The following is a 72089-nucleotide window of genomic DNA, read 5'->3' as shown; positions in this document are numbered from 1 at the left end:
AGGAAACAGCCCCCAACAGATTTGGAGAGAGCCCATCCTAGAGAAATGATAAGCCCATTGCCGCAGTCTCTGGCTGGGCACAAATCACGAGTCTCCACACCGCTTGTAGATTCAAACAGCAATTCTTTATTCCCGAACACACACCAGCCGTCTACAAACACGTTCTGGGGGAATCCACGTTCTCTTTCCAAATCCACACTCTGCCCTAATCCACTCTCTCCCAAATCCACTCCACATGGGCTTCTGTCTCCCAAAATATACTGTCTGACCCTAAGCACTCAAGAGGAACTCAGCAGCAGGATACGCCCTATTCTAAAGGAGGAACACCCTAATCTCCTATTATGCTAAACCGCCCTATTCTAAAGGGGAAACACCCTACTCTCCTATTATGCTAAACTGCCCTATTCTAAAGGGGAAACACCCTAAACACGGATCCTGCCCTGGTCCTTGAGCAAGGTCACCTTTCAGAAGTCCTTCCACTAGACAGCATGGGAGTAAGCTGGCAAGGAATTTGTCATACCTACTTGGCTGATGGCTCCCAGCATCTCCCCCCTTCTGATTAATTAAACAACAAGTAATGTGGCTTAAGGACCGTGCCTGGTAGGTTGTCCAGTTCAACATATGGCTCTTACCCGTCATCGGAAAACTGACCTTTAGGTAACTGACCTTTAGGCATCAGCCTCCTGTCTTAGGTTGATACCATTGCAACTGGATCATACCCGTCACTGACTACCGGTCCAGCATACAGCCATACTTGTGGATAGGTCTATGCACCAGTGGGGGGGTGAGGTTCTTTGCCTCACCTCTGTTGGCCCCCAAATTTGGCCTTGGTGCCAGTGGGGGAGTGAGGTTAATGTGGCTTAAGGACCGCGCCTGGTAGGTTGTCCAATTCAACATATGGTTCTTACCCGTCATCGGAAAACTGACCTTTAGGTAACTGACCTTTAGGCGTCAGCCTCCTGTCTTAGGTTGATACCATTGCAATTGGATCATACCCGTCACTGACTGCAGGTCCAGCATATAGCCATTGGCCCCCAAATTTAGACCATCACTAGCAGAAGGGAGGAGGATAGAGAAATGCCACGACACCAAGCCAATTGACAGTTCCTTTGGAAAAATTGCATCATTGGTGACACCATCAGCAAAGATCACTGGTGACACCATCAGCAAATATATGCCAGCATTACCACAATAGCTGCACTAAACGTAGTTACATAGTCCAGGCAAGTTCTGTAAGCAGTTCAAAGGGGAGGAATCTATCAATCTGTCCGTCTCTTCCCAAAGTCCATTTCCTCCCAAAGTAAGTTGACTCCTTGATTGAGCATACTTGTTGAGTTATATTCATTGGGATGAAGATAGGAATTCTGGCAATGATGCTAAAAAGACATTAACCTGAAAAGAATTATTAAATATAATGAAAAGGAAAGGTGAAAGTAAACAAACAGATCTGTTAACCTTCTTAAAAAACAATCCTTAACAGCTGTTTACCTGATTTAAATTAGTAAACAAGCAGATCTGTTTACCACCTTTAAAAACAATCCTTAACAGCTGTTTACCTAATTTAAATTAAGCCATTTAAATCACGTGAATAAAAAAAATAATAATTTGGATCCATTTTCTCATGAGCGCTCCTCATATATGAAATACGCACACACAGACATACAACACAAAACACAAATGTGCAAACAAACGTACAACACATAAGATAATAATAAAGGCCTTGTAGCTTTACCTAGGTGAAATCTCCATTGCAATGTTTAAAAACTCTATAGTCAAAAAAATAAAACTGATCAGAAAAACATTAACCTAGGTTTGTATGAGCTCAAAAAATAAAAATAGAACCTTATGATGTGGAAAAATGCAATAATAAAATAGATATTGAAAAAAGCATCCTGGTTAATCACAGTCGCAGATGTAAGAATGGCCAAGCTGGAGTTCTGGATATCAGCTGTTATGGATTTGAGTCAAATCATCTTCTTTTCGATCTGTAGAAATCGTTTTAGTTAGTCTTTCTGGAATCCAAATCGGCTGCTGTTCTCCCTGTGGAAACACTCAAACAGAGCCCCGACTCCAGACAATCACTGGATCAGGACCTTTCCATTGTCCTGTTAGAATATCTTTCCAAAGAACTTTAGGCTTATGCACATTTTTTGGATACATATGCCTTTCCGCAGCACTAAGTCCTGATGAATCCAAATTTAAAAAGTTTAGAGTAAAAAGCGTTATTTTAAGTTTATCTTTGGGGGATATATACCCCTTTCCAATTCCCTCTTTTTGCTTTAATAAGTACGTTTTAATAGTTTGATGAGCTCTTTCAACTATGCCTTGTCCCTGTGGATTGTATGGAATTCCTGTTATATGAGTAATACCAAATGATGAGCAAAATTGTTTAAAAGAGGTAGAGGTATAGCCAGGACCGTTATCAGTTTTTAACTGTTTAGGAACGCCCACAGTGGCAAAATTTTGTAAGCAATGAGCTATAACATCTTTAGTTTTTTCTCCGGCATGAAGGGAGCCCATCAAAAATCCGGAAGAAGTATCAACTGTAACATGTAAATATTTTAATTTTCCAAATTCTGGCAAGTGTGTGACGTTTATCTGCCAAATATGGTTAGGTATCAGTCCTCTAGGATTGACTCCAAGATTAACTTGTGGTAAAAAGGTCACACAATTTTGACATTGTTTTATTATATGTCTGGCTTGTTCCTTAGTTATTTTAAAACACTTTTGTAAAGTATTAGCATTAACATGGAATTTTTTATGAAAATTCGTAGCTTCTTCTAGTGTAGAGAAAATATGTATGACATGTGTAGTTTTATCTGCTAAATCATTGCCCAAACTAAGGGCTCCAGGCAATCCTGTATGTGCTCTAATATGTCCTATAAAGAATGGATCTTTTCTGTCCCAGATTAGACTTTGTATAGTGGAAAACAAAGAGAAAACAGTAGAAGAAGGGGAAATCCTACCAGCATCTTCAAGAGATACTATAGCATTAACTACATACTGACTATTAGAAAATAAATTAAATACAGAATCTTTCAACATTAAAAAGGCTTGTAATACTGCATTAAGCTCTACCTTTTGAGCTGCTTGTTTGGGTACTAAAAATGTAAAAGTTTGATCGGGGGTAACTACTGCTGCTGTACCATTATTTGACCCATCAGTGAATATATTTGGAGCATTCATGATAGGGGTTTTTCTTGTCATTTTTGGAAAAACTACAGGATGCTTAGACCAAAAAGACAACAAAGGATTAGATGGTAAGTGATTATCAAATGCAACATTAGATTTACACATGATTATTGCCCAAGTATTTAACTCATTAGCTAACTCATCAATTTGATCCATAGTGTATGGAGTAATAATTTTATTGGGAGAAATTCCAAACACTCCCTTTGCTGCTTTTATTCCTTTGAGTATTAATTGTCCTACAGCCTCAGGATACCTAGTAAGAATAGTGTTAGGAGAATAAGATAAATGTATCCACAATAATGGACCTTCTTGCCAAAATACTCCTGTAGGAATATTTTTTGTTGGTAGTACAATAAATAATAAAGGCAAACTTATATCAATTCTATCCAAATGTATATTTTCCATATATGTTTCAATAATTTTCAATGCCTTTCTTGCTTTAGGAGTTAACATGCGAGGTGAGTTTGGATCTGATGGACCTTTTAGAATATCAAATAAAGGTCCCAACTCTCCTGTTGGTATGCCTAGATAAGGCCTTATCCAATTTATGTCTCCCAATAACTTTTGAAAGTCATTAAGTGACTTGAGTTGATCTACTCGTATTTGAATTTTTGGTGGACGGACCATGGTTGAGGATAATAGAACTCCTAAATAATTAATTGGAAAATTTAATTGTACTTTATCTATTGCTATCTCTAGATTATAATTTTTTAATAAGTTTGTAAGTGTGGCATAACATTCCAGCAATATGTTTTTATCTTTATGTGCCAATAATACATCATCCATATAGTGAAATATTTGTAGTTCAGGATTTTGATTTCTAAGTGGCTGGATTGCTTTATTAACATATATTTGAAACATAGTTGGACTGTTAGCCATCCCTTGAGGGAGTACTTTCCATTCATATCTCTGATCAGGACCTTCATGATTTAATGCAGGGATAGTAAATGCAAAACGTGGACTATCCTCGGGATGAATTGGAATTGAAAAAAAACAATCTTTAATATCTATGGCTAAAACATGTCAGGTTTTTGGCAAAGCAGACAATTGAGGAATCCCTGATTGAGCAGGTCCCATAATAACCATTTCATTATTAATGGCTCTTAAATCTTGCAATAATCTCCATTTACCAGATTTCTTTTTAATGACAAAAATGGGAGTATTATGGGGAGATATGGAAGGTTGTATATGTCCTTCCGCTAATTGTTGTTTGACCAGATCATGGGCTACTTGTATCTTTTCTTTAGTCAGGGGCCACTGAGGAACCCACACTGGTCTTTCTGATTTCCAAGTAATTTTGATTGTCTCAGTGGCCCTTTCTGAAAATCCAACCCATGTCTGTCTGTTCCTTGATCTATTTGAATTGGTGCTGCTATACCTTGTCCTTGTTTTCCTAATCTTTTTTCTTTCCTAAAACCTTGTCTAGCCCTAGTAGTGGGCGCATTAGGATTGATGTTATTTGTTAACGTCAAACCTAATTGATCTAGGACATCTCGTCCCCATAAATTTATAGGAAGATGATCCAATACATATGGCTGTATAGTTCCCTCACAACCTTCAGGATCCTTCCAATCTAATATCATTGCACTTCTATGGGGATTAGTCGCCACTCCTAGGCCTCGAAGCGTTTGAGTGGCTTGTTGTAATGGCCAATGTTTTGGCCATTCCTTACTAGATATGATGCTAAGGTCTGCACCTGTGTCCAGTAGCCCATTAAAGTCGTGTCCTTGAATATTTAGTTTTAACATTGGGCGAGAATCTAAATTTAAAGACAACATAGCCCAATCTACACCTGTGGAGCCTAATCCTCTGGAACCTCTTTTTACACTATGACTAGGAAATTTATTATGTAGGCTGGGTATTATTAACAAATGTGCTATTCTATCTCCAGGTGAAATTACTGATATACCTCTTGGAGAACTAGCTATAATTTTTATTTCACCTACATAATCGGGATCAATTACCCCAGGACTTATCATAAGTCCTTTTAATGTAGATGAACTACGCCCCAATAATAAGCCTACTGTCCCTTGGGGAAGAGGTCCTTTTATTCCTGTAGGAATGATTTGAACTCCCATCTCTGGAGTTAGTACTGCTCTGGAAGAGGCGCAGATGTCCAACCCTGCGCTCCCTCGGGTTTGTCTGATGAGGGATTTAATGGACAATGTGTCCTGGGCACTACTCTGATGGTGTTGCTGGGTTCCTCCATTGCCCCGTATATTTGTGGTTGTGGGCCCCGGAGCATTGGGCCCGGCTGTCCGTTTTTTGGCAATGGAGCCTGATGCCTTTCTCCACGATATCGTGGGTAAATACCTGGTCCTTGTCCGTTTTTTGATAAGGGAGTACCCTCTATGGTAGTTTGAGAACGGCATTCATTAGCCCAATGTCTCCCTCTACGGCATCGTGGGCAAATACCCGGTATTCTATTTCTTTGATACCTAGTTTTGTTAAACCCTCCTCCTATGGGGCAACTCCTTTTAAAATGTCCTGTTTGTTCACAATCATAGCATGTTTTTGGCCTGGCATCTAAAGCCTGTTGTACTGCAGCTGCCAAGACTTGCCCTTGTTCATTAATATCTCTACATAATTTAATATATGTGTTTAAATCTTCATGTCTCCATGGTCTAATAACCTCTCTGCAGCAACGATTTGCTTGGTCATAAGCCAGTTGTTTTATCAATGGCATTGCTTGTTCCGTATCCCCAAATATTTTGGCAGCCGTTTGAATTAGCCTATCTACAAAGTCAGCGTAAGGTTCATTAGCTCTCTGTATTACCTTAGATAGCTGACCTTGTAAATCTCCATGTCCTTGTAAAGTCTTCCATGCCCTAACTACGTCTGCAGCAATTTGTGCATATATAGCAGGATCATATTCAATTTGTTGCCGCTGACCCTCATAAGGTCCTTTTCCTAGCAACATTTCTAAATTTCTTTGAGGGTAACCGGCTGCTGCATTTCTCCTAGCTGTCTCTGCACAAAATTCCTCATTGGCAACCTTCCATAACAAATATTGTCCTCCATTTAGCACAGATTTACACATGCTAGCCCAATCTGCTGGCGTCATGTCCAAGTTAGTAATGGACTCGACCATGCTCACCATGAAGGGAGCTTGGGGACCATAGGTTGTTACAGCCTCCTTTAACTGCTTCACTGTTTTAAAATCTAAAGCATGGTGAATTCGCTGCCCTCCTACCTGTTCAAGTACAGGGCATGCTAATCTTTGAGGTCCTGTCTCAGGATCCCATTTATCAACTACGGGGTTTGAGGGCCACTCAGCTGTCTCTATCGGTGGGGCTGTTGGTTGAATTAAACTCTCTTGTGATAAAACGGAGTTAGTAACAGCCTCCTGTTGTGGCCTTTTTCCTAACAACCCCTTTTCCTTTAAATTTTCTTCCTCTGTCTGACTAGCTCGAGAGACCTTCTCTTTTGCTTGATCTAAAATGTCTTTCTCCATGTTCTGAACCTCTAACAATTTACTTAACATCTTTTCAGTTTGTTTTAATCTACTATAAAGATAACACAACCCAATAAGATAACACAAAACAAAACTGAAATTGAATGAAGCAAAAACGGAATAAAAAATCGTTGTATCAATTTTCTCTTCTTCAGGGCCGACAAACTTCAAGCCTTTAGTCAACCATTTTTTCCAGTTTGCCTGAGAAATTTCTAGGGATAGGCAGCTTGAAAGAAAAACAAAATAAATCAAAAGAAGAACACATTGTTTTCTGAAATGGTCACCCATTCTCTCGCCTTCCCTCAGGGGCGAGCAATTTCACTTACCCCCCAGCTTCAGGCGTTCCGCGTACGAGCCACCAGATGCCGCAGTCTCTGGCTGGGCACAAATCACGAGTCTCCACACCGCTTGTAGATTCAAACAGCAATTCTTTATTCCCGAACTCACACCGGCCGTCTACAAACACGTTCTGGGGGAATCCACGTTCTCTTTCCAAATCCACACTCTGCCCTAATCCACTCTCTCCCAAATCCACTCCGCATGGGCTTCTGTCTCCCAAAATATACTGTCTGACCCTAAGCACTCAAGAGGAACTCAGCAGCAGGATATGCCCTATTCTAAAGGAGGAACACCCTAATCTCCTATTATGCTAAACCGCCCTATTCTAAAGGGGAAACACCCTACTCTCCCATTATGCTAAACTGCCCTATTCTAAAGGGGGAACACCCTAAACACGGATCCTGCCCCAGTCCTTGAGCAAGGTCACCTTTCAGAAGTCCTTCCACTAGACAGCATGGGAGTAAGCTGGCAAGGAATTTGTCATACCTACTTGGCTGATGGCTCCCAGCAGCCCATCCCAAAAGGTGATAATTGGGCCCACCTGTGTCCTAACCCCTTCAACCTACATTCCATCACTGGAACTATAAAAAGGGGAAAGAACAGCCCTTCCACGGATTCCCACCTCTTGGGTCCCCTTCTTCCTCCAGGAGAAGTCTTTTCTGCTGTCCTTTAATAAACTTCTAATTTCTATTCTGACCTTGCCTCGGCATGCTTCTTTGGTGTTATTCTTCAACATTGGGGAAGCAAGAACTCGTCACCGGTCAACAGCGGTATCACTAATATAGAGCTTGTTTTTTTTTTTTTTCCTTTTTTTCCTGCCCAACAATCCAACTCATATTGGAATAAAACTCTGTGAATTGTTAAAATGATGTTGCATCAAACAAATGAAAAACTATATTATGTTTGACTGTGTAACTGAAGCCAGAATTAGGCACTCAGGATAGATAGGTAAATCCAGTGAGGTCAGATCAAGAAGCTGGAGACTCCCCACTAAGGGACTGAAATGCCTAGGAGCCATTCCTCCACTCCATCTAGGTATAAACTGCCTCTGCTCCAACCTGTTGCTAAGGTAACCTGGCCCAGGAATGCCCCTCCCTCCAGGGAGCTTTAAAGTTGTCAGTTAATTTATCCTGGGCTGCTCCATCTGCCCTTTGCCCTTCCATCTGCTTCTCACCTTTTGGCCATCCCACCCAGCACCTCTTGGGTCTCCTCAGGTACACAAGAAGGAGAGAGATAGGGGGAGAGAGCAGGAGAAGAAAGGAATCCTAGGACATATAAAAAGGGCAGAACACCTTGCTTCTGGGGATACCTGGATACCAGCTATGGCCCCCTCCTCCGTCCCGGGAGAAGCCTATGTTACCCCTTTTAAAATAAACCCTGCTTTATAAGCTTGCCTCCGCGTGCTTTTCTAATGTTCAAACTTCAACATGTGGGGAAGCAGGACTCATCACTGATGACTGGTGTATCATATTTTAACGGTGAAAACAACATATAAGCAAGACAATATGTTACATAACATATTCAGCAGCATGTTCTATTCCCTCTGTAAAGTGCCTGACTGATTCCCAGAGCGTAATGAACACACATCAAATAGATTTCTTGGTAATATGCCTACATATTTCTCTTCTGACAAGCCATAGCATTTGTTTTCAAAACCCTTTATAAGAATTGTATTTATTATTCTATTTATTCTACTTGTGAAATTTAATTTTTTTACTATGCTGGCCAAAGATTATTTGTTACTTATTCACCTAAAGCAAGTGTTTAGGAAACATGAAATCAGAGCAAAGAAATAAAATCATAAAAATCTAAAAGTGTGATTTATTTGAATTATTTTGCAATTGTCTTGAAGTTTCTGCTCAACTTTAAATCAATTCTCAGTGCTGCTAAATAAATAAATTCACCAGAATTTAGGGAGTGAATTGTGGGTGAACTTAAGTAGGACCACTCTGAAGAACTCTAGTCAAGTAGTCCAATACTCAAAGTAAAAGGCTTGTACGTATATAAAAATATCAATCAGTATGTGTTAACATGTGTAGTTCAGTGTTCTGAGTTGCAGTAAAATGTTTTCATTATACAAAAGTCATCTTTTTTGATTTTCAGCTCAACCATTTTTTTAAATTAACCAACAAATTAATAACCTGACTCTGTAAGGTCAAATGAGAGGGTTTCTATTATATGTTTTCAACCACTAATATATATATATATATATATATATATATATATATATATATTGAGAAAATAAATATAAATAAAATAAAAAATATATATATAAAGAAAAGAAATATATATATATATATATATATATATATATATATATATATATATATGATGAGAAAAGGATGTAATATACAAAACCAAAGTTAAACGTGCTAAAGTGATGATGAATCCAAGAATTAGACAGTTAGTCAGTATAGATAGGTAAATCGAGTCAGGTTAGATCAAGGAGGGCCATTTTGAGTGAGTCTGTGAAGTTGGAGACTGTCCCCTGAGGGATTGAAATGTTAATTCCTTCAAAGCCCTTCCTGCTCATCAAGAACCTACCCCTGCTCCAGCCTGTTTCTAAGGTAACCAGTCCCAGGAGTTGCCCCTCCCTGCAGGGAGCTATAAAGTTGTTAATTAATGTGTCCTGGGCTGCACCATCCTGCCCTTCCCACTTCAGCCCACCAATTTCCCACCTTTATTTAGGCTGTCCCACCAAGCATTCCTGGGCCTAGTCCAGGGCCCAGTCAAGTACTCTGGAGGGAGAAAGATAAGGGGAAGAGGGCAGGACAACAAAGGAAGCCTAGGACAAGTAAAAAGTGCAGAACAACTCGCTTCTTGGGATACCAGGACACCAGCTATGGCCCCCTTCTCCCTCCAGCCTATGTTACACCTTTTAAAATAAACCCTGCTTTATATGCTTGCCTCCACATGCTTCTCTAATGTTCAAACTTCAACATGTGGGGGAGCAGGATCCACCCCCAACAACAGGCAGTATGAATGAGTATGCCGTTGATTAATTCTATCTTAAAAGTTATTTGAAGTCTTATAATTTTATGAATTGCCGCGTCATTCAAGGTGCATGTGCAGGGGCACCTCTTATTTTTCCAAGTTTTCACTCCACCCCTCTTGCCTGGTTAGCAAGAAATTGACTGTTTCCCTTTGAAGTTCTTTAATCTTGGAGTGTTTCAGAAACCCTGGGGATTTACATATTCAAAAGGGATTCAGGGTCACCTCCACACCAAAGCAGAAAGGGACTGGTTACTCTGGGCTGCTGTTCCTTCCTGTCACTAGCAGGGCTGTCCCTAAGGACCAGCAGGCAGTGCACTTGACCCACTCTCTACAGCAACATTCCCAAGTGGCGAGGTTCTTTGAAGGGTATTAACTTACTGCTTTCAGAAAAAAATGAGATTTCTTCACACAGGCACTCCTCAGATGGAAGCCCTGCCCCTCTTTAATTCCCATCCAGAGCCCTGTCCTGAACCACCAGCCCTTTCAGGAATACTGAGAATTTTTTTCTGCTGTGCAGGTGTCTCAGACCTCAAGTTACCTCCCTTTCCCCCATTCTTCAAAGGCAAATACACTTGCAACTCAAGGACTTCCTCTATGTATCTTTTACAAGTGTGTCTACCTATGACAACTTCTTCCAGTGATTTGAAGACGATTTTGAAGCCAGATTTAAAGATAGGTAGTTAGTGTAGTTAGGTAAATCAGGTCTAATATCCAGTAAGATAAAGAAAATGGAGGCCATTGTGGAGAAAAGGGTCCAGGAAGCCAGAGCAGCACTTCAGGAAATTGAAATGCTAATGTCCCCAAGGCGGGGAACCCATCTTAGGGATCTGTTAATGAAACAGCTCCCAGCAAACAGGGAGGTGCTGATCAAACCACCCCAGGCCCTTCCTGCCTAGATCACTCCTCCAGCCCACCTATCTCCCACCTTTTGGCTTTCCCACCTGCAAAGGACAGGAGGGTGGGAGAACTAAAAGAAGACCTTAGCTACAAAACAGGGAAGACCTCCACCTTCCACGGGACTCCTCCTTTTGGGTCCCCTTCTTCCTCCGGGGAGAAGTCTTTTCTAAAGCTGTCCTTTAATTAAGCCTCTCACTTTCCACTCTACCCTTGCCTCAGCGTGCTTCTCTGGTGTTATACTTCAGCCTTCGGGGAAGCAAGCAGTAACAATTTTCTCACTAGGAAAGTAGGAAAGTCAAATTATGTTTTTTGTTTGCTTAGTTTATTTTTGGTGAAAAGGATTGGACCCAGGAGCACTTTTCTGCCACTTAAATATATCCCTAGACCTTTTTATTTTTTGAGACAGGGTTTCCTGAAATTGCCTATGCCCGTGGTCTTAAACTTGTGATCCTCCTGCTGAGAAACTGATGTGACTCCATTTTTGAAAACAGCTTCTACCTCAAAGCCTGTCCAAGGAAGGGGGCATGACCCGGGTCCCTGGAAAAACCCACAGAGCACTCCTAGGCACATACCCACCCTGCTGAGTTGTTTGTCTACAAATAACAGGAGAGAGCTGCTGTGCCAGGTGTCCTTGACTCAGTCAGGCTAGGTGGGGATCCATAGCAACCCCCTATCAACCTCCAATCAGCATGAGACAGGGAAAATACCTGGGATGCCAGATGACCCCCCCAGTAGTTTATGGTGGTTGATAACATGTTGGGAAACCATGTAGTTCAGCACATACACCCCTCGTGGCCTAAACCAATCAGTTCAAAGGAATCCCCCTCTTGTACTAACCCATCACCCCTACCCAACTTGTTGCAGCCAGTGAATGTGCTAATCAATGTTTAGAGTTGTTGTTTGATTTTCCTGAGGTATGGAACAATTTGCTGTGTGATGTTTTGATGCATAGAGTATCCCCCAAAACCTATAAAATCTCACTGGACAAAGGACCGGGACGCACTGCCTGGGATCGGTGCGTCAGGAACGGTTATGAGTCCAGGCTCGAGCTTGCAATAAAGACTCTTCTAATTGCATCCTGGAAGTCTATTGGGATCCCACGAATCTGGCATTACACTGCCTCCTCTTAAATCACTGGGATTACAGGCCTGCACCACCAAACCTATCCAACTAGTCTGAAAAGTAAAACTGGCAGTATACTTCTGGCAGGATTCTTCATACATGCTGTTATCTTTTCAATAATAAACAAGCTGTAGCTTGAAAAGGAAGATGATTTGAAGTGTTCTATAAAATGTTACATTTAATGAGGATGATCTGTTTTGGGGGGTATGGGGAGGTATTGCTATGCTCGAATTCGGGATCCCCAAAAGACCACCAGAGACCAAGATCCATATAAACAGCAAAGAGGTTTTTATTGCGAGCTAGCTAGGTCCTCCGCACGCACACAGCAACTGGTGACGCTGAGAGGCCCCGAGCCCAGGGTTTGCAGCAGTTTTATACACTCTTTGGAGAAGGCAGGGACCCCCACATACATCATAGCATCTCTTAGCAAATCATCACACACAGCGGGAAAATCATAAAACAACTCTAAAACATGATTAGCACATTCACTGGCGGCAACAAAGGGGTGTTCATGCTGAACTACATGGTTTCCCAACACATTATCAACCACCATAAACTACTGGGAGAGTCATCTGGCATCCCAGGTATTTCCCTGTCTCATGCTGATTAGTGGTTGCTAGGGGGTTACTATGGGACACCTGGTGCAGCAGATCTCTCCTGTTATTTGTAGATAAACCACTCAGCAGGGTGGGAATGTGCCTAGGAGTGCTCTGTGGGTCTTTCCAAGGACAGAAGTGATGTCCCTTCCTTGGACAGGCTTTGCTCTGAGGTAGAGGCTGGTTTTTTAGTATCAAGGATTGAACCCAGGGATTGAATCTCAATATGTAATATCCAGGGGTGTTTAACCACAGAGCCACATGCCCAGCCCTATCTATCTATCTATCTATCTATCTATTTATTTATTTTTGAGGCAGCACCTGCTAAGTTGCTTAGGACCTTGCTAAGTTGGTAAGGCTGACTTTGAACTTGCCTCAGCCTCCTGAACCACTGACATTACAGGCATGTGCCACCAGACCTGGTAATCTGGTGATTATTTTAAAGGAAACATGTTATATTTGCTGTCTTCCATAAGTAACCTAAGAAATTAGCTATTACACATCTCCAGAAGGAAAGTCATAGTTTTATTTATTTATTTATTTATTTATTTATTTATTTATTTATTCATGACTTGAAGTGTATATCAGCTTTTCTTAGCAGGGAGGTTGTAAGGGTTTCAAATTTTATGTTTTTCCTGAAATCATACATTGAGATAAGTGTTAAATAACATTCTCATTAAAAATGTGGATTTGTTTTCACCAACAGTTTGAAATGTAAAATATTCTTTTGAGATTTTTTTATTATCCCCAAAGTACATTTATTTTAATTTTTTTAAATAAAAGATTCCCCTTTGTGTAGTAAAATTAGTTAATTGTTTTTTACAACTAATGAGTAAACTAAACAATGTGAATAATAATGTAAAAGCTCATACTACTGCACTTATGTCAGAATAAGATCATGGCCCTTTGAACATGAGGTTTCTTTTATTAAATAAAGAACCCCTGGCTTGTTATGTTTTGGGTAGAGACTAAATGAGCTGAGGGAAACCAACAGAGATATAATCACAAAACTGAGTGTCCAGAGAACTGTCAGTCACTAACTGAGGGAAATATAGGTGACTGGGATAGAAAATCCCAAACACACAAGGAAGTACATTATATGAGCACATGACTCGTACCTGAAAGCACATTTTCTTAGATTGTACCTCTACTCTCTTTTTTTCATTCTGCAATTGTGGTTTTAAAGGGAATTCCCCATGATCACAAGACTGGGCAAAAAAACCAAAGCTTGCTTTCCAGAGAGTTCTGCTTGATATATCAGTACCAATAAACGGACTCTGAGTGCTCAGAAAGGGGCCTGAACCACAAGAGGACAAACCTTCAAACAGAACATGTTTTTCCACCTGTTTTAAAGGAGGAACAGACAGAGGAAACAGACAGACAGAAGAAAATCCAGAAAAATTCCTCTGGCCTAGCCAAATGATCAGAAACCTGGGGGGTGGGGGAAAGGAAGCATCAGACATTGGTAGCAAGGACATTTGGAAAAGAGTTAGAAAAACGTGCAAGAACAGTCCTTGAGTATAAATTTAATTGTATCTACGTACATGTTCAGTGGGACCTCAAAGCACAAAGTGACTTTAATAATGCAGTAGTTATGGTAACATATTCTGAGGCTAATAAGGAAAAGACACAAACAGTAGGCACATAAGGTTAAGGGAATAATTCCATAAACTGGGCTCATTGGGCTGACCCCCACAGGCTTAAAATCAAAAACAAAAACAAAACAAAACAAAAACCCAGCAATTTACCTCTAGCCCAACTTGACTTAAGTCAACAGAATATGTTACATTCCCCAGCAAACAACCTGTTATCTGCAGGAAAAAATGCAGGCCTGAGCTGTTCATAAAAAGAATATGAGTTATCCTGAAGGGGGAGGAGGGTTGTGACCCTGACACAGACCAGATCCCACAACTCAGGGAGATAAAGATACCCCTTCCCACATCCATAAAATCTGTAAGAACAAGTTGCAATTATAACAGGTCAGCATTGAGAGACTGGAATTAAATTTATGATTTTGTAGTCACTAACAGCTAGCTCTACTTCTGTAACTTGCTTCTTTCCTGAGGGACTAAGTTAGTAACCTAAGGAACTTTATTTTATTTAGAGATCCTAGATCAGCTCTGCAATTTAACCCTGACCCCCCTCCTGCATCAATACCAGGAAATAAGACAGCAAACTTTGTACAAACAATTCTCAGACACACAGATGGTGTTTGTCCAAGGCAGGATGTCTCAGAAAAAAATTTGTTTAGGGCAGGATATCGAGATATCTGAAACTCCAGAACTTTCCATCCCAGGGTCTGGTGATCATTATCTAAACTAGACACCCTGCAGTTTAGCATGTATCTTCTTGAAACACCCTCATAATGCCGGCCATTCAATTTAAAGTACATCAGATCCAACCAACAACCTGTTTTGGGTCCTTTCCCACTCAGTAGAGTGCCAATCATATTATAGAGTTGTCTTATGAATTTCCCTGGTGTGTAATGATTTGCTACAAGATGCTATAATGTATGTGAAGTCTTGGCTTTCCCCAAAAAGTGTATAAAAAGTGCTGAAATCCTGGGCCCAGGGCCTCTCAGCATTCAGTGGCACCCGTTGCTGTGTGCGTGTAGGACCAAACTCAGGCTTACAATAAAGACTCCTTTGCTTTTTACATTTGGTGATGGTCTCTGGTGGTCTTTTGGGTAAGGATCCTTGAACGCATTACAAGCGTGAGCCAAAGTGACCTTAGAGGTTTCATGGCAGTGGAGACTTGAAAGTCTCATGTTACCTTGCTGTCAGTCAAAAGTCAGGAGGTGGACCTGGGCAGGATTTTCTGGGAAGTTTCCTGGGACCCCCCCCCAATAAGACTGGAGAGTGAGAAACACACTGTTCTTCTCCTCTCTGAGAAATATTCTCTCCCTTGAGAGTGTCCCTTTTTACCTTTCCCATCCCTCCTCAAAAACTCATGCCTGTTACTCTGAGCAACATATCTGAATTCTTTCGGGCTGCCTCAGCTTCATCTCAGCCCTCAGCCCTATAACAAGACTACCTACCATTCCCTCCCTATCACAGCCAACCCAGTGTATATTAAGCCGGCTGATGGACACCCTGGCCAAGTTGGCTGTGGCAGAAGCTCTCTATGTGCCTCATAAATGCCCACTAGCTTTTACCACTCACTAATAGATTCTAACTTTATCCATTAATCCTGAGTTTTTATTTGTTTTTCTCTCTTTGTCCCAGTTTTGCCATACACTTGCTGAAATGACCTACCAAGAATCCAGTGTGACGCTTTTGGTAAAAGAGAAGTATGCCTCTAGTGGAAGAAACACAGGGCCTGAAGTGTAATTTTACATGGTGGTGGGCTTTCGGAAATCCTAGGAGGTTAGAGGGATCAACTCTCAATATGTAATATCCAGGTTCAAACCATCATCTTCCCAATCTTTTCTCTCCATTTGGTCTATAGGATTTGGGGTCCAAAGTGAGAATACTTCTTCAATAATGGAATCAATGAGACCAATTGGCAACTTCAGTTTTCCCAAGCTATTGAACAAACAAGAAAACAACAGGAATATGGTATTGCTCTGGCTGACCTGCATCACTGTCTGAGGGAAACAGGAGATCAGGCATGTTATGCAGATGGGAACATGTGACCAGATGCTGGGGATCTTTTCTTCATGCCTTCTTGCACCAATATGCCTAGAAATAAAGGAAGACATTGAAAGGTTGTTTCTTCAAGAGTTCTTGGTTTCTCAAGAATGAGATTTGTAAATAAGTGCCATATAAGTTCTGAGCTAAATAAAATAAAAATCCATGACAAAAGCAAGTGAATCAATTAAACACAAATAAGCAGAAGTTATGTTGCTATTTGAACAGCAGAACTGAGGATTATATCTTCTAATGATAATTCAATTTTTTAAAATTCCTTTTCCTTGCTTCTGCATTGTCTTTATTTTGTTTAACAGTGTGATGGTTAGGCTGGGATTTTTACACCTGATCCAGTAACTTATAACGTTGAGATGATACCATGACAAAAACTAAGATGGAAGATCACCCAATGGACATAATAAATGTTTTTCTTTGACTTCATTTTACTTGAGCCAGCAGTCAATTCTCTATTCTTGTCTTGTACTAAACCTACAAGTTTCCTAGATTACTATAGCTAAGCACCCTCCTTGCTGGTCACCTTTAATAAGTCCATGGATAAGTAAGTCCTCATGGATTAGAACCTTCTAACTCCTTCTGCTAGCACTCACTGTTACAGTCATCATTTCTTTGGAATTTCGAGAACACCTAAGGCATGTGGTAGACTTTGGTCCTTTGTATTGATCATTCAGTATACAATCAAACCTCTCTTCCCAGATACGTGTGCCACTGCGAACCTTCTCATTCATGTTCCTTTAATGCTCATGGTTTATGCTTCAAGCCTCATTTCTTGGGGCAGCCTCCCTAAATATCCCATTTAGAATTGTCTCTTCCATCATCTCGACTCCCTTTTTTTTTTTTTTTTTTGGAGGAGAAGTTGAACTTTATTAAATATTAAGATGTGAAAGGTGGGAAATGAGTTTTGATTGCATACCTAAAAAAAGCCTAGTATCAGATATATATTTGTAAACATAAACTTTTAATCTCCATAATGAAAAGAAAAACAATAAAAAACAAAAGCTCAATTTTATAAAGTAAGATTTAAATGTAAACATTTCTCCAAAGAAAACAAATAGCAAATAAGCCAATGGAAATATGCACATTTTACAATTAAACTTCATGTCATTGTACAAACAGATTAACCTACATAAAATTATACAAAGTGAAATATGCTATACCAGGAGTAACAATGAAGGTTCTTATGAGTAAATAAAACAAAATGTTGATCATTTAAGTAAATAGTGTACCTAAGTATGGGGAGTGGAGAAGAGATTTTCAGAGGTAATAATAAAAATAGAAAAAGCAAGTTTTATAAATCTGTTACATATGAGAAAGACTATAGCTATTTATGATGATCTATATTCCAAGATAACAAGAGAAAAGTATTCTTAACTTGTTTACCATACAAATGAGAATATTTATGTTGAAGCACATGAAAATTACCAATTTGATTACACAATATATAAATACATTGACACTTCATCCTGTGCCTACATATCATATTTTTTGGTAAATTTTAAATAATACTTAAAATTAAAACACTCTCCAAAAATTTTCAAAATACACTATATGCATGCTTTACTAAAATGTCATTCCACTAATGAAAATTTTTAAAAATAAATATCCTGTAAGAATATTTGAGTTTATCAAAGTAAAAATGCTGAAGTCAAATAAAATAAAACAACAACAACAACAATAACACCGGCAATAAAGAAGAGTTGTGTTGCTTTTGTAGCTGAAATTTGAAGATTCAATAAGAAATGGAGATAGTTAAAATAGTAAACTTTCTCTTAAATTCATACTTACTTGTGCACAACTACAACAGAGTTTCTCAATCTAAAGATTCTTTTGAGGTGTTTCATTTCCCGCATGGAGCAATTAACTCATTCTACAAGAATCATGTATTACATACCCAACATTGTTTTTTGTGTTTTTAATTCCATAAAAATTACAAGTCCTCTTCACTAATGAAGCCTATAAAGGCTTCACCTAAACATGTTGGATAAATAAGTTGACTAAATTATAGGATGTTAAATAAATTGTAGGAATAAATTTTAAATGACAAGAATTTCCAATAGATAAGTAAGAAACTGTACTTATAAAACTTATGTTATTCTCACTTGAAACCATTTTCAAACTACTTTTTTTTATTCTTCCTATCTCCATATTCTCTCTCATCCATTCACTCCTCTCTACCTCATATAAAGTAATCATATTCTTCTCTAGTTCCTCCCCATGTTTTTAGGATTTAGCATTTACATATTAGAGAAAACATTTGGCCTTTGATTTGGGGGGTTTTGCTTTCTTCACTGAAGATGATATTCTCCAAGTCCACCCATATATCAGCAAATTTCTTGATTTCATTCTTCTTTTAAGCTAAGTAATACTCCATTGAATATATACTTCACATTTTCTTTATCGATTCATCTATTTAAAGACACCTAGGTTGGTTCCATAGTTTAGCTACAATAAATTGAGTTATATAAACATTGACATGGCTGCATCACCATAGCATGCTGATTTTACATTCTTTTGCTTTTGAAAAAAAGTGCAATGGCTGGGTGAAATGATGATTTCATTCAGAGTATTCTGAAGCATCTCCATAGTGCTATCCAAAGTTATTGGACCAATTTGCAGTTCCACCACCAATGCATGCATGTGCATTTTCCCCCACATCCTTGTCAACAGTTATGGTTGCCTGTATTCTTCATTATTGCCATTCTGAATGAAGTGAGATAAAATTTTAGGGTAGTTTTTATTTGCATTACTCTAATTGCTAAAGATGTTGAACCTTATCATTGTATTTATTTTTCTGTGAAATCAAACTAATTACTGAATACCTGTCATTAAAATCATTCTTAAATTCCCTGAACACGTCATAAAAGCAATGCATTATAAACATCAAATAAGGAATTCATATGTTCCATGATTAAATAGGAAGTAGAGACTACACAATTTTAAATCGAAAACCATGTATTTTGATGAAATTAGTTCAGTGTACCTCAAAGAGGCTTTTTAAGATATTTGAAAGAAAAGAGGTTCAGGACTAATCACACACAAACCTGGGATAAGAAGCAGGTTTATTGTAAAGAGCTACAAGTCTTCTCTGCAGAAAAAGAGAGAGAGCAGCAGTAAGGAGGGAGAGAAACCTCAACTCCCCCTTGAGTGTTACATTTTATAGGCTAGAATCATGGTCATGCAATAATGGTAGCTTTGATCTTTATTGATATAGTAAGCATCTTTGCTGATATAGTAAGCAAGTTTGTTACGTGGGGAAAAAAAGGGCAGTTTTTCTCTCTCAAGAAGAACAGGAAAACTGGCATGTCTGTTTTATCTTCTCAAGGAGAGAGCAGGGAAACCAATATGTCCCCATCTCAGGGACTGGTAAATTTTCTCCTATCTATCAATGAGAGAACAAGGAGAGACCAGCACATCTAAAGACTGGAAGATTTTATCTTTGGATACATTCTATTTCTTGGAAATAAAAACAGTATTCATGTAGTAGGGGTGTCTAAAAGAAATATGGCTGCAATTATGCTAACAATATTTGAGGTTTATGGTATAGAGGTAATTCATAAAAATAATTTTTAAATTCTCTTAGCTAAATGAGCCTCTTTTTTTCTAAAGAGAGGCATAAGCAAACACATTCATTTTCACACACAAACACACAAATACACAAATAATTAAAACTCTCATGGTATTAAGCCCTAAAATATACTATTGATTGAAAAATTTGCATATTCAAGTCAATTTCAATCAAAACCAAAGTTTCTCAGATAAAGAAGTATCAACGAAATAGCCAAAATTACAGAATAAAAATTTTATTAGTAATTGAAGATTTAAAAATCTGGCGTTAATGTTGTCTTCCTATATATTCCCTATACCCATATTCATTTGCCAGGAGATACAAAAAAGAAATAATTTAACTACAATTTAGTAAATTAATGGTCACAATGTAACTGGAAGTGTAATTACACTACTGGAAAAGATTCAGAGCAATGTCCCACTATTTACAAAATAGTATCCTTTTTTATCTGTTATCGACAAAATTTAGAAAAACTTAATTCAATACATGATAATGTTAAAATCATTGAGAAATGTTCACTGTTGTATAGTATCAACTACAGAAAAAAATAATAGCTGAATATATGACTCAGTGGCAGAGAGTTTCCCTAGCATGGAGTAGCCCTGGTTTCAATCTCCTCCACCACCACAACAAAAAGTCAGATTAAAAATTTTCTGTGGCTGGTGATGTGGCTCAAGCAGTAGCACGCTTGCCTGGCATGTGCAGGGTGCTGGATTCAATCCTCAGCACCACATAAAAATGAAAAAAAAAATGTTATGTCCCCCGAGAACTTAAAAAATATATATTAAAAAATTCTCTATCTTTAACAAAATTTTTCATTAATGATACCTATACTATTGATAATATTACCTAGAGAAAAACTACATTTTTATCTAGTTTTCAAGACTTGAGTGTATTTTTTAATTTGTTTTATAATTTGATATTTGTTACACTCAAATATCTTTTCAAGACTGAGCTATCTGCACTATTCTTATATGTATTTCCTTCACATCAATTAAAAATCTTATTAAATTTTAAGCAACCATTAAGAAGTCCCTATAAATTCAGAAATTTTCTCAGATAATTCTAATATTCAAGAAATATATGGACCATAAAGATGTAACTCTAGTTCTCATATGTGAACGTTTTTCTCAATACAACATATTTTGCTGCAATTTAAGTTATGCATGTTACAGGATTATCTACAGATAATATATGATTTAATATTGGATAGAGTATGATTTTTTAAATTTGAATAAAGTTCTGATATAGTTTTGGCAAGTATGGAGCTTCTTTTTAATTCTAAATCTTTGGAGATTTGCAAGGTATGAACTTTCATTAAAAACTTTATCACATTCTGTACATTTGTAGGGATTAAGCACTACTGTAATATCCTTGAAATTTTAAAAATGTTGGGCTTTGATTAAAAACTTTGCCATTTTTTTGTTTTGCAATTTGAATTCATCTTTCAGTATAAATTTTCTAGTGATTAATAAGGCATGATAACACAATAAGTGATTTTTACATTATTCAGAGTTGTAAAGATTCTCTCAAGTATAAATCCTCTCATGCATAATAACACTTGAATTATAATAAAAACCTTTGCCATATTCTTTACATTTGCATTACCTTTCCCATATAAGTATGACTTCCCTGGTGTTGGGTAAGGCCTTCTCTTCCAATAAAAGCTTTACCATATTCTTTACATTTTTTTTGGCTCTTTCCAGTATGGATTCCCTGGTGTCTATTAAGGTTTGATCTTACATGAAAAGCTTTGCCACATTCTTTACATTTGTATGGTTTCTCTCCAGTATGAATTCTCTGGTGTTGAGTAAGGCATGATCTTTGATTAAAAGCTTTGCCACAATCTTTACATTTGTATGGTTTCTCTGCACTATGCAATCTCTGGTGCACAATAAGGTTTTTCCTAACAGTAAAAGCTTTGCCACATTCTTTACATATGTATGGTTTCTCTCCAGTGTGAGATCTTTTGTGAACGTTAAGGCTGGACAGAACAGTAAATGCTTTGCCACATTCTTTACATTTGTATTGTTTCTCTGCAGTATGCAATCTCTGGTGCACAATAAGGCTTTGCCTAACAGTAAAAGCCTTGCCACATTCTTTACAGATGTATGGTTTCTCTCCAATGTGAGTTCTCTTGTGATCATTAAGTCTGTATGGAACAGTAAAAGCTTTGCCACATTCTTTACATTTGTATGGTTTCTCTCCCGTGTGAGATCTTTTGTGAACATTAAGGCTAGACAGAAAAGTAAATGCTTTGCCACATTCTTTACATTTGTATGGTTTCTCTCCAGTATGAATTCTCTGGTGTTGAGTAAGGCATTATCTTTGATTAAAAGCTTTGCCACAATCTTTACATTTGTATGGTTTCTCTGCACTATGCAATCTCTGGTGCACAATAAGGTTTTTCCTAACAGTAAAAGCTTTGCCACATTCTTTACATATGTATGGTTTCTCTCCAGTGTGAGATCTTTTGTGAACATTAAGGCTGGACAGAACAGTAAATGCTTTGCCACATTCTTTACATTTGTATTGTTTCTCTGCAGTATGCAATCTCTGGTGCACAATAAGGCTTTGCCTAACAGTAAAAGCCTTGCCACATTCTTTACAGATGTATGGTTTCTCTCCAGTGTGAGTTCTCTTGTGAACATTAAGTCTGTATGGAACAGTAAAAGCTTTGCCACATTCTTTACATTTGTATGGTTTCTCTCCAGTGTGAATTCTCTTGTGAATAGTAAGGCTTTTAGGAACAGTAAAAGCTTTGCCACATTCTATACATTTATATGGTTTCTCTCCAGTATGAATTCTCTGGTGTTGAGTAAAGTGTGATCTTTGATGAAAAGCTTTGCCACATTCTTTACATTTGTATGGTTTCTCTGCAGTGTGAATTCTCTCGTGTTGAATAATATGTGATCTTTGATTAAAAGCTTTGCTACATTCTTTACAGTTGTATGGTTTCTCTACAGTAAATTTTTTTTGTTGTTTAGTAATACTTGTAGTTTTAATAAAAGCTGCTTCATTATCCTTATATTTGTATTTATTTTCTTGAATATGAGAACTTGAATTAATAAATTTTGAGCATGAATTAAAAACATTCTCGCTTTTATCTTTATAAAGCTTCTTTAAATGATCACGAAGATGTTTCCTTTCCTTAATCAATTTTTGCAAAAAAATATTTTATTTTCTGCTCTCCTGAGAATTCTTGGTTTTGATGAGAAGACATACCCACAAACTCCTGGTTTCTATAGACCTCTAACATCACATCACCATATAAAGTCTACTGATCTGGGTCCAAGCATTTCCACTCCTCTTCAGAAAAATCAATGATCACATCCCTGAATGTCAATGGTTCCATTTCCTGGCTTTCAGGATTCTCAGCGTTCTCCTGTGATTTGTTTTCAGCTTCTGTGTAGCACAGAAACCTGGGCTCCTTATCCAAGATGGAAAGCCTACAAAAACATTGAAAGGATCTCGACTCCCTTTGACTTGCTCCATTTTCTTCCATAGCACGTATTCCTTTCTAATATATTAGACATCACTTATTAATTTTTTCTGTGTTATCCTGTGTAATTTTCCCCTTTCTCTGCACTATAAAACAAAGCCAGACTCCTTTTTAAATGATTATTTATAAGTGCATTCATTATATTTATGCATTATAATTGAGTTCATTTTTGCATAATCATACATGCATAAAATTTAATTTACAACATTTCAGTCCCAGAGCCCCCCCTGCCTGCCCTTTTCCTCCCTCCCTCCCTCCCTCCCTTCCTTCCTCCTCTTGTTTCCTTTCCTCTACTTTATTGGTGTTGCTTCCACCCATTTCTTTATTTTTAATTGGTACTCTATAGATACATATAAAGGTGGAATTCACAGTGGTATGTTTATACATGCACATAGTATGATTTTGTCAAGTTCATTCAGTTTTCTCTCCTTTCCTCTCCATCCTTCCCCTCAACCTCCTTATTCTACTCCCCTCTTCTATCGTTGTGATATCTGACCCCCACCTTTCCCCTTACTTTGTTCTAGTTTGCACACATGAGACAAAACACTTGACCCTTGATTTTCTGAATCTGGATTCCTTATTTTTCTTATGAGTAGGATAGCTGGGTCATATGATGGTTCCATTCCTAGTCTTCTGAGGAACCTCCATACTGATTTTTCAGGATGACTATACTAATTTGCAGTCCCACCACAATGTATGAGTATACCTCTTCCCCCAAATCCTGGAAAGGCAGGATTCTTTACTTTTGTTTATCCATGGTTCCTTTGACTGGAAAAATAACAAATATTGTGTGGGCACTAATTAAGTAGTGTTTGCTTAGATAAAGCATGGACATTGGTGGAATCATGTAAAGGAAGATGTATTTCTGTATGTTGAAGCATAGGTACACATACTTTAAAACCCAGCAATGAAATCTAAAGGAGATCTATTGTTTTTAATTTGTTCAGTATCCCTCTTTCAGAGAGAATTTTTTTTTCTGACTAACCCAACGCAGGGCAGTGAATTACAGGAACTTATCACCTTGACCACCGGTTCAGGCTTGCAACCCCAATGAAACAAATAATTTTCTCTCACCTAGGATTTAAAATTTGGAGAAGAAACAGAAAGAATTGGAAATCATCCAGTGAATTCCCCAAAGAAATAATTAACAAGATTCTATAGCTGAGATATTTTTGCAGTGGATCTGTTTCTGTTACCATCAATTCTGAAGCTGTTTTTCAAGTACAGTAGCTTTCCAGAAACCTTCCAAAAAGTATCCTAGTTTGCTTACATAAATTCAACATGTTTAGTGTCAAGGACTATAAAGAGTGTGAGGTTTTTACATTTGTTGCAAGTTGAGAAATTGTTCTGCTACCAGTTCATGCACGTTGGTAGAAGTCTCTAGAGCCAAAGTCAAAGGATGGTTTATTTCTTATAGTTAATTGCAGTATCCAGAGTGTCAAAATTTGGGTTGAGTCTCAACTCCTCAAGGGAAACATGAAAAGTTCTGAGTGACACTTGTAAATCCAGTCGTGTGTGCTCAGGAGAGGCACACAGAGAGTGAGTGGCCATGACAACCTGAAGAGTTCCCTGAATGTGAGACAGGCTTCTTCCGGATTCTCGTCTCCTGATCTCCCTTTTCTCACAACATTTTCTTTTAAACACTTATACCTGTAAATTCTTTCTCATCTTTAAAAAGATGCAAATGTCTCTGAAAACCATTTGTTAATTTTAAAATTAAAGGAGTCTTCCTCAAACACCTGGGAGCCATCCCTTTGAAATGTCACCATTGAGGAAGATAGTACTTTTATCTCTCTGCCAGGTTAGGATCCTAACTTGCAGTGAAAGGCTTGCTACCAGTTACAAAGCTGCATTCTATCATGAAGATATCAAAAAATTTTTTTTTCCTTTCTATAAAGTCATTTGGTAAAGACAAATGGCTTCACGTCTTTCAGTACTTTCCTACGGGCTTACCCTAGCCTTTAAAGACTTTTTGAGCTGTGCTTGTTGGTACATACATATGATCTCAGTGACTCAGGAGACTGAGGCAGAAGGATTTCAAGTTTAAGGCCAGCCTGGGAAACTCAGTGAGACCCTGCCTCAAAAAAGAGAATAAAAAGGTCTGAGGATGTAGCTCAGTGGTATAGCATTCCTGGGTTCAATCCCCTGTGCTGGGGGGTGGGGGGGGAGGAAGAAAGGAAGGAAGGAGAGAAGGAAGAATGAAAGGAAAGAAGAAACTTTCTAACCTTTGTTTGGATGGAATTGCCTGGTTCAGACAGTTCTGCCTTTCCTCTATTGTAATACCTTTAAATAAAGCCTCCCTTTTCTGTTTAACATTGTCTAGCACAATTTTTGCTTCCACACAGGCAGTCTTAAGAGTTAATAAGGACCATAAGCACAACTGTCTCTGTAAAGACAATTTCTCTTTTTTTCTAATCCTGATCATCATAGAAACACTAAAGAGGATATTCTGGAACAAAGGTGCCTCTTCTCCCCAGGTGAGCAGAAAAGCGAAAGACCCATGGAGAATTGTCTCCCAACAGTTTGTTCTGTACCTTGTAACCAAGGAAGCCTAACATCTTTTGTGAAAAAATATTTTTCTATTATATTATTAAAAGTAACTATTTTTTATTGCCTTTGGAGAAGCAGATTTATCTAGATAAAAAGCTCTACAAAGAGTATTTTTGATTTTGAATACAAGATGGTTCAAGGTTTTCCCTAAAACAAGTATTGTGGGAATAAATTTAAATTCAAAGTCTCTGCTTCCTACCAAGCACCAAGTGAACAAAATAATTTATATACTTGGATTATTAAGAAAACAGTCTCTCCCGTCAGACAGACAAGGTTTCTACTTTTAAAATTTTTTTCTTAATTCATTCTTTTTTAGATATACATGGCAGTGGAGTGTATTTTGACATATTATACATATGTGTAGAATAACTCCCCATTCTTGTGGTTGTACATGATGTGGAGTCATACTGGTCATATATTCATATACGAACATAGAAAACGTATGTCTCATTCATTCTACTGTCTTTCCTATTCCTGTCCTTTCTCCCTTCCCTTCATTCCCCTTTGTCTAATCCAATAAGTTTCAACCCCCAGCACCCCACCCCACCCCGCCTTATTATAGCATCTGCATATCAGAAAGAACCTCAGCCTTGAGTTTTTGAGTTTGGCTTATTTCAGTTAGCATGATAGTCTCCAGTTCCATTCATTGACCAGTGAATGTCATAATTTCATTTTTTAATGGTTCAGTTGTATTCCAATGTGTATATATCACATTTTATTTATCAATTCATCTGTTGAAGGGCACCTAGTTTGGTTCCTAGTTTGGTGCTTAGCTATTGTGAATTGAGCTGCTATAAAAATTGATGAGGCTATGTCACTATAGTATGGTGATTTTAAGTCCTTTGGTTATAAAACAAGGAGTGGGATAACTGGGTCAAATGGTGGTTCCATTGCTAATTTTCTGAAAAATCTTCATACTGTTTTTTGGAATGATTGGTCCAGCTTGCAGTCCCATCAGCAATGTATGAGTGTACCTTTTCTCCACATCCTCACCAACATTTATTGTTACTTTTATGCTTGATTATTACCATTTTGACTGGAGCTAGATGAAATCTCAGTGTCAATTTAATTTCCATTTTCTAATTGCTAGAGAAGTTGAACATTTTTGATATATTTTATTGACCTATTGTATTTCTTCTTCTGTGAAGTGTCTGCTCAGTTCCTTTGCCCATTTATTGATTGGATTATTTGTTTTTATGATGTTGACTTTTTTGTGTTCTTTATATATCCTGGAGATTAATGCTCTATCTGAGATGCAGGTGGCAAAGATTTTCTGCCATTCTATAGGCTCCCTGTTCAAATTGTTGATTGTTTCTTTTGCTCTGAAGAAGTTTTTCAGTTTAATACAATCACTTTTATTGTTTTTTTATTTTACTTCTTATGTTTTAGGAGTATTTTAAGAAAGTTGTTTCTAAGCCTACATGATGAAGATTTGGGCCTAATTTTTCTTCTATTAGGCCCAGGGTCTCTGGTCTAATGTCTAGGTCTTTGATCCACTTTGATTTGAATTCGTGCAGTTTCCATTCTAGTTCTGCCTGTTTTTTTTTTTTTTTTTAAATTTGCTTCTTCGTTATAATCTTGTTTATCCCTTCAAATTTATCATTTCCACAGAACTAAAGTGGAACAAAGTACCAACCTCTAAAGGTTATTAAAAAAGCTAAATGTGTTAGTGCATAAAAAGTATTTAATATAGAACAGAACACTAATATAAAAATCTTTAAATTGAAACTTTTTAATTGGCACATAAAAAACATACATACTTATGGGGTAACAGGATGTTTCCATACATGTGTGAGTTGTTTAATGTTCTATACAAGCTAAGCATATCTATCTTCTCAAACATTTATTGTTTTTGTAGTGAAAATATTCAGAATTCTTTCTTCTAGGTTTTTTGAAAAACAGTAGTAGTACATTATTGTTTTCTGTAGTCACCCTGTTTTGCAACAGAACACCAGAACTTATGTCTCCTATCAATTACTTGGTACACATTTACCAACTTTTCCTGTCTGTCAACCAACAACCTAAATTTTATTTATTTACTCATTTTTTGATCCTGGGGATTAAAATTAGTCAAAGACCATTATTATCTACCTTTGGCCCTACTAATGGGTAATTTTTTTTTCTAATTTTAGCTTATTTAACTTATCTTGCTAGTCAAATTTTTGTCTGGATGATTGGTGTGTGTGTGTGTGTGTGTGTGTGTGTGTGTGTGTGTGTGTGTACATAAACAACTGTATTTTAATTTCCACAATATGAATTATTTCATTTCCACTTAAGTTATCAGTCAAATCTGAAATGAACAGGTACTCTGCTTCACATAGACTATATTCACTTCCAAGCACTGTCTTTTCTCGATTTTGTGACTGTCATAAACTTACTTAACTTTGCTGCACCGCTCTTTAATTTATAAAATGGTAATACAGCATCTTCCTCAAAGGTTCTTGCAGAAGTCACATAGAATCACTTATCTAAACAGCTAAAACTGTAGGATCTTAACAAATGTTTCATCTCTAAGTTTTTCCAAGGGAAATATGTCACTCTGAGTTCCAACAAACTCATATCCCCTCTTTCTCAGAACGTGGCAAGAGAATGAAAGAAAGTAGTAATGATGTAGCTAAGGTTACTCAGTTGATGATTTTTAAAATTACAACGTACTCAGAAAAAGATATAGAACAAAGGACAAGGGAAAACCAAAACTTACTACAGTTGTTTAACTTGTAGCCTAGTTCCATCACATCCCATTGAAGACTTGATTCATAGATAAAGATCTCAGTGTTCACTTTTTATCCAACTTCCAAATCCACATAGATTTAAGATAATTTCCTTACTGTCACCTCCCCCACCAATATGATAGAACTTCCCAGAATTAGAGAACTTAATATTCATATAAACATTATGAGATAAGATGAAGAAATACAGAGTAAAGAGTGTCCATTCAGACCCACGTTATCAGAGAGAAGAATTCCTAGAAAACTCACTTTGGTTTTGATTTGCCTTTCCCTGTTGATCTGTTGGTGTTGAAAAGCTTTCATATACCTTTACATCATTTGTATAACTTCTTTAGAAAATGTTCAGCTCTTTTGCCCATTTTGAGTTGGGTTCTTGTGATCTGGATATATACACCCACCCCTAGAAAGTGAAACCAATATCTCAAAGATATTCATTGTAGTGTTGTTCACAATAGTAAACATGGAGAAACCACTTAAGTGTCCATTCATGGATGAATGGTTTAAAAATGTATATATACACAATGGAGTGTTATCCAACCATTAAAGGAAGGAAATCCTGCCACTTGCAACTACATGTATGAACCTGGAGCACATGTTAGGCCAAAAAAGCCAGACACAGAGAGACAAATATTGTATGATTTCACTAACATGTGGAATCTAAAAACCCCAAACTCATTAAGCCAAGAGCAGAAGATTCTTGCTAGGGCATAGGAAGTGGCAGAAATGGAGAGATGTTGGTTAGAATGTCCAAAATTCCATCTTATAAATGAACAAGTTCTGGAGATCTAATATGCAGCATCAATATGATGGGTGTGTAACTAATTTGATTGTGGTCATCATTACATAATATATATGTATATGGAATCATGACTTTGTATACTTTGAATATATTTATCTTTATTTACTTCTATATTTTGGGGAGTTGGTACCAGGGATTGAATTCAGGGACACTCAACAATTGAGCCACATCCTCAGCCCTATTTTGTATTTTATTTAGAGATAGGGTCTCACTGAGTTGCTTATTGTCTTGCTTTTGCTGAGGCTGGCTTTGAACTCACAATCCTCCTGTCTCAGCCTCCAGAGCTGCTGGGATTACAGGCATGTGCCATTGTGCCCGGCTCAATCTTCATTTAATAATCAAACATTTGAAATTTGTTTTATCCTTTGCTTCTCCAGTGTGGACAATTATAATTAACTGTCATCCCCCACATCTGATCTTTAAACTCTTTTATATTCTGTTCACTTCATTATTTTCTCTACTCTATGTCTGGCACACTAGTTCATCATAGCCCCATCCATCTCTTTCATCTATTTACATTAAGTACTGAAAAGTAATTTAACATCTCTAAGGTCTGTTTTAATCTTCAAAGCTCAAATTCCTTACCTTGATCCTGCACATTACTCCAATTGTTGAAGAGTTCTATATCATAGCTATGCAATTGTATGCAATGTGAACATTAAAGTACTAAATATCTCTATCAGTTTCCATGCATAAACATATTTTTATTCCTGAATTTTATTAAAAGTTTATTTTCTTGCAAGATAAAAGGAAAAAATTAAAAAAAAAACTTTTAAGAGAATAAAAGTTTAAGAACATGTTCCAAAATCTCCCCAGTAAAAGTTGATATTATTGAAAGAAAGAGTACAAATTATTTGCTCCCCATGTGTATTACCATAAAGTCTCCACAGTAATGTAAACTGGAAGTTGAGAAGTATTCTAACCCAGTAAAGAGGTCAGAGAATTTTGTATGTGTGTGTAGAATACTGAGGATTGAATTCAGGGGTGCTTTACCACTCAACTACATCCCAGTACTTTTTACTATTTTATTTTATGTTATGTTATTTATTTTGAGACTGTATCTTACTTCCTTACCAAGGCTGGCCTTGAACTTGCAATCCTCCTGTTCCTGAGTAGCAGGGATTACAGGCCTGCGCCACTGGGCTAGGTCAGAAATTTTTTTTTCATGTTCTATTCTAACACTTAAAGAATTATAGGGTTGTTAATTTTTTTGTGTGTGTTTTTTTGTTTGTTTGTTTTTGGGAGGTGGTTACTGGGGAATTGACCCAGGAGTGTTCTACCACTGAGTGACATCACAATCCCTTTTTTTAAAAATTTGAGACAGGGTGTCCTTGAACTGCCCAGGCTAGCCTTGAACTTGGGATCCTCCTGGCCCAGCTTCCTGATTGCTGGGATGACAGCAAGCTTGTACCACTGTATCTGGCTTCAGGGTATTTTTTTTAATTACTGTTGTGTTATAAAAATTATAGGCAGTTATTCAATTATAAAGGTGGTTATTAAGACAAAATAGTTGTAACCATTATGAACATAAAAAGCAGTAAAATCATAAATTATATAGTGTTAAATAACTAGATGAACCACAAGGAAGCACCATAAAAAAGATATTAAAATGATACTGTTTCAAACAGATCTGGAATTCAATTAGTGCTGTCCAAACAATGAACTAGCTTGTAGCCAGGCATCTTCTTTCTTCCAGCAAAAATGAATGCAATCAAATTTTATTCCCAAGGCTGGGGATGTAGCTCAGTGGTAGAGGGTTTGCCTAGTATGTATGAAGCCTGGGTTTAATCCCCAGCACTGTAAATAAAGAGAAATAAAAATTTTACTCCCAAGTGGGACTAAAGTAGAATTTCCAGATAAAATACAAGATGCCCAATTAATTTTGGATACAGGAAAAAACACATAATAATTTTAGTGTAAGTGTGCTCCAAATATTGTACGGGAAATACTTATACTACAATAGTTGCTATTTGAAATGCAAAAATAATTGGACATTCTCTATTCACATTTGTTAAATCTTGTAACACAAAATCCAAAAGGAGGAGGTAGAAAGCTCAAATTCCCATGATCCCATTGTTTATCTAAGTTCACATAGCAAACAATTGCTATCTAAACTTAGATAACAATTAATTAGCCTGCAAGTTCTACCACTGGCAAGGATTCAGTCATTAATTTCCATTTGTGTGTCAGCATATAAATATCAATTATGGAATCAGTTAAGCACACCAGGATGGAGACTCTAACACTAAATCCTGATATAATGTATCTACATATTCTGATAGAGAACTAAGATACAAATAAGTCATAAGTAATTTCTCTTATGTATTTATTGTTATTTATTTCATCTTTACTTACATTATTGGAAATTAAACCCAAGGGCAGTCTACCACTGAGCTCCATCCCCAGCCATTTTTATTTATTTATTTTATTTTCTTAAATTTTGAGACAAGATCTTACTATGTTGCTGAGACTAGTCTGAAACTTGCCATCCTTCTGCCTTATCCTCCCAAGTTGTTGGGATTATAGATGTGACCATTCCCTCTGGCTTCAAATAAGTCATTTCTGAGATCTTAACACATAATTCTATTTCACCAGTAATTCCTACTGTCATCACAATTATAAATAAATACCCCAGCAAATAAATGATCTATTCAAATTCTGTGTATACATCATTCAGCCAGTGTCAGTTTCCTTATGCTGGGTATAAGTACCGTAGTCTCAGTTTGTATGTTCTTTAATTAAGGTACCTCAACCTTGCAATTATAGATACCTTTTCAGAACTTAAAAAGCACCTGGGGAACCTCTACTTTGCAGTCATTTGGAGCATTCAGCTTTCCTTTGTGTGTGTGATTTCACACACACACACACACACACACACACACACACAAATATCTCTCTCTCTCTTCACTTACATGGCATTAAATATTGAGCTTGTGCATGAATGTTAATACAGTATTGTAACCTCAGAGAAATAGGCTGTCGGAAGGTTTTCATGTCTCTATGTTTTCTTCTAATGAGTTTTCTATAGTCCTTAGAAAAGTTTATGACTAAATTTACTCTGAAAAGGAAAAGAATGAAAATTATGCCAACTATTTATCTATAACTATTCATTTCCCTTTTTCTTTTCCTTTGTACTTGTCCCTTAATGTCATTAATGATGTGGAGTATAGTGTGGTGAATACCTTCATTCCCTGCAATAACACTGGCTTGATATGATGAATAATGAGCACTCCCAGAAACAGCTTTTGTGAATATAGCTTCTCTTAATTGTGATAAAAATGTATGAGATGAGATCTACCTGTGACACATTTATGATAAACACATTATTATTAAATATAAGCACAATGCTGTAGCAGATCTCTAGAAGTTTTTCATCTTCCATAATTGAAATTTAAACCTGTGGAATAGCAACTCCCATTTCCCCCCCTTCTACAGCCTGTTAACTACCCTTCTGCTCTATTTCTTGGAGTTTTGACTACTTTAATCCCCAAGTACATGCAACTGTGCAGTGCTTGTCCTTAGTTCACTGGTTTATTTTACTTTGCACAAAATCCTCCAGAATGATCCCTGTTGATGCATGTGACAGGAGTTTCTCCTTTTACAAATAGTATAACATTGTATGTAAAATCCATGTTTTCTTTATCACCTCACCATTGATGGACATTTGGATTACTATCACCCCTTGGCTATCATAAATATGAAGGCAATAACCACAAATTGTACTGATATTCCTTTACTACATGCCACCCCCTGAGTTTAGTATTTTCTTTAGAAAAAAAAATTGAATGTAATTAAGCTGTTAGGAATTTAGATATTGCATGGTTCTCTAGGATAGGTTATAATTTGAATTATAAATCACTGATTTGTGATGTTCTTCCCAGTCTGCTGTTCCATTCTCTGTTTTATATTGTGAAGTATTTGTAGTATATCTTGTATCTTGTAGAATAATTTCTTATTTTGTATCTTCTTTTGTAAATTAAGTTTCAATTTGTCAAGTTACATACACACACACACACACACACTCATATACATTAGTCACTTGAAATCTAGAGGAATTTATTAAACTCAATCATCCAAAACCACAAATCATTTCTTTCCACTTAATATAATCTTGCCTAACAATAATTATTTAATAATGGTTGTGAATTCTTTGATAAATTAAATTCTAGATAATTAAGTGTGTTGCTGTTTTCTAGAAATATTGATATTTGATCTTATGTTCTCGTTGGTATTATTACATAAAATGCATATTATTTCTGTTGATTGACAACTTTCAGCCAATTTGCCAAGTGATGAGTCTAATCATTTATCTATTGATTATGTTTAGTCAATTCTAAATGATCAAGCCGTCCAACAATAATGAATTATTTTCATATATTTATTTCTTATATTAATTGTTTGACAGGATTTCCAATAGCATATTAGAGTATCATCCTTTTTTAATTCTTAATATTGAATGGAAGGCATCTAGTAAATCTCCAGTAAGTATGACATTTCCTATAATTTTTTTTTTGTTCATAACCTTTATCAGTTTTAGGGAAATTCTATTTTTTATGAATTTTACTGCAGTTCTTTTTTTCAATAACTGTACTGTGGGATAAGTTTTCAGTTGTCTATAAACATCTCATTTCTCCTCTCTCTTAATGAGGAAGCCCTTTGATGTTCAATTGTTCCAATGATGAACCCAAATAAAGATATTTCCCAGGAAGCTAAGTGACACCTTGTAGAATATAAGCAAATTATCATGTGCACCAGAAAGCGTCTTCAGTGGGAGGGACACAGTCTCATGTATCCTTCTGTTGCTTCAACTAACATGTGGACCAGATGGTCAAAACACAGTGGTCTTAAAACAAGAGGAGGAAGGTACATGTGAAGTCTATCAGAAGATAAAATATCACGAATCTAAGCTCCTAAAAATAAAATAAGCTATGCCAACTGTCATGGGTTTTCTCCCTCTGGATGGACTTTTTCTTGAAAGAGAAATAAATACATTTTTGTTGTTGTTGTTGTTGCAGTCAGTGTATGTAAACTTTCTGTCATGTTTAAGGGTTCTCTCAAGATAAATGTGATAACCTAGTAACCTCAAGGCTCAGTCAAACATCTAGTGTAATAAATTGAACAAATTCTGTTATACAGTAAAATATGGAACTGAAGATATCCTAAGCCTGACACGGTAGTTCATAAAAATGTTCGGTTTCAAGCTCCCCTAATTCTCCTACATCATCCCACAAATTTGGGTAGGCGTTTTTAAACATTCAGACATTGGAACAAAAGTTATTTCACATATTAAAAATTATTTTAGGCAAGCACATTAGTGCAATCCTGAAATCCCAACAACATAGGAGCCTTAAGCAGGACAATCCCACAAGTTCAAGGGCAACCTAACCAAATTAATAAGACCCTGTCTTGAAATAAAAAATACAAAGGAATGAGGATGTAGCTCAGTGATAAAGCACCCCTGAGTACATTCTCAATTACAAAAAAAAGTTATTTTAAGTTACAATAAAATAGCTTTTTATAGATTTAGGTAGCAGTACAATAAAGTTCTTGCCATTACCAAATCTTCCTCTGTAATGTGAACTTCTCAATAAGATTTTTCAAAATGATAATAAGTGCTGATGATATTCCTAATTAGAATGGTTGAATTGATAAATATCTCTTTAAGCTATAGAATAAAATTAATTTGCAAATATGATATGCTATGCAAAAAGTATTTTAAAGTAAATAACAGACAATACTACACTAAATATGCCCAAGAGTTTATATTTAAAATATATTATATAATAACCATATAATTTAATATCACACAGCCATTAAACACAATGGAGAAGAAAAACAACTCAAAATATTGTACAGGGAATGATATCTAATTTTTTCAGATGCATTTTTATTGTTAATCAGTATTCATCTGTGCCTACTCAAATATTTAATAAGAGCATCCACTGATCTAATAGAAAGGAAGAATTTACTCAAAAGAATTGTTGATTCACCTTGAGATTCAAAATATACTCTTTTCAGTTGATAGCAGTAGTACATAGAATTCATTCATTTTAAGTGTAAAGTTTGAATTTTGAATAACTACACACTCAAAATATAGAGCTTTTGTCACTGATTTGGACCACACCAGGCCTAGCAGACACAGTCACTCATGATATAGTTCTATGCTACCAAGCCGAAAGTCAAGTTGTTAATCTGACTTTCCAAGAAATCAGGAGGGTGAGACATAGAAGCCAAATCCTCAGGCAAGACAGTTTTAACCAGTATATTTAGGAAAATTTCTCTGCTGTCACCTTTACAGGAAAAATAACTTCAAAATCACCAACCTGCTTTTAGGTCTCTCTGTTTTCCTCAGGCTTTTTCTGTCTATAAAGCTAAACTCCTCTGCAAGATATTTGATGCCTCATTCTGTTGTATACAGTGAGATGTCCAATTCTGAAATCACAAGAAAAAGTCAATTAAAATTTTTAGACTAAATTTGTTATAATTTTGTCTTTTGACAGTTCTACTGTCCTAAAGTTCCCACATACCCTTAAGGACTTCTCCCCACTGTTATTCCCAGTATATTATTAATCTGCTGTCACAACTGAGACCTTTTCTAGCTTTATGTAATGAAAGTATAGAGTGTACAGTTTTTTGCCTCTGAGTTCTTTCATTTAGCATAATACTTTTGTGATTAATCCAGTTTTGTTGGGGATATTAGTAGTTTGTGGTATTTTTTTTTCTTTTTTATGGCTAAGTATTCTGTGATATGGATATGCTCTAACTTATTTATAAATTTTCCAGGAAGACTGCCGCAGTCTGGCTGGGTGAAATAACTGGTGTGTGTGTGTGTGTGTGTGTGTGTGTGTGTTTGTGTGTGAAAGAGAGAGACAAGGAACTTGTGAAGGTTGATACAGCAGGATCAGGAGCCACTTTATTGTAGGACAGTAGGGGTATATATACATAACTGAATACACAGCTTGTTCTTAATTAACATAAACTAGATACAGCAGTCAACCAATAAGGAATCTTCATCATCTTAATGATTACACACAGCTTAACTTAATTGACATAATCTAGACACAGCAGTCAGTCATTAAGGAATCTCTAGCATCTTAATGGCTTGCTGGTGTTACTTCTCAAACCACTCCTCCTGGCAAAGTGCCAGGTGCCATCTTGACTTGTCTGTGGCTCTCAACAGAAGACATTTGGATTTTCTTCAGTTTGTGGCTTTTATGAGCGAGGTTCTAAGAACATTCACCTACATTACTTTGAACATGTGTTTTCGTATCACTTACATAAGTAACAAGAATTGAGATTACTCAGTCACATGTTAAGTTTGTGTTTAATTCTAGAAGGTATACCAAACACTTTTCAAAACTGTTTTCAAAAATAACTATACCATCTGTGCAGTACTGCAAGAATCACAATGGGTCAAATGTTTGTGTCCTCCTGAGTTCACATGTTGAAATTCTCATACTCAGTGTGATGATATTAGGTGTGGGGCCTTTGGCAGGAAATTAGGTTATGAGGGAGAGTCTTCATGAATGAGATTATTTTATAATAGAGCCCAGAGTTCACTTCTTCTCCTCCTCCTTTTCCTCCTCCTCCTCCTCATTCTTCTCTTTCTCATGGAAGATACAACCAGAAAGAGGACTCTCTCTATGACGCAATCAAACTGCCATCTTGATTTGAATTCCCAGCCCCAGAACTGTGATAAATAAATCTCTGTTGTTTATGAGCATCTATTTTACAGTTCCTTGTTATAGTATAGCAGCCCGAGCTCAGACTTTTTTAAAAAATTTTAATCATTCTAGTGTAGATGCTTAAATTGACTTTTACCTAGTGACTAATGATGAGTATTTCCTCATGAACTTATTAGCCATTTAAATATCTTCTTTTGCCACAGCCCAGCTGGCTGGGCAAAATTACCGGGGGTGGGGGGTGGGGCGAGTGACGAGAAACTTGTGAAGATTCATGAAGCAGGAGTGGGAGCCGCTTTATTGTCGGACAGTAGAGGTATATATACACTTAACTGATTATACACAGCTTGTTCTTAATTAACATAAATGAGATACAGCAGTCAACCAATAAGGAATCCTCATCATCTTAATAATTACACACAGCTTAACTTAATTGACATCATTAGATACAGCAGTCAGTCATTAAGGAATCTCTATCATCTTAATGGCTCGATGGCATTACTTCTCAAACCACTCCTCTTGGCAAAGTGCCAGGCACCATCTTGACTTGTCTGTGGCTCTCAACATTCTTTGGGGAAAAAAAAATCTGTTCGAATTTTTTGCCATGCTTTTCTTTACTGGATTGCTTGTCTGTTATTGATTTGTAAGAGTTCTTTTATATACCCTGGCTACTAGTCTTGTGTAAGATATATGTTTTGCATATATTTTTATCCCAATCTGTATTTTGTATTTTCTATTTTTTAATAGTGTCCTTTGGAGAGCAAATATTTTTAATATTGATTAATTCTAATTGAACACATTTTAAATTTTCTTATTCTTTGTGTCTTATCTAAAAAACTTTGTCAAACTCAAAATTACTAAAATTGTTTTTCTGTAGAATGTTTATGATTTTATACATTATGGTAAATTTGTGATATATTTATTGTTAAGTTTCCCTCCTCTTTTTGTCTTTTTGGAAGATATTGTGAAGAATTGATATTAATGGTATTAGTATTAGTAGTAGTAGTATGGATTGAACCCTGGGGTGCTTAACCACTGAAAAACATCCTAATCCCTTTATTATTTTTTATGTAGAGACAGGGTCTTGCTAAATTGCTTAGGGCCTTGCTAAGTTAATGGCCTCAAATTTGCAACCCTCCTGCCTCAGCCTCCCACCTGTGATTGCTGGAATCACAGGTGCATGCTATCACACCCAGTGATATTATTTCTTTCTTAGATCTTTAGTGGTACTCAACATTAAAGTCATCTCAAGGTTCTTGGAAGATGGCAGAATAAAGGAGATGACTTTCCTGGTTGCTTTAAGGCATGAAACCAAGAAATCAGACAGGCAGCTTTTCTGTGGTGGGTGGGGAAAAAGTGGAGATACTTACTAAGAATTAATTCTGGACACTCAAAACAGATTAGGGACTCAGGAGATAGGTTATAAGAAAATAAAGAAGAAATCCCCAGAACCAACACCAGTGACACCTGCCAGAGAGTTCCCCCACCCCAACAGAAAAAAAAAGAAAAGAAAAGAAAAAGGGGAAGGATAAGGGAATGAAAGGAACTTGCATTTTTAGGAGGCCTGAGCAATGTCTCAGTACGTGAGATCGGAGACCAAAGGCACTGCTCAACTAAATGGAAAGGCAGGCATGCTGGACAATATGCTTGTTGAGGAAAGACCCTGCATGTCCCTCTGCTGCCCTTGGAGGACAGAGGAAGGAACCATTTCAGAGCCACAGTGGACGGGCTGTCAACTAGGGGAACCAGTTCCTGGGCAACCAAGTTTGGCCCAAAATATAGGCTTGGCAAACCCACAACTCGTGGCATAAAGTGTGCCTAAATTACCAGGAGAAAAATCAAACATGGAGAGGGGTTTACACAGGGGTGTGACAGCTGAGTTTGGAGACTGAATACGAGAGATCAGGAAGCATGGGGTCTGTGGGTAACACAGGGGACTAAGGATTGGCTCCTGAACAACATGAGTGGAACCCAGGGGAAAAATTCTTAATAAAATACTGGCAAATTGCACATAAAAACACATTCAAAAGATAATGCACCAAGAACAAGTGATGTTCATCCCAGGGATTCGAGGTTGGTTCAATATATGGAAATCAATAAACAGAATTCACCACATTAATAGAATTAAATACAAGAATCACATGATTATCTCAGTCAATGCAGAAAAAGTGTTTGATAAAATAGTGTATCCATTCATGTTCAAAACACAAGAAATTCTAGGGATAAACACTCCTCTATATTGCAAAAGCTATGTAAGTTAAACCCAAGACCAACATAATTCTAAAACAGAGAAAAACTGATAGCATTCTCTGTAAAAACTGAAAACAGGGATGCCTTCTTTCACTTCTATTCAACACAGTCCTTAAAACTCTAGCCAGAGTTACTATTCAGAAGAAAGAAACTATCTTTATTTGAGGTCAACATGATCCTATATTTTGAAGACCTAAAAAACTTCATCAGAAAATTTTCAGAACTCATAAATGAATTCAACAAAGTATCAGGATACAAAATTATTGCCCATAAATCAATTGAATTTCTACACGCCAAAGATAAAGCAGCTGAAAGAGAAATTAGGAAAACTACCATATTCATACTACCCTCAAAAAAATACTGGGAGATAAATCTAACAAAAGGGTGAAAGACCTCTACAGTGAAAACTACAAAACAATAAAAAAGAAATTGAAGAATACCTTAGAAGATGAAAAGATCTCCATGTTCTTGATAGGCAGAATTAATATTGTCAAAATAGCCATACTATCAAAAGTGCTATATGGATTTAATGCAATTTCTATTTAAATTCCAATGACATTCTTCAAAGAAATACAAAAGTCAGCCATGAGATTTATATAGAAAAATAAGAGGTCCATAATAGCCAAAGCAATCCTTAGTGAGGTAAGTGAAGCAGGAGGCATCAAAATACCAGTCCTTAAATTATACTACTGAACCGTAGTAACAAAATCAGTGTGGACTAGCACCAAAACAGATATATAGACCAATGGTACAGCATAGAAGACACAGAGACAAACCCACATAAATACAGTTATCTCATATTAGACAAAAGTACTAAAAATATACATTGGAGAAAAGATAGCCTCTTCAATAAATGGTTCTGGGAAAATTGAAAATCCATATGTAGCAAAATGCAATTAAACCTCCGTCTCACCCTGCACAAAACTCAACTAAAGGGAATCAAGCACCTAGGCATTAGTCCAGAGACCCTATGCCTAATAGAAGGAAAAGTAGGCCCAAGTCTGCATCAGATCAGCTTAGAAATTGACTTTCCTAACATGACTCCTAAAGCACAAGAAATAAAATTTAAAAATTAACGAATGGATGGAATCAAACTAAAAACCTCACAGCAAAGAAAACAATCAAGAACATGAAGAGAGGTCCTAAAGAATGGGAGAAAATCTTTGCCACTAGCATCTGAGGGCATTAATCTCCATATGTATAAAAAAACTCAAAAACTCAACACCAAAAACCAAATAATCTGATAAATAAATGAGCAAAAGAACTCTTCAAAAAAGAGGAAATCAAAATGGTCGACAAGAAATGAAAAAGTGTACAACTTTTCTAGCAGTTAGAGAAATGCAAATCAAAACTACACTGACATTTCATTTCACTTCAGTAAGACTGACAATTATCAAGAATATAAGAAATAACAAATGCTGATGAGACTGAAAACTAATGCAGCCACTCTGAAAAGCAGAATGGAAATTCCTCAAAAACTTGAAGTGAAAACACCATTTGACCCAGTTATCCCACTCTTCAGTTTATACCCAAAGAACTTAAAGTCAGCATTCTACAGTAACACAGCCACATCAATGTTAATAGCAGCTCAATTCACAATAGCCAAGCTATGGAACCAACCTAGGTATCCTTCAACAGATGAATGGATAAAGAAAATATGGTGTATATACACATAAACCATAAACCATAAAAAAATGGCTTTATGGCTTTAGCTGGTAAATGGATGGATCTGGAGACTATTGTGCAAAGTGAAAGAAACCAATCCAAAGAAACCAAAGTTTGAATGCTTTCTGTGATACGCAGATGCTAACACACAATAAGGGAGGTGGAGAGGGAAAGTATTGAAATTCATTGAATTAGGCAAAGGAGAATGAATGGAAGGGAGAGGAATGGAAATAGGAAAGATAGTAGAATGGATTGGACATAAATTCCTTATGTTCATATATGAATACACAACCCATGTAACTCCACATTATGTACAACCACAAGAATGGGATCCTAATTCAAATGAGTTATACTCTGTGTATGTATAATATGTCAAAAGACATTCTACTGTCAGGTATATAAAAAAATCATCTCTCCATAAAGTTTCATTGTGTTAAGTATTTCAATCAGAACTTCAATTTTTCAGTAGATATAAGTTTATGCAAGTTATGTATATGTTTTTGATGGAGCCTTGGTTGTTTTCTCTGAAGGAATTGTTTATTTAATCTGAGTCGCCATAATTATTGGCATAAAGTTTTTATGTTATCCCTCTTTATCATCTTTATGAAGTCTTTTTTCATTCCTATTATTAGAACTTTGTGTGTTCGTTTTTTTTAGTAGGTACCATGGAATTAAACCCAAAGTTGGTGCTTAACCACTAACAACAACTCCTGGCCTTTTTATTTATTTTATTTTGAGACAGGGACTTGCCAAGTTGCTTAGGCTGGTTTGAACATGAGAGTGTCCTGCCTTGGCCTCCTGAGTTGATGGGATTACAGGAATGTGCTGCCATGCCAGATCACTTAAAAAAAAAAAAAAACATCAGTCTGTCTGGAGATTTTTCTATTTTATTAATCTATTGAAAGTTTTATCTTTTGATTTAATTCTCTCTCTCAGCTGAGGATATAGCTCAGTTGGTAGAGTGCTTGCCTTGCATGTACAAGGCCCTGGGTTCAATCCCCAGCACTAATTCTAACATTTTTACATTCATTTATTTCCTCTACTGTCTTTAATACACTCTTCCTTTCATTTTTTTTTTGTTTTTAATTGTTCAATATATTCTTCTGGGCCTGCAGGGATAACTTGGTAGTATTGTGTTGAACAAGGTTCTGGGTTGAATCCCCAGCACTCGAAAAATAATATTAGCAATAATATGATTTTATTGTTTATAGTTTCTAAAATTGGCAGTTTTGCTTATTGATTTTAGATATTTCTTTTTTCTAATTATTTTAAAGTCTTAAATCTTCCTTTATGGGCTGCATTAGCTTTATTCCACAAATTGGATATGTTGTTTTTTCAATCTTTTCATTCCAAAATGCTTTCCAACTTTTACTTCGAATTTTCTTTAGGCCATGGGTTATTTGGATTTTGAACTGTATGAGGATTTTCCTGAAATTTTCTATCATTTTTTGTTTGTTTGTATTTTTTATATTATTTCAATTCTTTTAAATAGGCTGGGGTTGGTATAAGGACACAGGATGTTGTCTTTCCCTGTGCTGTGATGAGAGCAACCAGGTTTATGTCAACCAGGTCAAGGCTGTTGATTAAGTCACTCAGGTCTTCAGACCTCAAAGATATCTGTTCATCTCCTCTATCTTATGTCTTTACATCTTCCTGTAACAAAACTTCCCTACCCAGTTACAAGTAACAAGTAAATTATCTGAGTTTAACTCAATAGATCCTAAAAGTTTTGTGTATCTCCAGCACCACACAAATACCAAGCACTCATAAGATCTTTTATGTCAACTCTCAGAAAAAGGAAAGATTCTTTATTTTTCTCATCTTATGTGGCCTTATTTAATTTTTTTGTGGTTCATGTGTATGTACAGGTACATGAGCATACACTTTGTGAGTGTGTGTGTGTGTGTGTGTGTGTGTGTACACATGCATGTGTTAACCTCCAAAACACTTTCTGAACTTTGAACGTTGCTAGGTGGCCTTATTTTACAAATAAGTAAATGAAGAACTGTAGAGAGTGACACTATTTTCTAAACAAGACCAAAGTGAAGACAAGTAAATGATTTTCTGTTATTTTAGAAAACCACATTTTAAATGAAAAGTTAAAAATCCCCACCCCCAATTCCAAGTTAAGCAACCTTCAATGATGTTTCTGAAGTTTCTGGAGTAGAACAGACTTTCTATCCAAGTTCACATTTTGGTGTAGGTCATTTCAGACAAAAATTTCAGGCAAAACTTCTTCAAGCTTGAGGCAAAAAATGTCTTCAGTTTCAAGATGACAGGCAACTTTCCATGGGTGAAAATTCTTTGGAGAAAAAGCTCTAGGAGGTGAATTAATCCAGACACCAAAAACTCTGGGTGAGAGGGTGCGCCGACTGGATGGGAACCACTTTAAAGATATGAAGATAGTCTCCTTTCTTAGCACCTTTAACATGTCTTCATATCATTGACAAATATGCAATGTTCATTTCAGAAACCAGATTTTATTTTTGTTGTTGTTGTTGTTGTTTGTTTGTTTGTTTCTTTCTTTCTTTCTTTTTTTTTTTTTTTTTTTTTTTTTTGAGACAGGATTTTGCTAAACCATCCAGTCTGGCCTCAATTCATTATCCTGCCTCACCTTTCCAGTAGCTGGGATTATAGGCACATGCCACCACATCCATTTTAGTAACCAATTCTTTTCTGGTGTTTTGTATTTCTTTCATTTCTATGTGAAAAACATGAAACATGTTAGTTCTTTTTCCATTTTCCCCTGATACACCTATTCCTAACAGCCCATTTATGGAACAGTACTGTTGTCCTTGTAAAACTTTCCTTGAGAATAGGGACCATGACCTTTATCACAAGCAAGACTTAAATTGAAGTAACTGGAAAACTACTTTTAACACATCACCAATGTCTTATTTCCCTTTTTATTTCCTTAATGAAAGCAAAGTCCCAAGTGATCTTTAACCTTTTGCTGTTTCGGTTGGTACTTTCAAAACTGTCATCTTGGGGCCCCTGAAGACAAATTCTTCTTCAGTAGTGCTATTTCCATAAACAGAGGCAGAGTTTACTGTGGGCCCAAGTATGATCTCAGAGCCTTCCCATAATTCCATCACAGTGGCTGTTGTGAGCATATGGCAACTCTCAGTATGATTTCAACCAACTTTCAGGAAAGAGAGAACATAAAATCCATAGAAAATCATAATTCTTGATCTTGGTGTAATGTGGCATTTTTTCAATGATGTATCATTTAATTTTGAGAGTGTTTAGCATTTTAGACTGTGTAACCAAGGATTTATCATCACTATTTTTTAGTTCAGTACTTTCTCAATTTGCATCATGATTACTGCAAATGTGTCTTTTTTAACATCCTTAAACCTATCCTCTGCATTGCAGACTCGGTTATACATCTAAATTTTAAATATTATAGCTTCCTTAGAAAAACCTTTCCATGTGTCAAAAAATATGATAAAATATCACTAAAAGAAAGAAATGGGAGAACTGAGTCAATAGCGTATTTGTGTATAGTTCAGGCAAAGAAAAAATAAATTCTCTAGCAAAGGCAAGCTTGAAATCAGAACTTTGTTCAACTCGGATTCATGATAGTTGCTGGGGAATGAAAAGATGTTGTCTCAATTTTAGACACATTTGCATCTGTGTCTTTATTCACCGATATTTTTTTCTTCTTATCTAATGTCTGTACACCTGGCATCTCAGATTGTTCTTTTACAAACTCTCTGTGTGTAAAAATAGAAAAAATAATATTACTTGGCCATGATATTTTTAAGAATCTTTGAGGTGAAATTATAATCACTGTTACTTTATGTGGCTTTCCAAAAACATTTTTAAGGATTTCAATTCCATACTGAATTCAATCTCTGAAACCTGAACTTTTAAAAATGTGTTTTCATCAGCTTGCTGATGTCCTTGCTAACATGTTAGTACATTTCAACATGTTCTTTATATAAAGTTTTCTAAATATTTTACAAACATGTAGATTTCTGTTTCTTATTAGAGAATATCAAAATAATGTGGCATGACATACAAAAGCCTATAAATCCAACCCTTATTTCTAGCCTTATATTTGGCTTCCTCCTCCTCATTTTCCCCCCTTTTTTGTGGAACCTCACTGAGTTGCTTGTTTCTTCCATTTAAAATTCATTATAGTCCTGGTAAAATACAATGAAAACAAATCATTTTTAAGAAGAAAGAAAATAGGACCTACATGGCCTTTACTTGTTTGACTATTAGATTAACAGACCTAAAATTAAATACATTCTACTGTCATCTATAAAACAAATAAAAAATTTTAAAAAATATATATTTTACACTTGAAATTTACTGAGTGGATTCTATATGTTCTCATCACAAAATTGTAAGTATGTGAGTTCATATGCTAATTAGCTTGATTAATCATTCTACAATGTATACAATATGTCAAAACATCATCATCATCATTTGCTTTGTAAATATATACAAATTTATGTCAATTGATAAAGTAAAAATAAATAAGAGAAAATGCAAAGAAAAAATATACTGATGAAATTCTATAAAGTTCCTAACAACTTACATTCAGTTTCTATCCTTGTCATAAATGAATAACTGTTGCCTCCTTGTCTGGCTCTGTTTCTTGGATCACACTTAAACGTCACTTTGTGCTGTAGGCATTTCCAAATCTTTAGAATCCCAACATTCGAAATTGGAAAATTCTCAATCTTTTTTTATCTTTAATTAATTAAGTTTTAGTGGTACTGAGGATTGAACCCAGAGGTGCTCTACTACTGAGCTATATCCCCACCTTTTAATTTATTTATTTATTTTTATTTTGAGAAAGATTATTGTTAAGTTGCCCAGCTTGGCATCAAATTTGAGATCCTCCTGACTCAGTCTCCCAAGTATCTGGAATTACAGGTGTGTGGTACCACACCTGATTTCTGTGCCTTTAATTCCTCCATTTGGAGACCTGTCATGAATGAGCTTAGCTCATCACCAGTCAACTGTCAGCTTAAGTTGAATCTGAAGCCTGTTTTATAATCACACAGGAAGAAGTGGCCACCCCTTGCCAAAGGGCCTTTACCTATCCTGCCATACTAAACACTTGCTCCTGACCAGTAACACTAACCTTGTCTGCTAGTTATTTTTTATATGATTAACTCCACCATTGCAAAATAGTTTGCAGTCTTCTTTTTTTTTCAAATAAGCATCTTCTGCATAAATGTATCCCAGTTCTGCACCTAAAATTGGCTTTATCTCTCCACTATAAATCGTAAGAGGCATTTCAAGTGAAATGCTCAGAAACCTAATTCTGTTTCTGTTCCTTCTACCTCCAAGTGTGTTTCTTCCACAGTGTTATCTCAGTTCCTTGTAATTCCAGATAGCTCCTGTTGCTCAGAACAAAAACTTAAGAGTCATTTTAAGCTCTTCTTTTTATATAACAGAAAAAAATGGAATCTATCACCAAATTCTATTAACTGTGTTTTGCTTTCTTATGTTGCACTGTGCTCTGCTTTGCTTTGAGAAGGGGTTTACTGTATTTCCCAGGCTGGCCTTAAATTTCTGGGCACAAGTGATCCTCCTACCTAAAATTCCCTAGTAGCTGAGACCTCAGGTGCACCCTACCAAACATAGCTGATTCTTGTTTTCAAAGCACTCACAGCTCAATGCCTTTTACCACCTCCACCTCTAGCTGTATGGTTTACTGTTGTCATCATCTTCTTGAATTATCACAGTAAATTTGCCTCCACCCTTATTCTTGTTCCCAGACTTACTCCTGACAAAGCATTCATAATGATCCTTTAAAAATGAAGGCAGATCAAATCTCTTCTCAGATCAAAATCTCCCAATAACTCCATTCTATTTAAAGAAAAAGGCATATGTCTCAGAGTAACCTACAAGACTGTAAATTATCTGAAGGCTCACATGTTTAGAACCTCATTCCAGTCCTCCTCCTGGACAGAATGTTTAGGGGACAACATGTGAATCAACTCCTTCACGTGTGTTCCTGACTACTTCCTTGGACAGAATTTGAACCTATTGATGCATACACTCATTGTCCAATAAAGTTTTTTTTGTGTGGATGAGAAAACTCACTAATATTTGTGAGTTTGCTCCATGTGATTTTCTGTAACACATGAATATGTCAAACTGAATTCCTTCAAACATCAAACATGTTTCTTCTATACATTTTTACAGAAAAGACATAACTAATTATAAAATATAGAAAATAAACATGTAAAATTAATGAAACACTAGAAACGTGAATTCTAGAGGGAAATAAACTAGGAATTTATGTAGCGTTCATATTATATTAATATGTTTATGCTTATTTTTATGTTACAAAATTATATACATGTATGTGCTTTAACAAAATAAGCTTTTTTTTTTACTTTCTTCTATGAGAAACTATGAATAAAATACAAATTGAGGATAAGAACTAAAGTAATAAAGATTCAGTTGAGCATTTTTGAGAAAAAAATTCTAATTTTTGTCATGGAAATTTAAACATATCTTCCACATCACTTTAATTCTTAAACACCATGCCTTTTCTAAAAATTATCATCTTTTTTTTCTTTTTCACAGTGCTGGGGATCAAATCCAGGTACTCTGATGTGTTAGAAAGCACTCTACCACTCAACTGCATCCCAGCCCTTCTAATTTTTTGAAAAAAGGATTGCAAGTTTGAGGCCTCAACTTGCAATCCTGTTGCTTCAACTGGAATTACAGTTCCAGTGATTTTGGTCATTTTTCATTAAACATGTGAGGATTTGGCAGTGTCTGAGCTATCCTACTATAATTATGCTTTATTTACTTATTACTTTGTGATTGTTAGTAAGATATGTACATAATAGTATTCATTATAGTTACTACACAAAAATTCTTATTGTTTAATATAATTATTAAGGTCAAGTAAAATATGTGTCTCCTTGGAATATAAAGACTTAAGTTTGTATAGTTATTCCTTGTAGAATATTGAAATAATTCATCATGTTGGAATGCACTATTGAACTTAATTTTTGCTTAGTTATTTTCTGTAATCTGTTGGGAAAGGCAAGTTTATGCATATGAACTTTCAGTCTTCTTTACTGGTAAAGAGCAAACACATCCCCTGCCATGTTTACCACGTTTGGTGGAATTATTTTTCCCTATTTCAGACTCTGAGGCCCAAGAGAAATTACCCCCTCTTTGATAAGGAAATTGGTATAGAGGGGCAGAATCCTCCCTGCTATTCATCAAGACAATGGAAGAATGACTTTAAAGGCTTTTGGGTCTGCCTGCCCCATTGCAGACCAAGTATACTAGATATTTGGTGGAGACAGATTTCAAGACCCTATTCCACATACTTCAATGCAGTGCTTCTCAACCAATTTAGTTGTGGTGCCATTGAGTCCATGTGTGGCTCATTCTATCCCTTGAAAGAGTATAAGTAGTAAACCTTGATGGCATTCATGTGGTGCTAACTCTGCAGGCTCATAGTGCAAGAGCTATGGGGGCATGGATTGTTCCACCTAGATTTCAGGACCTTGGGGACCAGGCAAAGAATAGTCAAAAGTACAGGGCCACTGCAAAGTCCTCACTAGGGTAATGCCCAGGGGAATCATGAGGGCAAGGTTACCCCTAAGACGACCCAAGACTGGAAGAGTCACTACTGATCACCTTCAGCTTGGGAACATCATCCCTGGCATGTGATTCCAAAACATGACAAATGCTACTAGGACTTCCCCCACCAAAAGCCATTGGGACAGGGATTCCTGGGACCTTGGAGACCTTATACCCCTGCCCTGTACAGAAGATGAAACATGTGTCACCAAACCAGGCCATTTTGCTTGCTGTGTAATAAGCATGAAACAACAAAACTGCAATAGAGAAGGAGTTGATTCACATGTTGTCCAAATATGAGAAGACAGAACACCCAAGTCTCACATCAGATTCTCTAAGGATAGGGTTTAGAGGTAGTTATGGCATTAAAAAAAATGATTGTATGAGGTATGGAGATAGATGATTGTAAGTAATGAAAAGGGAAATAATCAGTGCTCTGTACATTAATAATCAAATTTGTTGTTATTTATAGGATACAAATTAAAAATATTGGAGTGTTAGCATGATCTCAGGGTATAGTTTTTAGGTCTCTGATACCAAAAGGAAGCAAATTTCACTATGTGCATATATGAATGTCACAAGGAACCCCATAATATGTATAACTAAAATGCATTAATAAAAAACATTTTTAAAACAGGTCATCTATCAGTCACCTACACAGGCTCAAGTAATTTCAAGTGATTTTAGTTGGAAAAAAATCTGTCGAGCTCCTGAAAAACAACTTAGGCAAGTTACTGTTGTGGCCCTCATGTCAAAGTAGTTATTTATGATATTGCTTAGCTAGATCACCTCTAACATTGGTGAAAAAAGTATGTAACTGAAAGCTAGTGAAGCTAGAAATTTATTTGGATTTTCCCTTGGTTTCACATGGAACTAAAAAAGATTACTCTCAAGCTTCAGGATTCAGTATTATTTCTCTTGCTGTGTCTTGGATTTACCTGGAAACTATTATCTTTTTCTTCTTTCCCATTTCTCCTTTTTGGAATGGGAAGGTCTATCCTATACCTTTCTCAACATTACATTTTGGAAGCACAGGACTTGTTTGATTTTACAGTTTTGCAACTATAAAAAATTTTGCCTTGGGGTTAATCATACTTTAAGTTACCTCCATATCTGATTAAGATGATCTTTAGAGACTTTGGGATGAGGATTTAAAGTTTATGGTTGAACAGAGACTTTTGAGGCCATTAGGATGAAATGAATGCATTTTGCATGTAAGAAGGTCAAGAATATGGGGGTGAGGGAGGGCAAAGATACATGCCATGGTCTAAATGTTTGTGTACCTCCAAAATTGAGTTTTTAAAATCTAATCTCTAACATGTTGATATCAAGAGGTGGGCACTTTGGGAGAAGACTCAGTTTGAGGGTAGAACCCTGGGGAATGGGATTAATGTGCTTATAAAAAGAAGCCTCTCCTTTCCACCAGGTGAACACACCAAAGAGCAGTTGCTCACCAAATACTAAATCTGCTGTGTCATGATCTTGAAATTCCCAGCCTCCAGAACGGTGAGAAATAAATTTTGGCTGTTTGCAAATTACCCAGTCTAAGATATTTTGGATGAGAAAGGCTAAGAATTCAGATAAATTCCAGATTCTGGCACAGAAATTACAATTCCAAGAGTCACTTGGGCAGGAAGCCAAAAAAGGGTTCTCAATGTAATAAGGCAAAAATTGTTGACCTTCCACTCAGTTAATAAAGAGGAAGACCAAAATCTAGTGGCCCTCTTTGGGTGCTAAAGACAGCTCACACCCCACTTGTGTGTTCTCTTGGTCCTCATTATCAAGTTGGCCTTCAAAGTTACCCATTCCAAATGGGACAGGTCTTGAAGTCATTCAACAAGCAGGAATCATAATAGGTCACAAAAGGTAGCAAAAATCATTCACTGAATACATCAATGGATGGAATGTGAATGTTAACCTCTTGGCCAAAACTCAAGAGATGATCTTGGAAAATTCCAAGACTAACACCTTTGAAGATTTTACCCTGTGTTTGAAGATTTTACCCTGTGTTACTACACATAGCCACAACCCACACAAATGCTAATTGGGGTTTGTGATGACAGGAAACCAACAGTGGTGTGCACTGGCCTCTAAGATTTTGAACAGGTAGATTTTTCTGATATGGATACAGGTACACCGTTTTCAAATAGCAACTCCTTGCTTGCCATTGAGCACAATGGAGATTGAATATCTTATGGCTAGAGTACTTTCTCATTCACAAATACCAACAATAAAGTTGGACAAGCTCAGCAGAGCTCAGCCATCAAATGAATGGTAAATCTAAGATCGGACCTGACCCCAGGAGAACAGGAGACTGCATAAACAAATGTCCAGCCTATCAGAATAAACCAAGAAAACTCTAGAGGATAACTTGACCCATCTTTTGACTACCTGGAGTCCAAGATTTAATGTCATTCTTATTGATGACATGCTTTACTGACTCCTCTGCAAAACTAAAGGGAGACAGGGTCTACTATGCTGGGACTACCACCAAGTAGGTGTCATCTTTTAACCGAGATTGTACTTTGGATGTTCTAGCCTGTCAGTCAAACTACATGCTCTAGTGATAACTCTGCAGGTCATTCTTGACTTCCATATTTTGCTACATTTTTACCAACTCATGGGTCTTTGCTAGTGGTCTAGCCAACTGGTCAGCATGATGTTAACTAAATTAACTATTAAGAGATTCCCTCTGTGAAGGCAAGAACTAAAGCATCGGCTTGCTACCTGGGAAAGACAAATACATGACACTAATGTGGATATTCATGTAACAAAGGGGTTTCAAAATTAAAATGTAAACACTTCTGCTGAACAAGCTTATGCTGAAGAGATAGCAACAATCAATGGCTACATCAATGAACTGGTTATGGATATCCACCTCATAATAATGGGCAAGACCCAAAAAATGATCTTAAAAAATGTTAAGACTAAAGATGCAGAAAAAATTGTAAATATTGACAATGGACCAAAATCATACAAAAAGAAGCTGAGTACACTTTAATGAGGACTAGGACCTGAGTCTGACAGATTGACTACATCAGACCCCTGGCCCCTAGCCATGAGCACTGGTGGTGTCTCACTGACACCTTCTCAAGCTGAAGTGTTATTATTTCAGTTCAACAAGTGAACACAAAAGCACTTATGCCATATTTTTAGAGACCCCTATAGAACTTTGTTCTGAACTTAACAATAGATACATATTTTACTGTCCAAGCCATAAAACAATGTATACATTCTCACAGAAGTGATGGGCTTTGCATGTGCTTTTATGATCTGGAAGTCAATGGAAACACGGAGCAACAAAGCAGTGGACTCAAACAGCAACTTAACAAAGACACCGAGAAAGCCTGCTAGTAGGGTGGTGGTGCCCCCATCTGACCAGCACATGTGTTGCTGTACACATCAACTGTACTCAAGAGCACTGGAAATAGAACTGCAATGCATGTTGAGAAATACTATCTTGGTAGGCATGATGGACCAGGCAGTCACCTCAAAAGGCTACGCCTTCTGTATCCCAATCTGAGAATACACAATCATTTAGTCTTTTTTCCCCCTTGGAGTACAAGTCTTGCAGGTGGATTGTGCTTCAAGCCACCAGTAGTACCAGGAAGAGAACTCTAACTCTTATCTGGAGGAAATTCTTCTCCCAGGTACCTTTCTTCCTTGAAATGTCACAGAGAAGAGGGATGGGTCAAGAAGTACCAGCATTCTAAAATTTCTCCAGTGTCCCCCGAGATATCAAATTCTTCCATTCTGATGGATAAACCAACATGCTATTTCCATAATATATAAACTACCTTCCTGAACTAGAAAACCAAATCCAAAAGGTCTGGGTCAAGCCACAAGGACAATGGGTGGCCACAGAATTACTAGCCTCAGAACTGGGGTAAATCACATAAATTTTGATAATTGGACATAGCACCTCAAGTAATATAAACAGTTGCCTCTAATCACTGGAAGTTTGGTAAGAAGGCAGGCATTAGGGAAACTAATCCCTCCCACTTTTGTATCTTAAGAATATCGGGTGGTGCCTGGATTGACAACACACTGGTAAAGATCGGCACGGCAGTAGCAATACATGGAGGTTTGAAGTTTTGCTGGGTCTGCCACACATGTAGTCAGGGCATTTCCTTCCAGATGACAATAGTTCATACATGGCCTGTCACCAGTATGACAGGCATTCCAACAGGTAATGGTTGGTTTTTCTCAATTGTTTTAATAAGAGAGAGACACAGTTAGTGCAGGTTAAGATTCATAGAGTACTTACCACTCCATACATCAAATTTACCTCTAACTTAGATATAAAATAACAGGCCAATATAAACTTTGCAGATGATATGTTCATACATGGTACAATTTTACCTGGCCACCTAATTCAGAGTAAAACCAGATGCAAGCTTTGTACAATTGGACTACAGAGGTATTCGTAGGTTATGTGCTCCTCCGTGGTTATACTGGGCTCTGGAGTTCCTGTCACCCTCAAATGAGGTATGCTATTTAGGAATTTAGGATACTTGAGTTTCTGTTCAAAATTATACTCCAAATTGAAAAGGCATAACTTTTAACACATTGCAGTGTTGCCTAAGACACTCTGCCAGAAAGATAAACTATTTGCATTCTATTTGTGTGTTATTGACTGTGGAAGAGAGAGCTAATATTACTGCCCAAGCTCTTCAAGATCAATAAGATTCATTAAATTTAGTAACCATGATGGTGATGGATAATCAGATAGTCCTCAATTACCTGTTGGCAAGACTGTTTGTTGTGTATGTATCAAAATTCTGGGAAGGTAGATAATCTAGCTGAAATTTATGTTCAGGTGTGATGGATGTCAGCTTTATGCCCATAGTCACCCTAGACTCATTTTTCATCTCTTCAGTTGCCTAATTACAGGTACTTGGGGTGCCCAGATGAGAACCATTCTTTAGGAAGGACTGCCCATCTTACTGGGTTTTATTCTCTTTGTCACTCCATAGAGTGTGACTCAAAATAGCAGTGGCTCTTTGAGCAAGCCATATTCATAGGAGTTATTTGAAAATAACATCATATGAAATTTCACCTCCAAATCCAGGTGGGCAAAGTCCTATACTGGGATTGATATGCTTCATGTCCTGCTTCAGTAGCCAGACTTTGGCAAAGACAATCTCATACTCTTTTGACTACTCCACTAGACCAATGAATAATGTCTTTAATCCTAGAACATTTTCTTAGCAAGAAATGATCCTTCACTGTGTTTAAGCATGTACATCAATACTCTTCAAGCATGTCTTCAGCTTTTGGTATTTCAATCTCCAAGAGAGAGAGGAAAGGGTCCACTAGGATAGTATAAGAGAAGTGTGTCCAGGTCAATTGCTCTGCACTGATTGTAGAGATGGACCCACTGGCCATAGGGGTTTTCTGCACCTAATTGAAGCTAATTTTACTTTCTATTTTATATGTAAGGAAAAAATTATTCCAGCCAGTTCTTAACTGTGTTGTGTTTCCTTGGCAACTGATAACAAGATGCAATGGGCAAAAATGTTTGGATTTCTATGCCCTGTGGTTGTCATGGTGATGATGTTTGATATTCTCCTTGAGTTAGATCCCTTTTATGACCATTGAAACAGGTATGTGGTGCTCTGATATATAGGGACCATATATATGATAAACAATATGAGTCCATTTTTTTATTATTTTATTTTTTATTTGATTGTAAAATAAATAATTATTACTGGTAAAATAATAAACCTCCTATGTTTTTGGATAGGCGGAATCAATATTGCAAAATGGCCATTCTACCAAAAGCAATATACAGATTCAATGTAATCCCCATCAAAATACTAATGGCTTTATTGACAGAACTTAAAAAAAAAAGTTCTAAAATTTATTTAGAAGAATAAGAGATCAAAAGTAGTCAAAAGCAATACTGAGCAAGAAGAGCAATGTAGGAGGTATCACAATACCTGATCTCAAATTATCCTACATAGCTACAGTAACAAAAACATCAAAATGCACATGAAGACCAATGGAATAGAATAGACAACACAGAGACAGACCCACTACAAACATCTGGAACTTGGCAAAGGTACTAAAAATACATGTCAATAAAAAGAAAAAGATAGCTTTTTTAACAAATGGGAAAATTGAACATCCATATGTAGAGGAATGAAACTAGATCCTTATCTATCACCCTGTCCCAAATTCAAGTTGAAATGAATCAAAGACTTAGGGGTTAGACCAGAAACATCACAAATGCTAGAAGGAAACAGAGGGTCAACACTCCATAATATTGGTGCAGGTATCAACTGCCTCCACAAGTAAAAATCAAAAAATAAAACCAAGAATCAGTAAGTGGAATGCCATCATATTAAAAAGATTCTGCATAGCAAAGCAAGTATTTAAGAATGTGAAGAGACAGAATTCTACCTTATGGCTGAGTAATATTCCTTTGTGCATATATACCATGTTCCTCTGTTGAAGGACACCTAGGTTGGTTCTATAGTTTATCTATTGGCTTCATAGTAGATATTGAGCTGCTATAAACATCGATGAGACTGTGTCACTGTAGTGGGCTGATCTTAACTTCCTTGGATATATACAGAAAAGTGGAATAATTGGGTCAAATAGTTATTTCATTCCTAATTTTTTAAAGAACTTCATACTACTTTCTAGACTGTAAATTGCACCAATTCATAGTCCCACCAGCAATGTATGAATATACCTTTTCCCCCACATCCTCACCAACATTTATTTTTACTTGTATTCTTGATAGTTGCCATTCTGATTGGAGTGAGATGAAACCTTAGAGTAGTTTTAGTTTGCATTTTTCTAATTGCTACAGATATTGAATATTTTTTCAAATATTTGTTGACCATTCATATTTAAGAAGTATCTGTTTAGTTCCTTTGTCCATTTATTGATTGGGTTGTTTGGTCTTTTGGCATTAAGCTTTTTGTTTATTTGTATGGTGAAATTACTCAGTTTAATGGTTTACATGGCATGGTTAGCATAAAATGTTTCTGACAATATCCTGGACCAATATTGAAAAATTCCCCAAATCATGTTAACCTGGTGTTTCTTATGAAATGATTATCTGTCCTCTGACTTTTTAAAAAACCCATCTGTGCCAGTTTTATGAGAGTTGGGAAAGCACATGAGTAAGTAGCCCTCATCCACCTCCCCAGGAAGCATGTCTTGTGCTTCACTCAAATCTATGCCCAGGTCTCAACTAGAGCACCTTCTCACAAAACGAACTAGACTGCAATAAGTTAGTGCATTCAGAGACCTAGAGTTTCCTCAAAATCACAGCAAACAGCAGTCATCCTTCCCTAGGAGACTCCCTGGGATTTACCAAAGCACAGCAGAAAAAAACCCACAGTAGCATGTTATGGGCAACTAGGCTTGCCACTCTTAAGACAGAGGAGTCAGATAAGATGCTTTGGGATTGCCTTCCTCCTTCCTAAATCTACATCTGTACATAAGATGCTGTCATATACAGAAAGAGAATAACTGAAGGAAAGAGAGAACTTAGAGTGAGCATTTTTTCATCTTTGAACAATATGAATGATGTACCTATAGCTTTTAGTGACACCAGCACTTTGGAAACTCATCGGTACCTGGACATCTATCACCCATCAGATAAAGATTGGTGTCACTAAAAGCTCTTCTTGAGAGTCAACAGTTAGTATCATTTTTCAATTGAAATATATATTTATTTTAATACACATATTCATTAGCTCAAAATGTCAAGCTATTATTTAAGCAAGAGGTTACAAGTGTGATCAAGGCAGATGAAATTTAGGATGACATATTTCCTATGTTTTAAATGAAAAAGTCAATAAATTCATAAAACAATGAAGTAATTACAGCTAAATTAAATATTCAAAATAAACAGAATATAATGCAGTATGGAGAATTCTTGGAAATCTGGGAATGGAACCACCAGTTGACCCAGCTGTCTCTCTCTTCTGTCTATAGCCAAAGGACTTAAAAACAGCATACTATAGGGACACAGCCACATCAATGTTTATAGCAGCACAATGCACAATAGCTAAAATGTGGAACCAACCTAGATGCCCTTCAATAGATGAATGGATTAAAAAATGTGGCATAAATACAAAATGGAATATTATTCAGCAATAAAAGATAATAAAATCATGGCATTTGTAGGTAAATGAATGGAGTTATAGAAGATAATGCTAAGTGAAGTTAGGCAATCCCAAAAAACCAAATGCCGAATGCTTTCTTTGATATGAGGAGGCTGATTCATAGTGGGATAGGGAGAGGGAGCATGAGAGGAATAGATGAACTCTAGATAGAGCAGAGGGGTGGGAGGGTAAAGGAGGGGGGGCATGGGGTAATTAATGATGGTGTAATGGGATGGTCATTATTATCCAAAGTACAGGTATGAATACACAAATTGGTGTGAATACACTGTGTATACCACCAGAGATGTGAAAAATTGTGCTCTATATGTGTAGTAAAAATTGTAGTGCTTTCTGCTGTCATATAAATAAAAAATATATTAAAAGATATTTGAAATAAACTAAGAAAAAAATAAACAGAATATTGGAATGGGGTACGACTGAGGTAGAGTGTGTTACTTAGTCTAATCGGCAAATTTCTTTCTATACACGTGACACTTGTAACTGAGAAGAAGCTTGATGTAATTGAGGGACAGAAAGAAACTGGGTGTCGCAGAAACACAAGATGTGGTAGAGGAAAGATCAGGCATGGAACCATGAAAGTTAGCCTGTGTCAGATGGCGGCTTCAAAAATTATTGTGACTGGAATAATGGCAAAAAATATTTAAATGAGAAACATAGGAAAGATGTTTCACTACATACCTTGTCTCAGAAATGAAAGGTCTGTACTTGAACCTCTTTATTTTCAAAGAAGTCACCCTCACAGATTTAAACCATGGAGAGAACTCTTGGCTTCAAACATTTGCTGCTCCAAACAGCCCCTCAGAATCCTGCCTTCCTCTCTGGACTCAGCAAAGCCTCTAGATAAGCTAACTGAATATGTCATACAGAGGGTGATGGACTCTCACCAGTGGAAGGCAGCTTCAGTGCCTCCTTCTTAGGTAAAGACTCTGCCCTGGATAAGTGACTGCTGAACTTGAAAATGCTTCACATGAAGTTATAAGCTTACACTAAGAAGCCTCCACACTCTGTTCTATTATCTCACGCAAAAAAAAAAGGAGTTGAATGGACATCTGCATGAACTCTATGCTCTAATAGTTCCCTGTATTCCAACAAGCTCATTCCAATGTATCTCAACTCAACTAGATAATTTAATAATTTATATAAAAAGAAGGGAAACAAACTATATGATGATGGTGATGAGGATGACGTTGGGATTATGATGAACCAAAATAAAGTAAGCACAAGCTAAACTGGCATCAAACCTAGCTTTCCCATCGTTGTCTTTCCTATGACTCCACCCATTAAAATTGTCTTCCAATCCCATTTGTCTTCCTTATTGCTAAAAATGTAAATTTTTCCCCCAGAATATGCATATCAACAAAGACATACACGTTTTCTTGGAAGTAGGAATGATAATTTGAACCTGTCCTGGCTTGACAGGTGATATCCCACATGATATCATTTTATTTAAATATCCTGAAGATGCACTAACACTCTAATTACAGTGGAGTTTGAGGCATGTACCTGCCTTCTTTACCTCTGGTGAGAGGGAAAGAAGAACTGCTTTAGTGAGCACACAGTCAAATGATGCAGAGATTTCAGAGAAGAAATGGACTAAGACAATATTGGTTTATCTGAAAGTAAACATATTTTGGTCAGCATTGGTTAAAACATATTACATCCAGGCAGAAACAGAAACATCATGTATGAGGCTAGTGCCAAATGAAAATGCAATATTTCTTGGGATATTTTGAAGCATTAAACCAAGACGGGTCCTTTCAGAGCAGGAAACCATGTGCTTACAAGTACATACACCTAAATCCTACTTTCAAGCATCTGAGAGGAAAGGGAAGAGCAAAAATCCCTAAAGGATGATTGATCAGAGCAGGAAGAGGTGAGTGTGTTGAGGAAGGCCAGTCCAATCTGGGGAGTACAGAAGAGCTTTCAAATGGGCAATCCTGGGAAACCACCATGAGAAGAAGGCATCTGAGTTCCATCTCGAAGGATCAATGGTGATGAACAAAGCAAAAAAGAAAAAAAGATATTGCCGGAAGATGAAAAGCAAAGGGTGTCCAAAGGGATCGATATCTCTGCCACAATAAGTTGTTTGAATAATATCATATTTTCCTTAGAGGACAAGAAGCATATGTAAGAAGTAGACAAGGAGTTTACGTGCAAGGCAAACCAATATCACCAGAGTTGGTTTAGACTTGTTTTCCACTTCAAAATTCTCTTTTTGATCCAGGACTCTGATGTCATGGGAAGATGATGTGCTGGATTCCTGGGGTCCTGGGTTTGGGCTCCCAGGGGAAAGGCGGAGTTGGATCTACAGGGAGACAGGATTTTCCAATTGGAGCTGTGAGAAAAGAAGAGGATCTTAATCTTAAAGAAGGTGAATCACAGAGAAAGGGAGAAAGGGAAAAAAGATACACAGGATGAACAAACAAAGAATAAAAAAAAATCACACCTCTGCTTTTTACACCACAAGTGCAGTCCAAACAGCAGACGAAGGTGACTATGGCAGTCAAACACATCAGAAGCAGAAGGATGGCGTATCCACCTGGTTGGGATAAAATAAGCAGAGAGACCCGTGAAATGCTCCTGATCCGCCACAGGTTAGGCTTTGGTCATGGGGGCAGGGGGTTTCCTGGGATTCTCACTGTGTTCTAGAGCCTATGTTTCAACCCCCTGTCCCCAGTCTGTGTCCATCAGGTACCCACCCCAACCCTCTTCCACCAAATCAATAGTTTCTTTTTTCTTTAGTTCCTCTAATTTCTGATTTCCAATTTCTTTAAATTTACTTGCTATCACTCCCTCCCCCTTCTTTATTTGGATTTTCCCACTTTTATCCTTCCCGCACTTAGGATTTCTACCTATTTCCCCAGTTCCTCACTGAAAATCCCTAGGACTATTTTCCGTCATTCCCAGCTGGGTGTCAGTTCTCTCACCCCAGTGAATGACTATATCATGGCTTCCCAGACTGCTGTGCTTCACCCTGCAGGCCAGGCCAGCTGCCTCCCGAGTGGCCACATTCATAGTCATCCGAAGATACCACGTTCCATCAGCATTAGGCAGGAGGTCACCCCACTGAGTGCCCCGTTGCTCCTGGTCACCCCGCATCCACATCACCCACACGAGCTTTGGGTAGAAACCAGAGACGTGGCACACCAGCAGCAGACGTCCAGGCCCAGGACTGGGGCCACTGGACAGCCAGACCTCAGGCTTCACTACACAGGGGGAAAGTGGGGAGAAATGAAAGTTTTGTGAGCACTTTGAGCTCGAGTTCAGGTATTGGGTGCCTTAGAAGTTTGAGTTATCACTTCTTTTATATTTTCTTGGGAAAACAATCCTGAAGCCAGGCATCTCTCCCTGGGACCTCTTATTGCGTGTTTCAACAGATGATGAGAAAGGGCGAATCCAAACAAAGGAGTAAGAGCAATAGGAGTAGGAGGGGAGAGAGTGTCGGACTCACCTTGCCGCTCTAGCTCTGACTTCCCTGCGGCAAGGACGCCTGCCAGAAATCGAGGGCAAGTGTCATGGAGGAGGCTCTGCACTATTTCCTTGATATCTTCCCTTGATATCTTCGTAGAGATTGAGCACCCGACAGACGTTCTGGGCCCAACTCCCTCCTCTTGGAGATGGCTGCCAGGAACCCCCTTGGAAGCTCAGGAAGTCTGATCCTTGGTATGCCCCATTAAAGAAGCCCTCTGAGGCCTGCCCAGCATGCAGTCTACAACCTGATGATGTCTGGAGCTCAAGGGGGTCTGAGAATGGACAGAAAAGAGAATCAATATGAAAAGAATGACAAGAAGGGAAAATTTAAAAAAAAATCTAAAGAGCGATGGAATTCAAAGGACCAAATTGCTGGGGAATCCTATAGGAAACTAGAATTGAGAGGCAAAATGGGAAGTAGATGTGTGGGAAGAAAATTGGAAGCTAATAAATGTATATGGGAATAATCATATTGGAATAATTGATAGGGAAGGCATAGAAGATAGGAGACTGGTCTGGGAAAACTCAGAGGAGTGGTGAGGTCAAGGTCAGGCCATGCGAACACTCAGTCCAATCACAGATGGGCAGAACAGGAGGGTGTGTCCAGGGGTGGGAAGAGAGAAGCTCAGGGCCCTGCTGTGCATATGGCAGGATGGGGGTGGTGAAGGGTGAAGCAGAGAAGTGAGTGTGAGCCAAAGGGAGGCAGGGAGCAAGGTCAGGAAAGGCAAAGATGGCAGAATCTGGTCCACCCCCCCACACACACATTTGGAAGATGGCCAGAGAGCCCAGACAAAACTTGGAACACCAAACTCACATTCAAACTGGAACTGGCTAGAAAAGGCCTGCATGACCCTGATGAAACCGTGGAAGTACATCTGGAACAGCGACTGAAGGCTCTTCACCTCCTCCTTGCTGAAGTTTCCAGGGGACCAGGGCTTCAGGTCCTCAAGGGAGTCTAAGACCTTGTCCCAGCCAAGAATCTCCAGGTCACCCAGCCAGCCAGAGGCCTGGGTGCTGGCCCAGCTGTGGTTGGCAAAGGAGGAAATGTGGACTAGGTGGAAGGAGAGGGGCTCTTCTGCTGGGGCATGATGAGGTCTTAGAGCCTGGGGAGCTGAAAGAGAGGAGAGTGGCCGGTGGAGAGACTATAAGGGATGAGAGAAGAGACAATGCAAGAAGAAGAAGAATTCAGGGTGGAAAGAAAGAATGCAGATAGTTACAGTTTTCAAATATCCCAATACCCTCTATTCCCTAACCCAGGCCCCTATTGCTAAAATCAGAGACAGAAACTGAGACGAGAAGCAAGAATTCTCTCCCAGGATGCAGTCTGGAGTGTAGACTCCAAGGGCATATTGTAAGAGAATTGCCTCCTTCGGGCAGATTCTCCAAGGGCTTTCTCTGCTGTGCCTGACCACAAATATCTTTTCACCTGAGCTCTTCTTACCAGCTGTGCTTTGCCCATGGCAGAGAAGTCCCTCGAAGAGGAGAAGGAGCAGGAGCAGCATTTGGAGTTTTGATGTCTTGGCCAGGAAGCTCTCTTCAGAAGTCAGATATATGCTGCCCTCCCCACACCTTCTCCTACTCTCATCCGTCTCTCTTTGTGGCACAGACTAACCTCTGCCTCTACCCACTTCCCTATCAGAAAATCCTCACTTGCCTTGCTCAGCCACAGCCTCCCATAAGGTCTCTCATTTCCCTCTCTCTCTCTCCCCCTGTTGGCTTCCAAGTTTCTCCTCTCTTGCCTGCATTCTCCTGACCTCCCCTATTGCACCAACTGCACAAATCCTGAAGTCTTGGATTTGGACAAAGTCTGTAGTCTGTCATATGGCTACAAAAGTCAATGGCATTCGGCCTTAGAGAAATCTAGTTCACCAGTGTTGTCATCTGCAAAAGGAAGTGGTAGAAGTCACTCAGGTGGTGCACAGTAACCTTCCTGCAATCTCCCCTTTGCTTATCTGTCTGGGGTCTTCTCCTCCTCCTCACCTTTTCTCCCTTTTATTGGTTCTCTCTGTCTTTCTCTACCTGAGTATTATTTTTACCTCAGTATGTTTATTTTTACTCTGTATTTTGCCTCTGTATGTTTATTTTTACTCTGTATGATTATAATCCACAAACTTCTTTCTTAGAATGACATGTTTGCTGGGGTGGTATCCTACCCTGAAAATAGGCGCTGTGCTTGCAAGAGAAACTAAGATAGATGAACTTCCAAGAGAAACTCCTTTATTCTTTTATTTAAAAATATTTTTAGTTGTAGATGGACACAATGATTTATTTTGTTTATTTAGGGTTTTTTTTAATGTGGTGGTGGGGATCCAACCCAGGGCCTCACACATGCTGGGCAAGTGCTCTATCACTGAGCTATAACCCCAGCCCAAGAAACTCCTTTATTCTTGCTGAAAGTTGAAAGAGCAAGTGCATCATGTTCCCAAAAGAGTGGAGCTTGTTGTAAATGACAGTTTCTTATTTCTGCAGAAAATTCAGGTTACTGTGACATATTTATTTTAAATATCATCAGAAAAATTTGAACCATCCTACATATTTTTACTAACGATATCAAAAGGGGTATATGCCATACAACATGATAAAATCTATTAGAAAGCTTATGTTAAAACAGATGTAAATGTAGAGGGAAGTCAGTGCTAGAATTTAGGGAACAAAGAAAGAGTCAGTACAAGAGAAATGAGTAAACCTTGACTATGAAAGATTATTCATGCAACACTGGAGAATTGTTCTTTGTTGTTTGTTTTTTTTTCAAGAAAGTGAAAGATGCTAAACATAGAGTGATGTGGTAAAATGGCGTTTAGGAAAACGCCTAGATCCCAGTTGGATTTACTGGAGGATGCATCAGAGTGATAACACAAAGATGGCAAAGGACCATCATGATCAGAATAAAGGCAACAGAAGTGAGAACTGTGAGGAGTGAAAAATAGCAAAGATAATACAGACTTAAGAATTGTGACTGGGAGGAAATGATATGGGGCCACACAGCTAGAGAACACAGGTGTTATATGCCCCAAATTCAGATGCACAGTTCAATGTGTATTGTGTTATTGTGGGTCGTGTTGGAATTCAGGCTATACTTGGAAGAATTTAGATGATTCATGTTATGTGTGTTGTTGCAAGGGGTGTTGTGAACTAGAACCTCCCAAGCATGAGGTGGCACAGAAAAAAAGACTTTCCCCATCTCTTTCAAATTATATTTTAAACTTACTTTAAGAATGTCATCATCTATGCTTTGGGAAATAATCAAGTATCTTGAAATGTGTTCATTCATACATTCTTTGAATCATTATAAATGTTCATTGAGTGCTTACTATATGCCAGGCATTTTACTTAGAACTAAAAATATAATGGTAGTTCAAATTAACAGTGGGGAGAATATATAGTCCTTGTGCTGGTAGAGTTCAGCATGGAGAGAAGAAACCATAGAGAGGAATATAGGACCATAATTGTGTAAGCACCAAATCTGGAAGTATGCAGTACTTTTACAACAAATGATAAGAGAAATAGACAATGGGGCTGGGGATGTGGCTCAAGCGGTAGCGCGCTCGTCTGGCATGCATGCGTCCCGGGTTCGATCCTCAGCACCACATACAAAAAAAGATGTTGTGTCTGCTGAAAACTAAACAATAAATATTAAAAAAAATTCTCTCTCTCTCTCTCTTAAAAAAAGAAAAAAGAAAAGAAATAGACATGATCAAGGAACAGTTTCCAGAACACAGTGACAGACCTGGGTCCAAGGGAATATTAAAAGTTAACTTGGAAAGAGAAACCATTACATGAAAAAACTATGCAATTATGGGGAATATCTTCCATCTGAGGAACTGAAAAAGTTGCAATTCACTTTTATTTCACAACAAAACTTCTCAACCATTAAAATGTACTTCTTTGTTTTAATCATGTCTTTTCTTGAGAAAATGGGAAAAAAAATAAATTCAGACATGATCACCCACTGGATCTCAGAGCATACCCTAGCAACAGTTATATCATGTTCACATTCAAGTGACAAGTTCAGAAGACTGGACATCTGATCTTGACCCAGTCCACCCACAGTGGCCTGCCACATCTGCAATTTTAAAAATCAGTAGTAGGCATTTTAGATCTCATTATTCTATCAGTTCATTGCGTTGTAAGTTTCCTTTGTGCTTGTCAACCATCATTTTCAGAGAGACAGCTTCTCCTGTAAACCCTGGGTGGTCTGGGTCTTCCTTCTGCCTGCTACATGTTAGGCGGAAGTGAGCTCAAGTAGAACACCTCACTTCTGCTACACCACCACCTGTTAGGCCCCTGAGGTCCCTTTGAACATCCAATGAGCCTCTTTTAAAGTTCTTTGATTCTGCACGACAGTGCATCTTCAGAGGAGTGGGAACATTCACAGTGCATGCTAAGACCATGCAGTTGGAAGAGTTGTTGCTGTAATTTTACTGTAGGGAATTTCCAGAATGATGGAGTAAGGAGCTTGGCTGACCATCTCCACCTAAAATAGTGATAAAACTATAAAACTGTGATCACACTATTAAAAAACAATCACATGAGGATCTGGAAAGGAATCAAAGGTATGCAACTAATTGAGAAGTGCTGATTCTAGAAAACAATTGAACCTAGGTAAGCACAGTTGTAAGTCCATCTCTTTCCCATATACAGTACCTTCACTGCTTTGTACCAGGGCAAGGAAAGAAAGAATAAAAAAAGCATCTTTGCTGGATGTGGCTAACTTGATTTAGAGTGCAGTAGGAGGAAAAACAAGAAACCCAACATTATTATCAAAAAAAAAAATAACAAACTCCATGGCAAACAAATGGGAAAAGTTTGCTTCCCAGTGGGCATGAGGGTGTAGCATTGAACGAGGTGAGCAGACATACTGTGAATGAGGTGAGAAGAGTATCTGCGGACCAGCCAGAAAATCTTGAGAGACATACTGTGAATAAGATTATCATTTGGGACCTGAGTAGCCCCCACGTGTTCCTGTAAATCTAGAAGAAAGCCCACAGGTACACAGCTGCAAGCATGCTCAAAGAGATCATAAATGACCATCATTTGCTTTCTGCAGGTCCCTGCAGGAGTGTGAGGCTTGTGTACATGCTAGGAGGAAACAGAAATAAAGTGAAGCAAAAAGGAAAAGTCAGCACTGACTTGCAAACTTCCAGAGCTTGTAGTAGATTTCCCAGCCTGAGGGAAAAATCCAATGTCAAAGGGCAGAATCCTTAACAGCTCAAAATGCTTGAACAGAGTCTTGGACCAAACACAGAGCCACCACTATGCTGTGTTGACATAGAAGTGACCTGTAAGGAATTGGACTTAAGAAGAAAAAAATAAATAAAACAATTTCTACAACTCAGAAGAAGAAATAACAGCACCTGGTACCATTCTGAACAGAAGATGATACTATTGAAGAATCAGAATAAATACATGATCTGCAGATACATTTTTTTTTTCAGTAATAAAAGATACATGAAAATGAAGAGGCACATAATACTGTACATGGCAGCAGGGAAGAAGTCAACAGAAACAGCATTTGATGTTGCTTAAATGTTGAGCTTAGCAGAAAGATCCCAAATTTCCTATGAAATATTATCACTGACCAAAGCCCATATTGAAGAACTAAAATAGAGTACAACAACAATGAGAAGAATAATGGAGAATATAATTAAAGAGAGAGAAATAATTTTTTAAAGGTAAATGGAAATTCTGGAGTCTAAAAGTACAATAAATTTCTGTTAGGTACAAGATAAATATACAAAAAATTATATTTCTATATACATATAAGTCTTGCAAAAATGAAATGGGAAAGTGATTTTATTCACTAAATGATGAAAAAGAATAAAATATCTAAGAACAAATTTAACCAAGGAAATGCAAAGTAGGTACATTGAAAACTATAAAATAATACCAAGAGAAATTAAATATCTAAATAAGTAGTGATATATTATTATATATTAATATGCAAAATAAAGATACGAAATAAAATGAACCACATAATACTTAAATTCATTTTATATATACATATATTATAAACAACTCATCTTGCATTTGTGCAAATAAAGCTGATTTTATGGGCTTTTTTTGCTTGATATCACTTTGAATAGATAAGGTTCAAAGGAAAATTCTATAGTATAATATTGGTGCATTTATTTAGCATGATTTATCTACATAAACTACTTAATTTTTTAATTTTTAATTTCTATTCCTTAATATGTTCTAAAAGACAAAATTCATGCCCACACCATCTTTCTTACACCATTCATATTATTTACTCATTGATGATCCAGCAGCACCTGTCTTATTCTTAAATTTGATGTAAAATATTCCAAATTTTTGTAATTAATTTATTTCCAACTTGAATTTTGTTTTCTATACTTTGGTTGTAGTGACACCAAATGATATGATGAGCTCCCTTTTATTCCAGGTTGATAAAGTGTCCCCCCCATCAGTTAATACTTAATTATACTGAGGGCATTATTAACTAATAATGAAAAACCCAATGGTTAATTTTTTTCCTTTTAACTTCATAATATAAACAGTTACATTAATTGAATTTATCTTAAAAAGTAAAATGCCCATCCATGCCCATCCTTATAATTATTATGTAATAATCCTACATATTTATGGGGTATAGTGTGATATTTGAATAAATGTATGCAATGTATAATGATTAAAATCAAGATAATTAATATTTTTAACTCATTTCCATTTCATTATGTTGTGAGACTTCAAGTTCCTCTCTTTTACTTCTTTATAAAATATGTAATGCCTATTGTGAACTAAAGTCACTCTATTTTCTATAGAACACTAGAACTTTATTCTCCTACCTAAGTTTTGGTGCCCACTGTATGTCAGACAGGGATATTTAGAATGTCACGGTTGCCCTGCTTGGTTTCAGTCTTGCTCTGAGATGACCCCTACTTCTATTGTCTTATCTTCCCCTTTTAAAATAGAAACATTTGATTGGTGCCTGCCTCACATTGTATCCTGGAAGTGTGAAACTTTTTTTAAAAAACAGGGGTTTACATTAAATTTGCCTTGAGTGTCAGAGGAGAGTTTGGACTTGGACTATTGAGCAATGTGAGAACAGTTGACTTTGGGACTCAGTGATAGAAAGAATGGATTTTGCTCTGTGAGATGTATAAATCTTGGGGATCAGGGGCAAAAATATGATGGATTTAATATGAATGTTGTCCCCCAAAAGACCATGTGTTAAAGGCTTGGTCCCCAGGTTGGCTCAATTAGCTAAATTAGAAGGTGCTCTGAGTCTTCAGGAGGTAGGGCTTTATAGGGGGTTCTTTATTAATTGGGGTGTACCCCAAGGTTGATCAAGGGATCCATGCCCATCCTCGGTCTCTGTTCTTTTTCTCCCTCCTGCCCCCCTCTCTTTCTGCTTCAGGATGTAAAATGTTTGCTATGACATGAACATTGCCTTAAGATACCCTCACAATCTCACAGAAGCCAAAAAGCAAAGGAGCTGCCCAATTGTGAGCTGGAGCCCCAGAAGTATGAACTAAATAACCTCTTTACCATATTTATAATTGTCTTAGGCATTTCTCTTTAGTGGTAGAAAATTGAATGATACAATGATCAAATTAAAAATGTTAAGCAGTTATTATCCATGTTGTTCTGATTTTCAATAATGGTTACGTGTCCAGCCCACAAACAAGCCAGACACCCCCGTCACATCTAAATCATCAAAGACAGACACCATTTAGCTCCATCAGGAACCCAACACAACTGCATGATGACTGCGGTGTTTCTGTTAAGGACTTTTGGGATGGATCACTACAACATACGACTCTTGTCCATCCACACTATCTACACTGTGATTTATTATAGTCAATGGCTAAAGATTATTGTTACCTCATTCTTTGCACTATTAGTGAAGTACACGGTAGGATGGAGTAGCCATTGCATGAACCTGGTATCTCACTACCAGGAGCGTCACTGTTCTGACAGGTGACACAATTCAACAGGTTCAAAAAGCTACCCAATGTGAAATATTTGAATAACAGAGATAATACTAAATTTCATACTTTAAATTTTCCATCCTAGTTAATTCAACATAATGAATATTGATTTAAAATCTAAAATTTTCATTCTACTATTTCACTCCAGGATTTTAAAATAAGCATAGTTTTTAGTTTAAATCATAGAGTGAATGCCCTCTTTCATGTGGTACCTACATCCCTTTTCTAACAGTGGGTAAAAAGCCCCAAGTTTCTATTTTCCCAAAATGTTACCCAAAAATAAGAATTGAAACAAGAATAAATTAAGAAGTAAGAAAAGATGACTCCTAACCAATTATATTAACTTTTAAAATATCACTGGACTTTTACTTATGGGAATGGTGGATTATGTTATTTAGGCTAAGCTATTCTCCAGAGTACAACTAGTCATAGACTTTGAAAAATTCTACCTGATGACATCTGAGAGCTATGAACACAGTGAGGAATTAGCGGGCTACAAGCCAGGAATGGAAAGAAGTCTTGCGAGACAGAGCCCAGGGTCTGGAACCACATTTCCTTCACCTACAGACACCTACAAACTCTAAAGACACAAGGAGCTGAGCAGAACATTGCACAGGCTTGTGGGGCCAGGGAACAAAGGTTAGGATTCTGTGGGTGCAGAGGAAGAGAAGTCCTGGTATACACCACAGGCTTTGGTTTGAAATTCTAAAGCCTACACTGTCAATCTCTCTACCCCTGGATAAAGTAAATCATAAATAGGAAAAAGAAAATGGAGCATCTGTGGTTAAAATCCAGATTTGAATATTGTATTACTGATCTGATTCAGATCAACAAGCATTGCTAGTCCTGAACTCTAACTGTGAAGTGGAGTAATGAAAAGGATAAAAGAATCAAAGTCAAGATTACCACATTGTATGCAAAATTTATTTTGAAAGTTAAATTTATGTGTGCTGTAAATTCAAATACACAACAATCATAGCACACAGGAAGTGGATAAATGATAATAAAATATTCCTAAGTAACTAAACTAGCAAAGTGGTAAAATATTAACTAATTTTAGGAAGTAAATAACATTACATCAATGGAAATAATAACATTAAAATGGTGGGAAAAGACACAAATAAAAACACTAACCCAGAGGAACCTGATCAGGCCCTACTATGTCCTGAAAACATCACCTCACTGACAAGGAAACATTAAAAGAAGAAACACAAGGAAGATGTAGCATTTGTAAATATTTAGGCATGTGATAGGACATTCTTTAAATTATGAAGCCAACGATATATATAAAAAATGTATAATTTTGGTGGAGAATTTTATTAACATACCTATGTGAATGATAGAAAAAGCAAATTGCTGAATATGCATTAGAGGGGCACAACACAATTAATAAAAGTGACCTAATGGATGTATTTAGAATTCGACTTTTTAACACCAGAACCAAAATTCTCTTCCAATAAACATGGAACACTTATACTGAAAGTGATGTTTATCTATAAAACAGTGTTCTGATGTTTATCCATAAAACAGTATGAACAAATTTCAAAAGAGTGAAAACACATAAAATATTTTTGCTGACACAATGGGATTCAGTCAAAGCAATGCTATTCCTGGCAAATCCCCACCCTAAGTGGAAATTCAGAAATACAATTGTCCATGTCATAATGAACAATTAGAAAATATATTGAACTGACAAAGAACGCAGTATATCAAGCTGACAGACAAGCACTAAAGCCCTACTTTAATAGAATATTTAGCCTTTAAATAAAGCCAATGTGGGAGAATGAGGTACTCATGAGTTTCCACCAAGACATAAGAACAAGGAAAGCAAATTAAACCTGAAATATGTAGAAAAAAAATGAAAATAAATTGCACAATTTGGGTGACTTGTACAAAATATTTGAAACTTATCAAACCTAACAAAAAGTAAATTCTGAATTCACAATAAGAAGATCTACAAAGATTCTTAAAAACTGGCCACAAACAGTCTAGATGCCCTTCAAAACACACACACACACACACACACACACACACACACAGAGTGAAATATTACTTAGCCTTCAAGAAAAATGAAATTATGGCATTTACAGGTAAATAGATGGAGTTGGAGAATATTATGCTAAGTGAAGTAAGCCAATCCCCCAAAACAAAGGCCAAATGTGTTCTCTGATAAGTGGATGCTGATCCATAATGGGGGGGGGTGGGGGGAGGGGAGGGAAGAATGGAAAAACTCTGGATTAAGCAGAGGGAGGGAATGTGTTGGGGAGAAGATGGTGGAATGAGATGGACATTATTATCCCTATGTATGGGTATGATTGCACAAATGGCATGACTCTACATCATATACAACAAGAGAAATGAAAAGTTTTGCTCCATTTGAGTAAAAAAATAAAATTAAATTAATAAAAAAATAACTGGCCACAAATCCCAGCTCCGGAAGCTGAGGCAGGAGGATCACAAGTTTGAAGCCATCCTCAGCAACTTAATGAAGCCCTAAGTAATTTAGGGAAACCCAGACCCAAAAAGCAGGGGGAGGGTGCTGGGGATGTGCCTCTTGGGTTCAATCTCTGGTAAAAAAAAAATCGTCACAAAATTTAATACTTTTCTATTAAAGAAACAAAAAACCTCCCAACACATGACTGCCGGGGTCCAGCCCCAGCAGGGATCCAGGGGTCCTGAAGGATGAGTGGCATTGGCGAAAGAAGAAGAGATGGAACGGCAGGTTGCAGGTTATGAGCAGTCTTCAGAGATCTGCAGCCCCTGGAGGGCCCTTTACTTTTATACCTTTTTTACAGGTGTTTTTTCAGGTAGTTAATGGATAGCCTCAAAGCCACAAACTTCTTTGATTTACATGATTTTCCAGAGTTACAATCTTTTCTGGCATATATTAATTACCTAAGATGTTGAGTACCTTGTTTAAGATATTTTCCTATAACCTTTGCCAATCATGATTAAGCTTTTACATTGTCACCTCAATCACTGGTTACTAGACTATGCAACTAGACTACGTCTCCTGACTTACTATTAATGTTTTAACTTTAAAGCATACCTATAATTATTTCACTGACCTTTAACTTTAAAGCATACTTATGATTATTGGAAAGCTTTCTTACTTCTAAAGTAAAGTCCCAAAAAAACACACTTAAAATAGTGAAAGTCTATTACTTAAAAGCCTACTACTCTGAAGTGCCTTTAAATTATATCCATATTAATTTTACATTATTCTATTTTTAATTTCCAATGTAATTTCCTTTTTTAATATGACCTATTTAATTGCTTTCTTATAGAGTTTCCTTGATCCTTGGTCAAAGCACACCAATTCTTATGTCTTTGTAATCTTTAACTAAAGGGTGGGCTCTGCACTTCAACCCATTTTCCATTGATATTAACTATGTGTTGTCCATTTCCATCATGAATTCCTGGGTAAGGCAAAGGAGGGTCTGTTGGTGGGGGGAATGTATGTTGCACAGGTTGTGGCTTTAGAATGGGGGGGGGCTAGTGTAAATTGTTAAGCTTTACTCAGGAACCTCGATTTGCAATCTTTTCCCCATGAATTTCTTGAGAAATAATAACACTACTGTTTGTATCCTGAGCGATACTGAAACACACCTTGGGGCATGTCTTAATTGTATCCTTAGTCTCATTCTAGGAATTTTCCTGCAATCTCAGGCAACACGTACTTTTATTATTCACTGATGTATGCCCTACTCTCCATATCATGAGTATCATAAACAAAACACTTAACATTCCCCACGGTTCCCGTTCCCATATGGTGCGGCCCTACCTCAGCATCCCCCACACTGTGACCCTGTCAGACAGCAGGTGCAAGAACGCCTTCACCACATGACTGCACTGGTGAATTCTGCTAAATCTACAAACACAAAAAAAAATGTAAATGAAAATAAGCACAAACAAAATGTCACACACTCTGGAAAAAAACAAAGAACCATTTTTAATCTCA

At 37.1% G+C, this 72089-nt stretch overlaps 1 protein-coding gene and 1 pseudogene across 1 annotated transcript; both read right to left on the bottom strand.

Annotated features, from left to right (window-relative positions):
- Positions 1–21399: 21399 nt before the first annotated feature.
- LOC143404200 (uncharacterized) lies at positions 21400–23311 on the bottom strand. Its single transcript, XM_076862482.1, is given in 3 exon segments — positions 21400–21831; positions 21916–22864; positions 23088–23311. Coding segments are annotated over 3 exon segments (1605 nt in total).
- A 35628-nt stretch (positions 23312–58939) lies between these two features.
- LOC143404199 (T-cell surface glycoprotein CD1e, membrane-associated-like) lies at positions 58940–61678 on the bottom strand (annotated as a pseudogene).
- Positions 61679–72089: the final 10411 nt, after the last annotated feature.

Source organism: Callospermophilus lateralis, chromosome 7 (assembly GCF_048772815.1).
Source record: "Callospermophilus lateralis isolate mCalLat2 chromosome 7, mCalLat2.hap1, whole genome shotgun sequence".
NCBI lineage: Eukaryota > Metazoa > Chordata > Mammalia > Rodentia > Sciuridae > Callospermophilus > Callospermophilus lateralis.
The sequence above is the reverse complement of the archived record's forward strand: the minus strand, read 5'-3'. Positions and strand labels throughout refer to the sequence as shown.